This window comes from Plecotus auritus (assembly GCF_963455305.1).
Source record: "Plecotus auritus genome assembly, chromosome: 10".
Taxonomy (NCBI): domain Eukaryota; kingdom Metazoa; phylum Chordata; class Mammalia; order Chiroptera; family Vespertilionidae; genus Plecotus; species Plecotus auritus.
In genome coordinates this window covers 54,332,647-54,394,777 of record NC_137785.1, presented here as the reverse complement: position 1 = coordinate 54,394,777, position 62,131 = coordinate 54,332,647, and the positions used below count along the sequence as shown (strand labels likewise).

General features: G+C 57.2%; 3 protein-coding genes across 4 annotated transcripts; 2 read left to right on the top strand and 1 right to left on the bottom strand.

Annotated features, from left to right (window-relative positions):
• Window positions 1-2,783: 2,783 nt before the first annotated feature.
• On the bottom strand, window positions 2,784-9,553 carry ZNF319 (zinc finger protein 319). Its single transcript, XM_080645859.1, has 2 exons — window positions 8,736-9,553; window positions 2,784-6,547 (listed from the first exon to the last, which is right to left on the bottom strand). Exon 2 carries the CDS (start codon window positions 6,291-6,293, stop codon window positions 4,536-4,538), a length of 1,758 nt encoding a protein of 585 aa, XP_080501985.1. The 5' UTR covers window positions 6,294-6,547; window positions 8,736-9,553; the 3' UTR covers window positions 2,784-4,535.
• Window positions 9,554-9,675: 122 nt separating this feature from the next.
• On the top strand, window positions 9,676-18,095 carry USB1 (U6 snRNA biogenesis phosphodiesterase 1). Of its 2 annotated transcripts, none has more exons than XM_080644408.1 (7): window positions 9,676-9,863; window positions 10,723-10,889; window positions 11,363-11,546; window positions 12,865-12,918; window positions 13,938-14,043; window positions 15,984-16,067; window positions 17,053-18,095. In XM_080644408.1, the coding sequence occupies exons 1-7, from the start codon at window positions 9,754-9,756 to the stop codon at window positions 17,155-17,157; spliced, it is 810 nt and encodes a 269-aa protein (XP_080500534.1). In that variant the 5' UTR covers window positions 9,676-9,753; the 3' UTR covers window positions 17,158-18,095. The 2 variants fall into 2 exon arrangements, with proteins under 2 accessions (XP_080500534.1, XP_080500535.1); XM_080644409.1 differs by having other exon boundaries at window positions 9,678-9,904.
• Window positions 18,096-27,873: 9,778 nt separating this feature from the next.
• Window positions 27,874-47,998, top strand: MMP15 (matrix metallopeptidase 15). The gene is made up of 10 exons (XM_080645022.1): window positions 27,874-28,182; window positions 38,562-38,710; window positions 39,358-39,483; window positions 40,888-41,195; window positions 41,522-41,683; window positions 43,021-43,274; window positions 43,654-43,792; window positions 44,443-44,593; window positions 44,716-44,831; window positions 46,131-47,998. The coding sequence occupies exons 1-10, from the start codon at window positions 28,024-28,026 to the stop codon at window positions 46,577-46,579; spliced, it is 2,013 nt and encodes a 670-aa protein (XP_080501148.1). The 5' UTR covers window positions 27,874-28,023; the 3' UTR covers window positions 46,580-47,998.
• Window positions 47,999-62,131: the final 14,133 nt, after the last annotated feature.

The window sequence follows — 62,131 nt, the reverse complement described above, 5'->3', positions numbered from 1 at the left end:
TGGTCAACTGCAGTGGGGGGGAGCCAGAGCCCCAGGCTCCAGTGGCTGGAGCTGGAGACCTGTGCGGTCCCAGCCCCACTGCCTGTCCCCCACCTGGCCCGTCTGGCCAGCCCCCGCAGTGCCAGGCTACTTTCATCACTAACTGCATGGCCTTGGGCAGCCCCTGCACATCTCAAGGGTCTGCCCTGCCTGTCTCACGGAGATGGCATGAGGCTCGGGCCAGCTGGGGGATGGGACAGGCCTTGGGAACAGGGTGTGGAGGGGAGTGGGACACCCCTGGCACTCAGATGGGAGAGCTAGGCCGGCCCCCTCTCTCCTCTGCCCTGCCAGTGCTCTGCTTTCCTGAGTGCCCACTATGTGCCAAACGCTGCACACAGGTCACCTCACCGTGCCCTCACTCTAAGCCCAGGGGAGAGCATTACTGGCTCCATTTCACAGATGAGGAAAATGAGGCTCAGAAAGTCCAACAACCCATCACTGATGAGTGACAGCGGCGGGACACTAGCCAGCTGTGACTGTGTGCTCCTCATCACGCCACCACAATTCATGAGCACAGGGTCCCCTCCCACTGCCCTGCAGGGATGAGCACAGAGCCAGCCACACAGTGGGAGTTCGACAGAGCTGCCGGGATGATGGCTCCCAGGGGAAGTTGTCTTTGGTGGCCCTGCCTGCCCCGGCGATGACCTGTGGACCCTGGGAGAATGCCCCCACCCCCACCAGGGCAGTGCCTCTCCCCCCAGCCAGCGGGAATTACTAACTCCAAAAGGTAGAGTTTATGTCAGCCTCCCCCTCTCGCTCCTCCCAGCTCTGGCTCGCATCCGGATGTCACCCCCCACAAGGTACCACCCTCTTGCCATACCGTCGGTGGCTGGGGTGAAGGGGATGATCACCCAGAGACTAGAAGACAGCGCTAGTTTGCCACCCTGGTCACAATGTCTGGAGTTCCCCCTGAGAAAATGCTACGCTCTAAGACAGGGGTGGGGAACCTTGCTTCTGCCGAGGGCCATTTGGATATTTATATCACCATTTGCTTAGTGTAATTCACTTAATATAAATTTAAGTTGCTATGAAAGAAACCTTCTAGATTTATTGAATTTTGAGTCCCGCATGTAATTGCCGAGGCAGGGCCTGACCAAACGGTCTCCCTGGCCTTATAAGGCCCACAGGCCGGACATTCCCCACCCCTGCTCTAAGAGAAGGACAGTCGCATCAGATACGGGACAGGTGAGAGCGGTACCTGTGTGTGTGGCCAGGTGTGCTGCGCAGCTGCGTAAGCCAGTTTGTGCCGTTCCTGTCACTTACAATCAGGAGAACGCAGACTGAGACAGGAGGGCGGCAGGCTGGAGGCCCGGAGAGACGGAGGGAAACGGAGATATGGATCGATCCTGTCACCTTCCCAGAATCAGAGCCTCAGGTCTCGAAGGGCCTTTGGAGATCAGGGGTCAAGACCTCTGCTTCAGATGGAGAATTCAGGCCCTGAGAGGGGCAGAGGAAGGCCTGTGCTCCCTTGTTATCAAAGGGCTAGGACTTGAAACTGAGCCTCCAGGCTTCATTCCCGGCCCTGGTTGGGCCCAGGCTGGAGCGCACAGGCTGAGGGCCAGGTGGGAGCTGTAGGGGCTTTGGTGGTTTGTGAAGGGAAGCAGGGCTAGTGACAAAGGAAGAAAAAGTCATTGCAGGCTCCACGTGGGCTCAGCCATTCCCAGCCACGGCTGCTCCTACCTCAGGTGTGCGCAGACCATCCTGCGTTCAGGAAGGGCAACCTGAAGCTATAAATCACCAGGCCCATGCCAGTCTTTCCAGGCATCTCTGTGGGGTGGGTGGGGTTTGCCTGAGGTCATGCAGCTGGAAGGGAAGCCGGGATCCGAGCCTGGCACAGGCACAAAGGACCGGGTGTCCTCTTGCTGAGTGGTGGCCGCCTGCAGAGAGGTTTCTCAGCCTCAGGGGGCTACACACAGAGGAAATAAAAGTGTGAGGTCCGGGTCATATCTGGGGTCCCCCCAGCCTTTCCACTAAGCCTTCTGTACCCATTTTTGAGCCCCTGCATTGTGGGCCGCTCCCTGTCTCCTTGATTTTCTAGCCTCAACTCCCACCCCCACCCCCACCCCCAGGACAGCATGTCTTTGCTGACCACCCTCCGCTGGCTCTCAGATGCCCCAACCTGGGAAGGTTGTTTCTCCCTCTCTTTCCCCACCTCCGCCCTTGCCTTTGAGAAATGGAAGAAGCTTGAGCTGGAGTTGGGCCGCTGGGAGACAGGGATGGGGTAACAGGAGAAAAGGGGTGTAGGAGGGCTGAGATGGGAGGTGGCCGGGTTGGGCATGCAGACGGACCACAGGGCGAGTGGAAGTGGGTGAGAGCAGGCACTCCTCTGGGTCCATCGCTGCTCTGGGCAGGCGCTGGTTTTCCACTGGCGCTGAGCAAGCGGCTTCTGACCATCCATGGCCTGCTAGTCCTCACGATCCAGGGCTGCAGGGCCATTTCTGAGGGTCCCAGGTATCCTGCAATTGGTATTGTCAGCATCTTCACAGCTCCCCCACCAGGGCCTCCATACACGACTCCATTGAATGCTCACAACAGCCAAGCAAGGGAAGGGTTAACCTCCCCATTCTACAGATGAGTCCCAGCGAGGGAGTTTCCACAGTCACACAACCAGAAGGTTCAAAACTCAGGATCCGAACCCAGCCTATGTCCCAGTCTCAAGCCTGCCACCCTGGCCCGCGCACCTCTCTCCCCCTCCACGTCCCATCATGCCCCCGTGGAAGAAAGACCAGAACACGCAGCGCTTTGGTCTGTGATGGTCAATGTCTTTACTTCTAAAGCATACATTGGACTCACTATATATTAACATCAAAAGGGGCTATCTAAAATGGAGACATTCTTTTTAAAAATCCAAATTCTCACATTTTTATATAAGATTCAAAATGACATGAAATTAAAATATACGATGTTATGAAGAGTATAACAATAGCTTTTAGAAAGCAAAATGAAAAGAAAAAAAGGAGCAGTTAGGACTGTTGTCCGCCTGGGTTCAATGTCTTGAGGCATGGAGACTGTCTTTTGGGGCTGGCCCTTCCTGGGGGTCGGCCCAGCCCCACGGGAAGGGAACCCGGTCAGATGGAGGAGGGATGTGCTTTTCAGTGTTAAGGGGAGAGTGGGACGAGGTGGGGCTCCCTGCTCCTCTGGGTCCTTGGTGCATTGATTCAAGTCTTCTTTTAAGACCCATGACCAGGGAAGGGGGCCAGAAGAGGCAGGGGCAGAGCTGGGGCCTAAATAATCATTTCCATGATAAAGGTCCTCTGGGCTTCCCAAGGGCCCCGGGCGTTCAGTGACATCCCAGGACTCCATCCACCTACTGATCTCCTTAACCCCTTCCCCGCCTGCTCCCTCTGCCGACACCTCGGCTCCATGCACAATGTGGGCAGCCAGAGACAGGGAGAACCCAAGGGAGAACTCGCTGGCCTTGGAAGTAGCTGGATGTCGTCCAGGGCATCTGGGCAATGCGAGATCGCTGCAGTCCCTGATGGGGGAGGGTTCCCATGGGCTGGCCATTCGCAGTCCCTTTACCTGCCCTGCCCTGGGTACACAGGCCTGGTCTGGGCCCTGAGGCAGGGCTGGGAGCTGACTGAGGCCACACCCTTGACACTTTGGTTCACACAATTCAAGGGGGAGGACACTTGTCCACAACCACTGGGAAGATCATGGGCGTGGCCGGGCACCAGGTGGCCTAACAATCCCCCTCCGTGGCATTGGCAGCTCTGTCTGGCTGAGAGCACGTTCCCCGGCAGAGCTCGGAACCAGGCTGCAAAGGGGGAGGGGCGCTTCTAAAGTATCGGGATTAGACCTCCTGCCTCTCCTCCTTTCCCTGTGGACGGCACTGTCCTGGGCACTGTCCCTGGCTGAGTGTCCTCCCTGGAGGAGAACTTCTCAGCCTCCTCCCTCTGGCCAGGCCGATTGCTCTCCAGGCAGACCCAGCCCACAGGTGTGCAGCCCGCTTATCCATCTCACCTGTCAGAAACCGCTGGCTGGGGCAGACAGAGAGGCCTACGGTTCATGGTGTGCCCTCCTGGTCCCCAAGACTAATCACGAGGCCGGCCTTCTCCCTCAAACAGCAACTTGAAGGAGAGTGCCCTACACCCAGCCCACCTCTGGAGTCCAGCCCTTCGCCCAGGCCCTACCATGGCTGTCCTCTTTCCTAACCATCTGGTTTCTAATTAGGCTACAAGGTTTGGGAAGGTTGGGCTGGCACTAACCCCTCCTTGGGGTGGAGAGAGGCCACCTGACTTCCAGGCCCCCAAAGACAAGGGAAGCCGATGGCTCCCAAGAAAACGAATCCTCTCGTGGGAAAGCGGTTTGCGGAATGGGGACCAACCAGGGCAATCTGGCTCCCCCGCCTCCAGGCAGGTTCCAGAAGTGCCAGGCCTCTCCACCTGCCCAGTGCTCTCCTGTCCTCACGCCCAGTGCCTCTAACCATGGAGGTGGGCGGAGGGGCCTCTGAACCAGGAGGCTGGGCCTGGCCTGGAGGGGGCCACGGCAGGGACTCAGGGCAGGCAGGCGGCCACCTGGTAGGCGCCCTCGGCAGCGGCGGCAGCCGCGCTGTGCTGCGCGCTGTGCTCCTGCAGCAGAGCCACATCCAGGAAGCGCTCCCCGCACCACACGCACTTGAACTGCTGCTCGCGGGCGTGCACGCCCTGGTGCTTGTTGAGGTGCTCGCGCTGCTTGAAGGCCTTGTCGCAGCTGGGGCACTTGTAGGGCTTCTCGCCGGTGTGCACGCGCCGGTGCCGCTGCAGGTCGGACGCGTACTTGAAGCGCTTTTCGCAGTCCGGACACTTGAGCGGCTTGTCGCGGGCTGGGTCGCAGCGGTGCTGCACGAACTCCGAGGACGAGAAGAAGCGGCGCTCGCACAGGGTGCAGCGCAGGGGTTTCTCGGCCGGGGAGCAGTGGGCCAGCTGGTGCTTCTGCAGGGCCGACGCCCGCTTGTAGGCCTTGTTGCACACGGAGCACTTGAAGGGCCGCTCGGGGGCGCTCGGCAGGCACTTGTGCCGCAGCAGCTCGGCCGACTGGTCGAAGCCCTTCTGGCACACGGGGCACTTGAAGAGGGTCTCGAGGGTGTGCACGTGCTGGTGGTAGAGCAGGTGGCTGGGCTGCCCGAAGCCCTTCTCGCACAGGCCGCACTTGAAGGGCTCCTCGGTCTTGTGCGTGCGCCGGTGCCGCATCAGCGCGTACTGCTGCTTGAAGCCCATGGGACACAGGTCGCACTTGAAGGGCCGCTCGGCGCTGTGCGTGCGCTCGTGCTGCCGCAGGTCCGAGGGCCGCTTGAAGGCCTTCTGGCACTCGCCGCAGCGGAAGGGCCGCTCGCCGCTGGGCGTGCACGGGTGCTGCAGCAGCTCCGACGACTCCTTGAAGTGCAGCTCGCACACGTTGCAGCGGAACAGGTGGTGCTCGCCCGAGTGCGCGTACATGTGGCGCACCAGGTGCGAGCGGTGCTTGAAGGTCTTCTCGCACACGGCGCACTTGTAGGGCCGCTCGGAGCTGTGCGTGCGCTTGTGGTGCACGAGGTGGGACGACTGGCTGAAGCTCTTGTCACACAGCGTGCACTTGTACGGCTTCTCGCCCGTGTGGATCCGCTCGTGCCGCGACAGCTCCGACAGGTGCTTGAAGGGCTTCTGGCAGACGGGGCAGCTGTAGGGCTTGTCGACCTGTTCGGCAGGGACGACAGCGGGCGGCGGGGGCGGCGGGGGCAGCGAGGGGGCCGCAGTGGCCGCCGGCTCCGCCGCCTCGGCCGGCTTGTAGGTCTTCTCGCAGATGGAACATTTCACGAGGCCTCCGGCGCCGCTGTGCGCGCTGTGGTGCTGAGCCAGCGAGGTGAGCAGCGAGAAGCCCATCTTGCAGACGCCACACACAAAGGGCTTCTGCTCGACCTGCACGCACTGGTGCTCCAGCAGGTCGGTGGCCTGGTGGAAGATCTTGAGACACTGTGTGCACTGGAACGAGCGGTCATGGCCCACCAGGCACTGGTGCTCGTGCGGGCTGGACAGGTGTGCCAGGTCGTGCCCGCACACCCCACACTTGGGGCCTGGCTCCCCTGCCGCCTGCAGGGGCTCGTGCTGTGGGGGCTGCAGGCCCGGGTCGGGCTGCAGGAGGATGCCATAGACGGCACAGCCCAGAGGGTTCTCGGCCGTGCCTGGGGGCAGCGAGTGCTCCGCTAGGGCTGGTGGCGGCTCTGCGTGGTGCTGAGGCTGCGGGGGCTGCGGCTGCTGCGGCTGCGTCTGCGGCGGCTGCTGCCAGCTCTCCGACATGCTTGGGAAGATGAAGCAGGGCTTGGACAGTAATGGCTTCAGTTTCCCCGATTAAGATGACCCAACCCAGAGAGAGAAGGTGCCTGGGATCAGGGGCGGACAAGGACCTCAGACAAGGCACAGAGGAGGGACTTGTGTCAGATGGCCCAAGTCATTAACCAAGACAGACTACAAGGCTGTGCCTGCAGCACAGGGGGCTCTTCCAGGCAGGTGCCGACAATGTCAGGAGGCTCTGCCTTCCCGGATGACGGGTTCTGTAGAAAAGAGAGAAATCGTGAGATTGAGGCAGGGTCCCGCCACTGGGCCCTCTCCCCGTTTTTCCTGCACTTGCCACATTGACATAAACCACACCAGGGAAGGGGGAGGCTCGGGGCTGGGAGATCTGCTCCCTTCACATTCCACCAAAGAAGTCTGTTGGCAGCTCAGCTCCTCCAGCAGAAGGGACAATAGCTGTCTCCGCCCCACCTGGGCCAGGGAGTCCCAGCCTCCGAAGTGCTGCCAACCTTCTTTCACCAGCTGCCTCACAGGTGAGAGTCCGGGGTCCACCACACAAAGAAGTCACAAATTCTGCTCAGGCTTCAAGAAAAGCTGACCAGCCCTAACCGGTTTGGCTCAGTGGATAGAGCATCAGCCTGCGGACTCAAGGGTCCCAGGTTCGATTCCGGTCAAGGGCATGTACCTTGGTTGCAGGCACATCCCCAGTAGGGGGTGTGCAGGAGGCAGCTGATCGATGTTTCTCTCTCATCGATGTTTCCAACTCTCTATCCCTTTCCCTTCCTCTCTGTAAAAAATCAATAAAATATATTAAAAAAAAAAAAAAGAAAGAAAGAAAAGCTGACCAGTTTGGGCCACAGTATCCAAAACAATGATTTTAGCAGCATAACTTTTTTTTTTTTTTTTGCAAATAAATTCTTACTTGGAGCCCAGTATATAAGATGAATAAAAGCAGAGAGGCTCTGTTTGGGGCCTCCCTAAGGCCTGCCAGCTCCTCTCCCGTTGCTGCCCTGAATTTCAACTCAGGACACCACTGCTCAGAACAGCCTGCTGGCTCAAAGAGGCCAGGCCTCCCAGGTGTGAGGGCCCCACAGCAAACAGCCTCAATCAGTCAGTATTTCAAACAACTACATGGCACAAAGGACCGTCTCAAAACCTTCTCTTGTGAGGGGCTGGCCCACATCCCTTTCAACTCTCCCCCAGGCCCTCCACCCTGACCACGCGACTGCTCTCTCTCCACACACAGGTCTTGCGGGGACCTGAGCCAATGCATGATGGGATTAAATGATAGGTCCGCAGACCCACCAAGCTTCAGTATCTACAGGAGAATTCCTACTAATCCCACAGAGTATCGGAAAAAGTGCTAAATCCTCTGATGTGACTGTGCCGAGGCCTGCAGGAAGATATGAGCAATTACGGGTTTGCCTCTGCACTGTGGGGAGTAACATGCTAACCACAGAGCGTTTCTCCTCATCACCTTTCCAGAGACAATCCTGCTCCCTGGCTCCAAGTCTATATAACTTCCCGGGTAATCAATGGAAGGTAAAGACCACCCAGTCCAGGCAAATCTCTAACTCACCACTTTGTGGCAGCATAAGGTAATGACAGCGAGAGGGAGGAACTTTTAGAATCAAATGTAGCCCATTTACAGGATCCCAGCTCTTCTGCCTCTAAAACTGAAAAGTTTCAAAGTTTTCTCCTGAGGGAAAGAGAAGTGGATCCCTTCACAGGCCAGCCTGGCCTCTAACTGTTCCGCCAAAGAAACATGAGAATCAGGCTAAACGCTGTCATCCTCCATCTTCTGGGAAGAGGAGGAAAGGAGCCGTTGCTCTGGGTGAAGGCAGCAGGTTGCACGAGCTAGCAGGTGCCAAAGCCTCCCCAGAAGAGAGGGAACGGGGCTACTCCAAGGCCGGTGTAGGTTAGGCGGTGCCAACACAACTGTTTTTTCCTGCATGAATGGCTGCCAACCATAAGGTCCCTGGCCCAGGGCCCCCAGCGCCACTGCCCACCCCCTCCAAGAACGTGCAGCCATGAGGCCTCCCTGATCGCCCTGCAGGGAGAGTGGGCTAGGGAAGCAAGGGGAGGCCCACCCCTGCGCCCCACCCCAGCCCTTCCTCCTCCCGGGGAGGGCGAATGAAAGCCCATCACCTCCCCGCCAGCACTGCCTGCCCGCTCAGCTCCGCAGCGCCTGTCAGCCTTCGCCGGGCACGGCCAGGCCGCTGCAGCCCGGGCGCTGCCCCGCGGGCGAATGGGCCCCAGGAAGGCCTGGGGGCGCAGGCCCGGCCCAGGAAGCAGCTGCGCCGCAAGGCCGGCCTGGCCGCCAGCTTGGAAGCCGCCGGGTCGGGCTGGATGGTTGGGGGGGGGGGGGCGGGCCGGGACGGCTGGGGAAGGGGTGCGGCGGGCGCGGGAGTGGCCCCCAGACTCGGCCGCGGGCGCCCCGCCGCTCACCTGCTCCAGGCCACCCGCGGAGTCGGGCGCGGGGCGAGAGGAGACCCGCTGTTCTCTGCCGCCCCTTTATTCCGGCTCGATCGGCCGAGGCGCGGCCTACGCGCGCTGCCAATCCCCGGCCTCGCGTAGCGGCGGCACCGGCCCGGGAGCGGGGGACGCGCTATCGGCGATCGGAACCGAGGAAGCGATGAATGAGGCCGGGATAGCGGTTCGGAGCGGAGGAGCGCCGGGAGGACAAGCGGACGGACCGATGGCCTTGCAGAGACCGGAGGACGGGCGGGCGCGCGGGGCCAGGGAGGCGGGGCCGGAGGAGGAGCGGCGGCCCGGGCGGTGGCGGCTGCGGGAGGAGCGGGCCGCGCGGAGCGAGGCCGCCCCCTGCCGGGGACCCCGAAGCCCGGCCGCACAGAGTCGGACCGCCGGGCGCGCGGGGCGGCTTTGCAGGCGCCGGGCCGTCACGCCTCAGCTGACTCGGGAGGGTCCTCCGCTGCCGAGCACCCCGCTCAGCCGTAGGGGAGGGGGCTCTGGCCCCGGCCCGACCCCTGCACCTGAGAGGAGGGCCCCTAGACCCCGGGTCCTCTGGAAGTGACCCGTCTGACTGCTCAGCCGGTTCTTAAGGGAGGGGCCGGCCTGAGCTGGGGGCTCGGGGACCTCGGATCCGGCCGGGGCGACGAGGGCAGGATCTCCGCTGTGTCTAGAGCGCGGCCCGCTGACTTAGGGACTGTCGGGAGCTAGGACGTCTGGTCCCGGTGGCTGCAGACAGAGCTCCCGCACGACCTGTGAAATGGGCACCCGGAGGAGTCGGGCTGCCCCGCACAAGCAACGAGAGGCAGGCAGTGCGGTCTGGGTGGGGAGGGAGGGTGCTGGGCGGTGTTGGCCCCGCCTCCGGGCCCCGGCCAGAGGCGGTGCTAACACAGACCCCGCCCTTCAGGTCCCGCCCCCAGGAGGCACTTCCGGCATCGCGGAATTCCGGGTGCTAAGTGCAGTGAGCCGGCCACCCTGTTGTCGCCCAGGAGGCCCCATGAGCGCGGCTCCCCTGGTGGGCTACAGCAGCAGCGGCTCTGAGGATGAGGATGAGGCCGAGGCCGAGGCTGGGGGTCAGGCCAGTCCGGGGGCTGGATGCCGCCCTCGGTGAGAAGCGAAGAAGTCTTTCTGGGGGGTTGCGGGTTCACGTGAGTGAGTCCCCGAAGGGAGGGTGGGAGATCCCAGTGAGAAGCGACTGGGCAGGGAAGGAGAAGGGGCACGGAGCGGCGGGGAGAGGGGGGGAGGAATGGAGATTCCAGGAGACACCCCTGGACAAAGCCCCAGAATGCCCCCTCCCCCCCACTCCCGGCTAGACCCAGGTTAAGAGGCAAGAAACCTGGGTTCGGGTCAGCCTCTGCCACTGGCTGACCATCTCCTGGCGCCCATCACTGCACCGCCCTAGGTCTGTTTCCTCATTTAACACAGTTGCATAATAATAACAGCTAAAGCGTGGAGAGTTCTTTTCATTCATTCAATAAAGATTCATTGAGCACGCACTCTGCGCCAGGCTGGGGACTGGGGACTCAGCAGTGAGCAGAACCAGCGAAGCCTTTTACTTGGCGGACTCTCGGCTCTGAGGTGGCAGGCCTGGTGCAGCTGAGTGCTTTTCCAGCAGTAGCTCCAATGGCGCCATCAGGCCGAAGTATACTTTACAGATGAGGAAACTGAGGCCCACAGAGGGCACACGGCTGGCCAGGGCCACAGAGCTAGGAAGTGCTGCCCCAGCTCATTCTGCCCCTTTAAGGAAGGTGACAGCTGAGCCACACATTGCTGCCTGCTCGGTTGTTTCCCAGGAGAACCATGCTCCCTGCTGAGGTCTGCCTCTGAGTGGTGGGGAGACCCCAAAGAGACAGTTGTCTAGACGCGGCTTAGAGCACCTGGTGGAAATAGGCACACAGTCCCCCTGTTCGGAGGTAGAGAATGCTCGGAGGACACAAGTGCTCATTTCCTGTTTTTCCTCTTGCAGTGTCCAGAGCCCCCTTCCCAGCCAGAGGTTGCCAGTACCGGACAGTGTGCTGCACATGTTCCCAGGCACCGAAGAGGGCCCTGACGATGACAGTGCAAAGCACGGGGGCCGGGTGCGCACCTTTCCCCACGAACGGGGCAACTGGGCCACCCATGTCTACGTTCCATGTGAGTAATGTGTGAAAGGCAAGTGGTTGAGACCCATAGGTGCCTCTTGTATTCTTTCTTTAGATTTTTTAAAAAATATATATATTTTTTAATTGATTTCGGAGAGGAAGGGAGAGGGAGAGAGAGAAACATCAATGATGAGAGAGAATCATTAATCTGCTGCCTTCTGCATGCCACCTACTGGGGATCGAGCCCACAACCCATACATGTGCCCTGACCTGGGAATCGAACCATGACAAACACGTCCCTCCCCTATGCCACCCGGGTTCATAGGTCGACGCTCAACCACTAAGCCACACCGGCCAGGCTAAAATATTATTAAAATAGACACGGGCTGCTGTCAAGGTAATTTTCTCCTTAAACCCAGAGTGAAAAGGCCTTTGCCTTCTGGGCTTCTTCACTCAGTGGTGCCCCCCCTCCCCCCCCACCCCCCGGCTAAGAGAATGGCCCACCCTCTGCACTGTGCCCTCCAGATGAAGCCGGGGAGGAGTTCCCGGACCTGCTTGACGCGTTGCTGCCCCACGCCCAGACCTACGTGCCCCGGCTGGTGAGGATGGAGGCCTTCCACCTCAGCCTGTCCCAGAGTGTGGTCCTGCGGCACCACTGGATCCTCCCCTTCGTGCAGGCTCTGAAAGAGCGTGTGGCCTCCCGCCAGAGGTGAGCACCCAGCGCCCCCTGCCTCTCCCCTCCTCCCCTCCAAGGCTCCTCTTCCTGTCCTGAGCTACCAGGGCCATGTAGATGTGGGGTGTATCACCCCAGCAAGCAGGCCAAACGTCTGCACCTCATCCTGTGTGAGCTCGGCCCGCCATGTAAGCTCTGGAGCCTTCGAGTCCTCGTCTGTGTGCAGGTCATGGGCGTGGTGGTAGCTGCTCAGGGGGGACTTGGGAGAATGACATGAGATCCGGGGTGCCCTTATCATGGCACTTGGCAAAGGATCGGACCTGGACCCCACTTCTCGTTGTAGCTGCCATTCTAGGACTTTTTAAAAATCTTAACTGTTCCATACATCGGCCTGCCAGAAATGCCTTTTCTCCTAGGCTTGGCCAGATCCAAGGCCTGCTCCTTCACTGCCCTCCCAGTTGGCATTTCCCCCAGCATCGCTCAGGGGGAAATTCCAAGCATCATCCATCCCATGGCTGTTTACACCCTAGAGCTCATTTCACTCCTCCTCATACCCAGTCCTTCCCATGTCCCTTCGGAGCCCAAGTTCCTATAAGCCCAGGAACGCGGCTTCTCCGGAATTCTCCCCTTGTTTCCAGGTGCTCTGCTCACTGTAGGCATCCACTGGACAGACAGTGAGTGAGTGGGCAGGCCAGAGAGAGCCCCGAGAACATCCTGGGTCCTCCGGTGTTGGATCTAGAAGAGCGGACGGTCCCTGTGTAACTGATCTGAGTGGTGGGAGGGAGTTTCTGCCCGTTTTATACCCAAACCACTAGGCATCCTCGAGGAGAGCAAGGACTCTGGAATCAGGCACACTGAGGTTCCAAGTGTGGCTCACCAAATCCAACCGCCCCGGTTTTCTTGTCTGTGAAATGGGCATCATTATAGTGCCTGGCACACAGGGCCTGTTCTTATCGTTGCTTAGGCGAGATCAGAATTGTCTCTTTTTAAATATACAAGGAACAAATTATCCCTTCCGTGATCCGTTACCACCTACTTGACGAATAAATAAGACTCTTGGTTCCCGCGGTAAGTTGAGATAGTCTCAACCCGTTTAATGGAAGGACTGGCTATTCCTAAAGTCGAAATCTTGCTGGCATCTGGATGAAACTGTTATGTTCCTTGAACTGGGTGATTATTTAAGGTCTTGTCCAGCTCTAATATGTTAGGGTTCAATTTACCGCCTGTATGATAGGGGGGCAATACTAAGTGTGCCGTGAGTTCACTGTATTTTCAAAGTGCTATTTTTTTTCACTGTAAACTATTTTTTTCTCCTTATTATTCCTGAAATGTGGTCTTTTCTTCAAAATTTCAGATTCTGCTTTACAGCCGACCGGGTAAAGATTTATACCAATGAAGAGAAAACCAGGTGGGTCTTCCCCCAGGCCCCGTCATTTCCAGAAGATTCTTTAGAATAAAGATCGGGGCGGGGTGCTTTGTTTCTGGCCTGGTCTGTCGCAGTTTTTCATTTGCTTGTGTTTTAACCGACTCTATGACTACAAAGGCGATTGTTCCCAAATCGGAGCCTTTCTTTCATTAAGAGAAATAATAGAGGGGTGTGGGGGGAGGGGCAGAGGTAGAGAAAACAGCTTGGTGTACTGCGGCTAGAAGAAAACCTGAGTTCCTGCCAGCTCTGCCCCCAGTTGAACACTTAGCTCGTATCTCCAGCTCTGTGACCTGTTTCCACGGCACACACCTGTCCTTGATACGTTCATCACTGGACACTTGTGAGGCTCAGATGAGCCGAACGAGTTTTTGATGGCCCTGGCCGGTGTCACTCAGTGGTTAGAGCATCAGCCTGTGCACCGGAGGGTCTTGGATTTGATTCCTGGTCAAGGGCACATACCTTGTTAGCAGGTCTGATCCCGCCCCCGGGCCAGTTGGGACGCATGTGGGAGGCAACCAATTGATGTGTCTCTCTCACATCGATGTTTCTCTCTGTCTCTCCCCCTCCCTTCCACTCTCTCTAAGATTCAGTGGGGGAAATATCCTCGGGTGAGGATTAAAAAATGAAAGAGGGCGTGTCTGGGTGCTGATGGGAGGGTAGCCGGTGCCACGGAGCCAAGTCCTCGAGAAAGGGGCGACTCCAAAGTGGTGCTGGAGAGACGAGTCCAGGGCCTTCGGGGTCTGCAGACTTGGCAGTGGCAGATGAAAGCACTCCTGTCAGCGTTATCGGACCCTGGGGAGGAAGGGAGGCGTGTGGTTAGACCGAGGGAAGGAAGGTTTCCAGACGGAGGAGGGAGGATGAACAGGAGACGGGGAGCGAGCACTCATGGTCCAGCCTGCTCAGCCATTCGTCTGTCACGTCCTCCACCACCTCACAGATGCTCCTGTTCTCAGTGGCTGCGTCTCACGCCCCTGTGGTCTCCACTTCTGTCTCCCACCCAGGACCTTTGTTGGGCTGGAGGTCACCTCCGGCCACGCCCAGTTCCTGGACCTGGTTTCAGAGGTAGACAGAGTCATGAAGGAATTTGACCTCACCACGTTCTACAAGGTAACCCACGGGGCCTTTTCTTCTCCTGCGGCCCCTTCTTCTTCTACTCGAGTAAAACCAGCCTCAGTTAGAGGCAAACTGAAGAGCCCTCCAGAACTTTCCCACACTAGGTGGCCTCAGCGCCAGCCTTCAGAGGACACGCACCCCTGGAAGCTGATGGGTCTGAGATGTGGTGAGACACAGCCCATCCAAAGGCCAACATTTCTTAGAATTCTTTTTTATGCATCTTAAATATGCACAAGAGTTATGCCTTCTACTCCGTATTGTTTTTATGTTTATTTTTATACTAGTGGCCCAGTGCATGAAATTCATGCACATTAAAAGGGAATTAATTAGAGGAAATAATTTAATATTGCTCTTTGCCCTTTCTCTATAATAGAAGTGTCAGAGATGAAAGAAAATTAGTAAAATGTATATGAAACTCTCCCTCCTATCAGAGTCTGGGGCGCGCCGCAGGACCTAGAGCAGCCGTGGGCAAACTATGGCCCGCGGGCCGGATCCGGCCCGTTTGGCTGTTCTATCCGGCCCGCGGAGCCGAAAGAGCAGAGGGTTCTCTTGCTCTCCCCTCCACTCCTTTACTTTGAATTTATATTAGTTCACACAAACACTCCATCCATGCTTTTGTTCTGGCCCTCCGGTCCAGTTTAAGAACCCATTGTGGCCCTCGAGTCAAAAAGTTTGCCCACCCCTGACCTAGAGTCAAGTCCACACCCACGAACCGCACGCACTTCAAAAACGCAGGAGACCCAGGCCCGCCTGGCCCCATCCCCATTGGGTGAGACCCAGACCTGGCCGGCCCCACCCCTGTCAATCCCCGCCGGATGCGGGGCACGGCATGAGTTCCCCCACCAAGCTCTGCTGGGTGGGGGGCACAGCCTGAAGTTCCCCGTCAAGCCCCGCAGGGCGGGGGGCGCAGCCTGAGGTCTCTAGTCCCGGCCAGGCACTATGCAGCCTCAGGTCCCTGCTGTTGTCGTGACATTACAGCATCCGGCTAATTTGCATATTCCTCTATTACTGTATAGGATTTTTGTAAGAGGGAGTTGTCCCCAGTATTGACACCCCAAAGGGTATAGCTTCATATACCTTCCTGCACCTCCCCCCACCCATGGTCTCCAGGGGTTCTCGAACTCCAAGCTGAGTATCAGGGCTTTAAAGGGCCACTGGTTTTGCTTAATATCTTCTTTTCAAATCATCCCGAGATAGATTAAGTGTGAACTTGAATGGAGATGATTGTTTCTTCATAGTTTTAGACACTTTGATTTTTGTTCATTTCATCTTAGAAAGTGTGTCATCTGTCGAAGCGTTTTAGATCAGGAAACAGGCTCAGAGCCTGGGTTCTCTCCCGCGTCCCAGATTCAATGACTCACCCCACAGGTAAAGGAAAGTCTATGGGAACAGGACTGTCTCAGCTCGGGCTGCCAGGACAAAATACCATGCATTGGGCAACTTAAACACTGAAATTTATTTTCCCCCAATTGTGGAGCCTAGACGTCCAAGAGCAAGGTGTCTGCATGGTCAGTGTTGGGTGAGGCCTCTTTTCCTTGTTTGTAGACAGTCGTCTTCTCGCTGTGTCCTCACATGGTGGAGAGAGAGGGGAAGCAAGCTCTCAGCTGTCTCTTCTTATAGAGCACTTATCCCATCATGAGGGCCCCACCCTCATGGCCTAATTATCTCCCAAAGACCCCACCTCCAAGTACCATCCTATTGGAGGGTAGGGCTTCAGCATAGGAACTCAGGGGAACACAGTTCGGTCCAGGGCTATTTTGTTTACCTGTAGAGAGTGCTTGGGACCAACTCGGATCAGCACTGAGGGTCTCTCCCGTGGAGCAGTCCAGGGATCCAGCAGGGATGCCATGACAGCTCTGTCCACGGATCTGCTGTGATGCCCGGGCCGGCCTTGGCACCTGGTAACCACCCGCCTCTCTGCCCTTTCCCTGCAGGACCCTTCCTTCCACATCAGCGTGGCCTGGTGCGTGGGTGATGCTCGTCTCCAGCTGGAAGGCCAGTGCCTGAGGGAGCTGCAGGTGAGTTCCCAGAGCAGGAGCCCGGAAGGTGCTGAACTCCAGAGGGGTGCCGCCTTACCTTGCTCCCGAAGCTGCAGCCCTGGACCAGCAGCAGCAGCAGCAGCAGCAGCAGCGTCACCCGGTAGCTTGTTAGCACTGCAGACTCTGAGGCCCCAGCCCAGACCTGAGCATCAGAACCGCGTTTTAACAAGCTCCCTGGGGATCTGTGCGTGATAAAATCTGAGCATTGCTGCCCCGGAACACGAATCCGAGAGGACGCTGCGGGCCTTCCCTGAAGTCCTAGCCCCTTGCCAGGAGGTCAAAGGCTGGGATGCCCCCAGGGGCCTGGCAGGGGTTGGAAATGAGTAAAACGTGCCGGGTGTAGGGAACATCCACCTTCATGGCCTTTCTCATATTGTGATGAGGTGAAATATTTCACTCTCCCGTCAGTCCGCAGAGCTGCCGACACGCCTCCTCGGGTCAGGGAGACGGTGGGAGTGTTACCGAGCAGGAATGTGGCCTCGTGCTGCTACCACTCCTGTTTTTCCAGAGAAGCCAGAAATCCAGATTTTTATGTATCACCTCCCTAGTTCCTAACGTTGGCAACCAATTTGTATGTTTTTCAAAAACATTTTGCAAGCCAAACAAAACCTGCATGCTAGATAGAGCCAGGGGCCTGCATCCAGCAGCCGCCCCTGCTCTTGGCCCCATTGTGCCGGAGGTGGCAAAGAGCTTGCTGGGGGCTCCAGCAGACCCGGGAGCCCATCCTGGTTTTGTTGGATTCTGCACTGCAGGGCTCTGAGCGGCCACTCCCTCCTCTGCCACGTTGGGATGGTAGGGCCGACCTCACAAGGTTGTGGAGCTGCTATGGGGCCTGGGGTCTGTGTGGCCCGGGGTCTCCCTGCATCACCACCTCTGAAGGATCTCAGTAAGCTGTTTGTCTGCAGCGCCCTCCGGTCCCCCGAGTCCCCTAAAGTGACCGTCCTCTCCTGGCTCCCGGCTGTAGGAAATCGTGGACGCGTTTGAAGACTCCGAGATGCTGCTGCGCGTGCACGCCGAGCAGGTCCGCTGCAAGTCTGGGAACAAGTTCTTCTCGATGCCTCTGAAGTGAGCGCCAGAGGCCCGCCTCGCCCCAGGTCCCACCGCAGGCCAGGCAGAGGTGGAGGAGCCTGCGCCCACCGGCCTGGGAGGCCTGGTGGTCCCGGGGCTGGTCCTCCTGGCCCTTTTGGGTGGCAGGTCCAGTGCTGTGTGCTGTGGTCGTTCCCAAAAACCACCAGTAGAGGGCAGACCGGGCTCCCTAGTTCTAAATCTGTGGTTCTTATGCAAAAATATAAATAAAAATGGGGTCACCCGGTGAGCCCACCCATACTCAGCCAGAATCCCCACTGTAGACCCACCAACAAATGGCCCTTTCCCCCCCCCCACCCCCACACACACCCACGGCTCCCTCAGCTGTTTGCATTGCGAGGCCCTTGGCTTCAGACCAGCCTTTTCAAAACCATGTGTCCTGGCTCATCCCTGCTCAAACCAGGACATAGGGTCCTTCAGCGGGTCTGTCACTCACCCTCATTGAAGCTTGTCCCTTTATTGCTAGCCTCAGGCCCTCCTACGCCAGCAAAGGCCATGTCAGGGCCAAGGCACAGGGTGCTAATTTGAGGTTCAGCATCAGTTTTCTCCATTCCTTCCTCCCACTCGCCCCAGCCAGGTGCCTGGGGAGACTCCAGCAGATGTTTCATTTTGGCCTCGCTGGTGGCTTTCAGCCAGGCCTCCAACACTCTGCTGTGACCTCTGGTTTCCCATCAGCTTTCCCAAAGAGGCAGAGGCGCCTTCCCCATCCAGGGCTCGCTCTCTGGCCTCCAGCGACCTGCAGGCCCGCTGCGGGGACACGGACAGAGGGCCAGGGGCTGCACAGGGGTTTTATTCTCCCAGCCCTCACAGAGCAAAGGACTGGTCCTCGGGTGGCCACCGGGATTTCCAGTGATGGATAAAGAGGTATTTTTATGTTACAGTGTTAAATTATGTTCCACAAATAAAAATTACAGTTTTTTATTTTGGGTTGCTTCTATCTATGTGAAAAGATGATTCTTCTCCACCCACCCCACCCCCTTCTTCAGGTGCTTCACAGTGTGGGGGGACCCTGGAAGTCTGCTACGACTTCTAATGTGGCCACAGGAGACGTTAATGTTGGCGTGGGGTCACCCAGCCTGCCAGGCCGGCACACCAGTGAGGTCACACATGCCACACCGAGCCCAGGGCTTGGCATGAGGCTGGAGGTCGCCACTCCCATTTGTCATCGGTGTAAGAATAGACATTTAGATACTAAAACAATTTCAAAGCCCTTTCTGGGACCTTCTCGTCCGTTCCTCCCAATAAGCCCCCTGAAGGATGAACTGGGAGGAATGATTATTTCATTATATAGAAGAGCAGGTTCCATGACCAGCCTGAGGTCACATGAGAAGTCAGAGGTAGGCCCCGCCTCCGCCCTCACCTCCATCCTGCCCTGGTCAGAACTGAGGGAACGGTGGGGAAGGGGGCCAGGCCTCCTGCACCTGTGCTTCCCAGGAAGATCCCCGAAGTCACGTTCTGTGCCTTGTTCCCCAGCCCCACCACATTGATATGCTGAGTCAACTCTGACTGGTCAGTCCGTTCTGGCTTTTGAGGTCACGCTGGAGATGGAGAAGCAGCAGCCAAGCGCCTTTCCTGGCACGGAAGGAACACGGCAATCCGGCTGTGCAGTCAGCAGTTACTGATGCCTGCTCTGTGCCAGGCCCTGACCTGGGCAGCTGGGTGAATCAGGCTCATCCGGGCCTCTGGATGCTCACCATGGGGGGCAGGGGATGCACAGGCAGGGTGCATGAGGAGAAGCCCCCTCCCCAACTCTGTACGGCTCAGCCACCCAATTTCCTGCAGGTTGCCGGTTCAGGATGAAAGCCAGCCTCCCACAGGCAGGCACAGACCACCTGACTTTCCTCATCAGGGACACCAGCCTCCATCTGGGGTGCCTGCTCTTCCTGGGAGGGGCTGGGCGTGATGTAGCACCTCCATCCACAAACTGGGAGGACTGGACCGTGGTGCGGGGGAAGGAGGAGAGGGGAGGGGGGAGGAAGGGGTATGGATGGAATGAGCGTGGGGCAACTCTGAGAAACGGACCAAGATCAATAACCGGCTCATCAATGGAGAGTGGAAGGTGGTGACAGAGGAAGGAAGTAGGAGATTCACTGGGGGAGGGGCGGAGGCCGGGCTGGGCGGCAGGGGCTTGGCAGGCGCCCAGACCTGGAGTGCGCGCTGACAGTGCAGAAGCCGCTGGGGCGCTTCCTTAAGAGGCGATGTGTCTGATGCTCTGATGCTCCAGAGACTCGGGCAGGACCAGAGGGGCCGGTCCGCCCCAGGCACCCAGGCAGGCTGCCCGCCCCAGGCAGGCTGGTATGGAGTAAAGACAAGCTGGAGATGGGGATGTTATCACACCAGGGAGGGTGCAAAATCAACACATCTGGCCTCGGTGTCCTCAGATGTTCCCCGCAGGGCAGGGGAAGGATCATCCCCTCGCCTGGCTGGCCCGCTTCCACCTGGCACTCTGGGCTCTTCACACGGCGCAGACCACCGGAGCTCTGCTTCCCAGGGAGAGGGAAATTACCTCGTCTTGTTTGTTTATTCTTTGTCTTGTGGCACCAGGAGCCTGAAAGGCCCGTGGGGGTGCAGGGTGGGGCAGCCAGGGGTGGGGGTGGGGCCCTGGTTCCCATCCACAGTGCCTTTGCTTTACCAAACAAGGGGCCTTGGCCACTCCCTGAGCCAGAACCTTCCCTTTACAAATGGGGAGACAACCCCACAGAGGGGAAAAGACTTGCTCACAAATGAACCCCATGGAGCCGTAAATCAGTGCGGGGCAGGAACCCCCAGAACCCGGTGTCTAATCCAGAGCTGTTCGGATAACCCTGCTTACCACCAGGGTCTCAGAAGGAGAGTGTGCTGTGAAAGGCTGTGTCTGGGCTTAAATTCAGAAGACTCCACGGAAAAGGGATGGGGGAGGCTAGGGTCTAGAAGATGAAACGATACGGTAAAATGTGGATAATGCTTACAGCTGGCTGACTGAAGGGCTGGGGTTCACACCTCTCAGTCCCTCCGGTCCCCTCAGGCCTTGGGTGCTGGCCAGACCCCAGAGAGCCACAGACCCCTGTGATGGATGGAATGGACAAACTCACCATGGGCCCCGAGCTACCTGTAGGAGCCGGAACCCATCACTGGGAACTTCAAGGTCTGGTTCGAGGGATGCCATCTCCCTCAGATAGGACTTACACGAGAGGAAGCTCCACGAAGCGAAAAACAATGACCAACCTAGCTTACCAGTGGTCTCTAAGCTCATGGCTCCCAGGCACCTCTCTTTACTAGGTAGCACCCTAAATTCAAACTTTTTTTTAAAAAAAGTTGGCTGCTTGGGAATAAATAGTGTGAAAGATAGCAAGGCGTGCAGTTAAACTGGGACAACTGTGTTGTTCATTTCTGCCGTTACTGTACATTTACCACAAGGAAATTTCAGAGCAAAAAATTTAGAAATCCATTTCCCAAAGGAGGCACCCGACAGAGACGTTTGCCCATGGAAAGGGGTGAAATTGCCCCACCTTTTCTCCAAACCCGGACTTCCTTTCCCCAGGGAACCTCTGTCACACACCAGGTAATGTCCACCCATTGTTGGTGCTGATGATTCTTCGTTTGACCAAACTTCAGCCTGGCCCCCTGAACCCTCCACCCAACAAGACCCAGGCATGTACTTCCTTCTAGAATCCAGTTTTATCTAGAACCCTGCTGAATCAGATTAGCAAGAAACCCCCACCCTTGGTTACCTGATCCAACCCCCGATCCCCACTGCCCTCTCCGCCCTCCTCCCCGCAAGTGATCTGATCATCCTGATGGCCTGCCTTCAGCCAGAATCCCTCTGGACCTGACCTCTCCTCGTCTCCTCTGGGTGAGTTCCCATTCATCAATGCCCCCACACACACACCCAATTTGCTCCTGGTTGATAAATCCCCACTTGTTCTGGTTGTATTTGGAATTGAACCCCATTCTATACTGGAGTCTCTCCCTTTTGCAATGGTTTCTTTTCTCTCTCTCTCTCTCTCTATTTTTTTCTGCAATAGCTTTTTTTAAAAATATATTTATTGATTTCTTACAGAGAGGAAGGGAGAGGTATAGAGAGTTAGAAACATCGATGAGAGAGAAACATCGATCAGCCGCCTCCTGCACACCCCCTACTGGGGATGTGCACGCAACCAAGGTACATGCCCTTGACCGGAATCGAACCTGGGAACCTTCAGTCCGCAGGCCGACGCTCTATCCACTGAACCAAACCAGTTAGGGCTGCAATAGTTTGAGTAAAATCCATCTTTACCACTTTAACTTCTGTCAACTCTGGTTCTCTTTAACAGTTCTTAGTGCCGTTACTCGGATCTGGGTCATAACCACCATCAGACAGTGCGACCTAGACCTTTGCCTCCAGTCTGCTTGCCCCTCCCCATGATTTCCCAACGTCATTCAAAGCCAGAAGGACTTGAGGGACTCTGCCCAATAACCCAAGGTTTGTTAGGCAAAACACGGCTGGTCCCCACTTCTAGTCTATGCAATACACCCCCTTTGGCTGTTAAAAACACAAATGGCAAGGGTATGGCTTAGTCCAAGATCTGCGGTCTATCAAAATCGTCAAACCCAGGTTTGCCTTGGCGCCCAATCGCAACGCTATCCTGTCGGGTTCTCCTTCCAACATCCAGCGTTTCCCAGTCCTTGATTTGTGTTCCGTCCGGTTTAGGACCCCCTTTGTAAGGCATCCCAATACTTGTTTGCCTTCACCTGGGATAACCAACAATATACTTGGACTGTTATGCCCCAAGGACTGACTGAGGCTCCTCCTACTTCCTTCTTGCACACCCTAATTGCCAATTGGAGGGACCTGAAATTCCCAGGAGACTCCACTTTAAGCCAATATGTAGATGGCCTCCTTCTCCGTTCTGACGGTTGTGACAGTTCCTCTGGACACTGAACACCTTCATAAGCCAGCAGTGAGAAAGGGCCACAAGGTGGCTAGAGACAATATCCAGCTGTTCTCTCTGTATCTGGGTCATGATATTTCAGCTGCAGGTAGCCTGTCTCCACAGACAGAGCCTCTACAATTCAGCATTTTCTTCTCCCAGAAAATGACAACTGAAAAGTGTTTTACGTCTTGTGGGGTACAATATGGATGCCTAATTTCCCCATGATTGCCTCACTCCTCTATGCCATGACTAGGGAAGCATCCCCAGACCCAGGAGTCTGGGACCCCCTATCCAACGATGCTTCCAAGAACCTTAAGGGCTTTCTTCTTTCTTTTTTTTAAACATATTTTTTTATTCGTTTCAGAGATGAAGGGAGAGGGACAGAGAGATAGAAACATCAATGATGAGAAAGAATCATCCATCAGCTGCCTCCTGCACACCCCACACTGGGGATCGAGCCCGCAACCTGGGCATGTGCTCCAACCGGGAATCGAACTGTGACCTCCAGGTTCATAGGTCAATGCTCAACCTCTGAGCCACGCTGGCTGGCCGGACAAGGGCTCTCTTCTTTCACCTCCCATCCTTGGACTCCTCAATTACTCCCTGCCTTTTGCTTGTGCATGAAGCAAGAGGGTCACGCCCTTGGAATGTTATCCCTGAAACATAATGGACACCAAAGACCTCTGGGATATTATAGTTTGTCCTTTGACCCAGAGGTCAAGGCATATCCCCCAGTGAGCCATGGCTGCAACCACCACACTTGTCTAAGCTACCTCTGATGTAGTATTAGGTCACCCGCTTGACATACACATTCCTTAGGCTATGCAGACCCCATCGCTTAATAAAATATACAGCACTTTTCTGCGTCTCAACTTACCTCCTATGAAATCTTACTCCTTTCTCCCTCTCCCATCACCATACATCACTGTCATTGTCTTAACCCTGCCTCCTTTGCCCACAGTTGGGATGCCCCACAATTGTATTAGTCACACCAGATCATTATTCTTTCCTAGGCCAGCTTTACCAGAAAACCCCCTCTCCCAAGTTGACCTTCCTCTTCACGTCCATGGCTCCCACCTCCGGAAGGAGGCTGGGGCCCTCCAGGCTGGATATGCCATCACAGCCCAACAGAAACTTCTAGAATACCAAGCCCCACCAAATGCCAAACCAGCCCATGTTACTGAATTCATGACTCTTACTCAGGCTGGCACAGGAGCAGAGGGAAGGTTAACATTCACGCTGATATCCACTGTGCCTTTTGGGCTGGAACCTGACCATAGAAACACGGAGGCTTCGTGACAGCAGCTGGTACCCCAGTAAAAAATGGACTCCAAACAGCAGAATTTCTAGAGGCATTGTTATTACCCCAGAAGATGGCTGCAGTTAAAACTGAGGGACAGCCCTGGCCAGTGTGGCTCAGTTGGTTGGGCATTGTCCCATGCACCAAAAGTTTGCCAGTTGATTCCCAGTCAGGGCACGTGCCAGGTTTTGGGCTCAATCTTGTGCAGAAGGCAGCCAATAGATGTTTTGCTCTCATGTCTATGTTGTGTGTGTGTGTTTTTTTTTCTCTCTATCCCTCTCCTTTCCTCTCTCTCTAAAAATCAATTTAAAATCTTTAAAATAAAAAGAAACTTGAGGGACATAGCACAAAAAATTCAGATGAGGCCTGAGGAAATAGATGGGCTGATAAATATGCTAAGTTAGCAGCCTCTTCCCCCACCACCCAAGAAATCTAAGTGGTTCCCAAGCCTTGGGACCATGCCCCATGCATGATTCACGTCCCAAGCAAGACAGAGCAGGACGGCACGAGATTTTATCACGCTACTCAGAATGATGGCAATTTAAAATATATGCATTGGTTTTTTTTAATCCTCACCCAAGGATATTTTTTCCATAGATTTTGTGGACGAAAGGGGCCACATGCTGACCTGGCAAGCTCAGGGGAGGCCTGCATAGCAGTCTTGCAAACTCAGAGACCTAAAGGAACCACAAAGGATGGTCTGAAATCAAACTTTAATTAAATGCAGTTATGGTGGGCAGTTACATCCTAGGCCGGTATCTTCACTGACAAGGTCAACCTTTACTTTAACTGAGCCTATCTGTCTTTTTGCATCTATGATAACATACCCTTGAAATGTCTGGGTAACTGGTAACTTCCCTTTTTCTGGAGCCCCTGGGGAACAACCAAATGTGGTGGGCTCCAGGACAGATACCACAAATTCCTTTATTATCATGTTAATTGTTCCTGCACTCACCTAAATACGAGTCCATCCTTTTACTTTTTATCCAATCCCAGGGGTTTCCCACTACCTTTGCTTTATCCCACCTCCTTAATCTATCACCAATGAATTTCATGTAACTCACCTATGTCCCTCCTTTGATGGCAATGTATAAATACAAATGTAACCCACCATTCTCCGGAGCATGATCTCAATTCGTTGAGGTTCTGCTTCCTGGCATATGTCGACAGTTTGGCTCAAATAAACTCACAAAATTCTTTACAGGTTTCAATGGTTTTTTTACGTTAACAATTTCTAGTGAGAGTGGAAGGAGGGAAAAGGGGGAGAGAGGGGGGAAAACATCAACATGAGAAAGACACATGGATTGGCTGCCTCCCCCACATGCCCCTACTGGGGCTGGGGAACCTGCAACGGAGCCCTTGACCCTCAGTCCACAGGCCAACATTCTAACCACTGAGCAAAACTGGCCAGGGCACGTATGCATTGTTTATTCCTGGAATTTTCCACTTAATATTTTCAGACCACGACTGACCACAGATAACTGAAACCACGGAAAGTGAAATAACAGATAAGGGGGGACAACCACATTCACTGCTTAAGCAACTGACCTTGCAATCCACCTTGTCCCTGGTTAACCACTGGCCGTGAACTGGTGACTCCCCAACTATGAGAAACCGAGCTCCATAGTCTCCATAATGGCATCGCCCTTCATGGGACCCTGGCTGCAGAAGGGGGCGCTTGCACAGTGATCGGAAGCAAGTGCTGCACCTCTGTCCCCTGCAACCTACCTGGCATCTCTGCCGTAACCAGGATTGTTCCAGAGGTGACAGGAGAAATGCGTGCATCACCGCTGAGGAAGGGCAACAGATCATGGACATCTTCCAGTCTCTCCATGAAGGTCTACAAGGTTGGGGCACACAAGCCGATTCAGCCTTTAATCTTCGTCTTTCCGTTTATCTTCCAAGTAGTCCTCCCGTTAAATGTCTTGTGGGTCGTGTAGTACAGCAATCATCCACTGTCACCAAGTCTCAACAGATGGTCTAGCTGGTTATAAAGGAATAAAGGCAACCAAGTGAGAAATGGACTTACGTTGTTCAGAGCAAAAAAAAAAAAAAGGTTCTTCCCTTGAACAAGGCGGGGACTGCAAGGATTCTTTGCTTGATCAGCCTTTAGTATGGCGCCCCTGAGCCCTCTCCCAGCAGCGTCCATGCCTGTACTTTCTGTAGGGTGCACTTTTAGCAAGAAACCTGCTAAGTCAGTTTAATGAGAATTCCTCACCCTTAATATCTGGGCAACCTCTAGAACCCCACTGCCCCCCAGGTGATATCTGATCTTGGCCTGCCTTCAGCCAGAATCCGCCCCCCCCCCCCAGGCTTGATGTCTCCTCTTAGTCATTTGCCATCCACCAATGCCCTACCCAGTGGTCGGCAAACTCATTAGTCAACAGAGCCAAATATCAACAGTACAACGATTGAAATTTCTTTGGAGAGCCAAATTTCTTAAACTTAAACTTCTTCTAACGCCACTTCTAAATAGACTCGCCCAGGCCGTGGTATTTTGTGGAAGAGCCACACTCAAGGGGCCAAAGAGCCGCATGTGGCTCGCGAGCCGCAGTTTGCCGACCACGGCCCTACCCCTTTGCTCCTCAGCTATAAATCCCCACTTGTTACTGGTTGTGTTGGGAACCAGGCCCAGTTCCATACTGAGTCTCTCTTCCTCTACTGCAATAGTGTTTTGTTTTGTTTTCTTTTAATTTTTTTTTTTATTGATTTCAGAGAGAAGGGAGAGGGAGGGGAAAAGAGAGAGAGAGGAGAGAAACATCAATGAGGAGAGAGAATCACTGATTGGCTGCCTCCTGCACACCCCGCAACCGGGGCATGTGCCCTGACTGGGAATCCAACCGTGACCTCCTGGTTCATAGGTTGATGCTCAACCACTGAGCCACACCGGCTGGGCTTGTTTTGCTTTTTAAAACCTATCTTTGCCGCTTTAACTTCAGTCTGTTCTCTTTAAACTGCTCTTTTTTCCCACCTGGCAGGTCGGTGAACAAGTCAATTTCTCAAACTCTGCCAGATCTCTGCCCATTTCCTGGAGGTGAGGCTGGGGCGTGTGGGGAGGTTTCAAGAGAAAGCTCCTGTGGTGAGGAAAGCTCCCATTTCCGGGCCGGGAGGTGGCAGAGGGGAGGAAGGTAAGCCCTCCTGCCCTGCTGGGCGCCTTCACATCCAACCCCTGACACCGATGTGTTGGGCCAGGGCTGTCCTTGCTGTGGGCACACAGCCTCTTCAGACTCTAGACTAGGGGACCTCCCCCCCGCAAGGCTTTTGAGGTCCACCTGGGATAGGGTTAAATCTCGCACTGCAAGCTCCACTCGGCGGGGGGAAGATTTGCCTCCCAGCCCAGCACCTTGTCAGGCCCAACTGTCACATTGCACTTGCACAAAATAGTGTCCTCCACTTGGAAACCTGAGGTGTGCCAGGCCAGGGACCGGAAGGATACCTAACCCTCAGCCCACGTTCCAGGTAAGGACATGGAGGCTCAGGAAAGTGAAGTAACGTGCCCACGTGCCCCAGGTAAGAGGAAACGCAGGTCGCTACCTGTCCCTCCTAAACCCGCGCGTGATCTCACTGCAGGCACACGCAACATACCCAACCCCTCACTTTGCAATTAAGAAAAGTCACTTGAAGGGCTTTTGAGAAAACAACAAATCCCTAGGTATTGTTTATCTTTTGTTGTTGTTGTTGCTGCTGCTGCTGCTTAAGCCTAAAACAGGATACTGGGTCCTTCCTCCCAGCCCTCCTTCCTGCCCACCGTAGCCTCAGTAGCCCCACCCACCCACCGGGTGGGAGCAGTGGGAGTCTTCATTTCTCCTTACCCGCTCGGTGAGGGGTCACTTTAGGGATCAACCCCACTCTCCAAAAGCAGGGATCGGAGTGAAGGAGGTGGGCTGGGGAGGATTCCGGCCGCCTGGAAAGAGTGAAAGGCCGCCTGTCCAGCCCCACAGCCGGCACCTGCTACCAAGAAGCTTCCGCCGAAGACACCGCCCCCTGGCCCCCGCCCCCCGCCCCCCGCCCGCGGCCGCGCGCAGAGAGAGCACTGGCCCTTTAAGAGCCGCGGCGACCGCGCGCCGGGAGGAGGGCTGGGAGCGCCCCAGCTGCGCCGAACTCGCCGGGGACGTCGGTCTCCGGCTCCCTGGCTGGCTCATCGCTCTGACCGGCTAACTGCGCCTCCTCCCGGGACTGCGCGGGGACCCGGGCCCGATCGGGCGCGGGACGAGCAGGGTCCCCGGGCGGGAGGCGCGCGCTCTGGGCAGCGCCCGGCCCCGGGCATGGACAGAGAGAGCTGGGCGCGCAGGGGGCGCCGCGGGACCGGGCGGCCGGAGCGCTGAGCCAGACAAAGGCTCGGGAGTTGCAATTGCTCTCGGGAGCCGGGCCCCGGGCACCCAGGCTGCGGGACCCGGCGGCTGGCGGCTCTGGCCGGCCCTCTCCCCCGTGGGCCGGCTCCGCGTGCCCGGATCTGCCCTGCCCGCTTCTCCGCGGGCGTGGGAATTTGCCGAGGGGACCTCTGCGGCTTCGGCGGAGACCGGGACCGGGAGTCCGTCTGCCGCGCGCCCGCCGGGCGGGGAGCCAGGGAGCGTCGCAAGTTTCCGAGCCGCGTGAAGGGACACGGAGCGAGCGATCCCCGCGTGCGGCGCTCCCGGCCGGGCTGGCCGCGCAGAGCATGGGCAGCGAACGGAGCGCGCCCGGACGGCCGTCCTGGGCAGGCAGCCTCTCTGGCGGCCGGGAGGCGGCGGCGCGGCCGCGACTGCTGCCGCTGCTCCTGGTGGCACTGGGCTGCCTGGGCCACGGCGCAGCGGAGGACGCAGAAGTCAATGCCGAGGTAAGGACCCCCGCCCGTACTTCGCCGTGGGCTGGGAGACTTGGGGGGCAGGGAAGGAGCCACGCCCGCAGCCTGCGGCCGGGGTGTAGAAGGCGAGGAGACGAGCCCCCCACTCCCTGGGGATTGGGGGGGGGGGCAGAAAGGGGCCGGGCAAGCTGGCCCTCCCCCAGCTCTCCGTCTGCTGTGCACCTCTTCCCAAACCCTGGGGGCGTAGGGCTTGCCTCCCTTCCCTACCACTACAACCCTGCCCTGGGCGCTGATCCGCCCCAGCCCCCGTCCGGGAGCCGCTTCTGACGCCCCCAGCCCTTGCTCCCCTCCTTCCCTCCCTCCCGGCGGCCGATTCCTCGAGAGCCCTGCGGGCGCCGTGACGTTTTTTGCGAGTGGGGTGGGGGCTGCCCCGGGGGTAGCACGAGCTGATCAGGCGGCGCCCCCGCGTCCCCGCCTAGAAAGCAACCAGTCTGGGGTACCCTGAGGCACTCGCGGGGGCCGGGATGGGGGAAGGGATGCAAATCTCCGAGACCACAGACTCGGGTGGAAGGGGCGCTTTGGCGACTTTCTTGGGCTCTTGGACCGAAGCCGCGCCACGGCCAGGTTGAGTCCAAGAGAGAAACCCAGTCTCCCCGGCCTTCCCAGCCACTCAGTTTCTGCGCCCCGGCCCCTTTGCGCAGAGGACGGACTCCGCTCATCTTTTCACCCGGAGCCCGCCCGCCGTCCAGCCGGGGCCCCTGCTCTGGGTCGGTCAGGTGCGGCCTCCCGGGGAAGAGCTGGGTCTATAGCCCGTGCCAGCGGCTCCATGGAGTCACCCAGCGCCATCCTTCGGGGCAGGATAGTGAGGGCACCAGCTCCATTGCCCCAAATTAAAAGTGGGGTCCACTCTTTCCCCACTTCTATATATATATATATATACACACACATATATATTATTGATTTCAGAGAGAAAGGAAGAGGGAGAGAGAGATAGAAACATTCATGGATCGGCTGCCTCCTGCAAGTCCCGCACTGGGGATCGAGCCCACAACCCGGGCATCTGCCCTTGACCAGAATCGAACCTGGGACCTTTCAGTTCGCAGGCCCACGCTCTACCCACTGAGCCAAACCGGCTAGGGCCCCCCTTCTAAGATCCGGTTCCCTTCTGGGACTAGGAAGGGAGAGTGGATGGCAGGGGAAGACCGCCTCTGCGATCGCCGGGGTAGGCTCGGGCCTCGGTGCCCTTGAGCCGGCCTGAAGCCTCCCGCTGCCCCGCTGAGCGCCGGTTCTCCCAGCCCCCAGCGGCTTCCCCACATCTCCCTGCTGCCTGGGAGATTTTCCGATGGAAGTCTGCCTTTCCCCGCCCTACTTTAATAAAAGCTTGGAGGAAGGGCAGGGAATTCCTCCCGGCTCAAGTTACACCTCTCCGCCAGTTCCCCACCTGCTCTTCCCTTGCTCCTCGGCTGGCCAGGGAAAGCTGCAGGGAGCCGGGTCCTGGCAGGAGGTGGAGTGGGAGCCCAGCCCATGCCCGGTCCAGCTGCCTCCCCCTCATTCATAGGGGCAGGCACTCAGGGGGCTTCTGCGGGTGGGGCTTGCCCCTCAGCCTGTGAGCCAGGTACCCAGTGAAGAGTGTCTGGACCCACCTGCCGCTCTCTGGCGTGGAGTGCTAAAGGATTGCAGGCCATAGACCCACCCGGAGCCGTTTTTCATCCACTAAAGAATGGCATCGGGGCACAGGAAGCAATTACGGACCATGCCGGAATTTGGTGGCGGTGCATTATGAAGTGTCATCTTAGATGGCCAGGAGATGAGGTCCTGGGACCTGCGGTCTCTGAGAGTGACCTGCAGCCTCTCTCTTGCGGAGAATTTGGCTTTGGCTGTTGCTGGAAGAGACTGGAAGGTTTAGGGGGCCCAACATGGAAACCAAGGTAGATGGAGGGCTAAAGAGACGGGGGGCTGTCCCTGCTCCTGGAATTGGCTTTGGGGTACAGACTATTCCTTGGAGTTTTGCCAAGTTTGGCTAGATCTAGGCCCAAAGAGTTGAATGGCTTCAGCAGCCAGTGCATTTGCCAGGAGGCTTGAGGACAATTGTCCACGCTCTCTAAGACCAGCCTCAGAGACTCCTGGGCCTGGCCTGCACCCTGTGTCCAGACCCTCCCTCCCCTGAGGAAGGGCTCTGGTCCTCGTCCCAGAACCCCCACAGCTCCAGGCTTCGGGTCGGGTCATGGCTGGCACCTTCTCTGAGCATCCTGGTAACTGAGCCAAGGCCAGCCCCTCTCCCTCCCAGGCAGAAACCACAGGAGTTTCACTAGACTAAGGAACCAGGAGTCTGGCATGTGCCAGGAGCTGGCAGATACCTCCAACCTGCCAAGCCCCTTCCTGGAGAGAGCTGTCTTTCTTTCTTTCTTTTTAATATATTTGTATTGATTTCAGAGAGGAAGGGAGAGGGAGAGAGAGATAGAAACACCAATGATGAGAGAGAATCATTGACTGCTGCTTCCTGCACACTGCACCCTGGGAATCGAGCCCACAACCTGGGCCTGTGTCCTGACCGGGAATCAAACTGTGACCTCCTGGTTCATAGGTCGATGCTTAACCACTGAGCAGCCGGGCAAGGCTGTCTGTCTTGAAGAAGCCACCGCGGAGTTACTCTGCCCTGTCCTACTCTCTCCCTTGGATGGCAGGTGCCAGTCTCCAGCTGTTCTGGGCTGGAGCCCGACGCCTCTGCCTACATGCAGGCCTCACCTGACTGAGGTAGCAGCTGTAGCTCCTGGCCGCCCCCTGCCCCCGCGCCCCTGAGTCCAGGCCCCCCTTCAGATCCGTCCCACTCTTGTTGGCTATGGCACCTGGCCTGCTGAAATGCCATTGGTTTCACCAGAGAAGCTATGGTCTCTTCCCCCTGGCCCCCTGCTCCCCAGGTATAATCTCAGGCCCTCAGCCAGCCCCATCCAGATGACTCAGGCTGCCAGAGGTCACAGGTATGATGCAGCTGCCACTAAAGCATGGGCACACTCATCTTCCCTGGACAGACTCCTTCCTGTGTACCTTTCTTGCCCCTACCTGGCTGCCGAGCAGAATGAGCAAAAGGAAGGGGGTGGGCGGTCAGCTTGAATTCTGATTTTGACCTTCAGATCTGACTGGGGAGCCATAGCCCCAGGTTTCCTGTGCTCCGATCTCCGCGGGCACTTCCATGCTGGCCACCCGCTCCTACACTCTTATTAATACCCTTTCTCAAATACGGAGCAGAAACTGCAGAGGCCTGGGCCGGCCCTTGAGGAAAGTGTGAGCCTTATCATTGACAACCCTTCTCTTTTCCCATCCACCCCTTCTTTTTAGTCTGCTCTCTTTCTGCTAACACACCATCCCTCCATAGTGTGTCTGCAAACGCCCAGAGAACTGGGCTGATGGGTGCCGCCAGGGACCCAGGATCCGATTGGGCCGTGCCCCTCATGCCCAGCCCTTTGCCAGGTCCCTGCTTTGGGGCTGCTCTGGGGTCCCCTCAGTCAGCTGCCTCCTGGAAGGTTGCCCTCCTTGTTTGAACAATGCATCGGTCCAACCTGCACATTCCAACCTTTGGACTAACACCTCACCTTGCTCCACCCAAGAAGGGTGGAGAGGAAATGACATAGAAGCACACCCAGAAATGACATAGAAACACACCCCCCCCCCCAAGAAGCCTTCCTCTGAACCCCAGCACCCACTGCCCAAGTTCTCTGATGCCAACTCAGAAGGGCAATGCTGGCCAGAATGGAAAAGCCCCTCCCTGCTAAGTGCTGGGTTCTGGCTGCCCCCTCCATCCACCTTTTGTTGCTGCTCCAGATGTGCCCTGCCATTGTCACCTCTGCCCAGCTGGGAGCTGGACTTCTGTGACGCCAGCTATGGTCAGTGCACATTAAAGTTGGTGCTATAGATTGAATGTTTCACCAATGCCTCCCCCCCCCCCCAATTCATATGCTAAAACCTAACTCCCTAGGTGATGATATTAGGGCCTTTGGGAGGTGATGAGGTGAGGAATAGAGAGCCAGCATGAATGAGATTAGTGCTCTTAGAAAAGCTGGTCGAGAAAGCTCCTTGCCCCGCCCACCATGTGAGAACAGTGAGCATCCAGGAAGTTTGCAACCAGGAACAGGGCCTGCACAGATCCTGACCACGAAGGCACCCTGAGCGTGGACTTTAGCCTCCAGAACTGTGAGAAATAAATGTCTGTTGTGATAAGCCACACAGCTTATGATATTTTTGTTATAGCAGCCCAAATGGACTAAGATAGTTGGCATCTTCAGATTCGTCCCAAGATTTATATGGCCCACTTTGGAGCCTTCTCCATCACAAAAGGCCCTGGGAAGACTCCATAATGAATGTGAGGACCTGGGACCCTGAAGGTGGCTGAACACTCGAGGCCTGAGGCACACAGTAGGTGCCATCTGGCAAGATGGGCCCCAGAAAGACCTGGTTCCATCCGGGATGCCTGGCCCCTTTGGGGGAGGGAGCACAGAATTGCAGCCTGGGGCAAGAACAGCAGAGGTGTTAGAGCAGGACATGGAGAGACAAGGAGGGTTGACTCAGGCCCGATCCCATTCCCCATGGAGGGACAGCAGGAAACAAGCAAGACTATTCAACCTCCAGCATCTGGGCTGACAGGTGAGGGCCTGGGTCCCAGCCATGAGCCAGCCTTGGTGGATGCCCCCTTCCTGTTGCCATCTGATGGTTGAGCTACCGGAGCCGTGGCGCCTGGAGGCCAGAGTCCAGATCAGCTCTCCAAGCTGGTCCTTGGCTCTGGACACCACCCTGTTCTCCCAGGAGCGACTGCACCCTTGAGGGTGAGAGCCCAGCTTCATGTCCTACACTTGTGGGCATGGCCCCTGGTACATAGGAAATGGTGGCAAAGCAGTGACAGTGAGGAGCAAACGGCATTGGCTACTGAGCAAGTCATTGAACCCATCCGAGCCTCAGTTTCCCTATCTCCAGAATGAGAATAGTAAGAGCATCTACTGGGTGGAGTTACTGGGGAGAGCCCGTGCGTTAACGTAAAATGCTGACTAACCACTGTGCGCAGTGGCCTCACCTGGGCCCAGCAGGATCCCTTGCTTTTTTGAGCACCTTCAACACATGTGGTTCTGTCCTGGGCATGGCCCAGAGCTGTTTTGTAAGCATTTTCACATTTAGTTCTGGTATTGACTCTATAAGCATAGGTGCTGTCATTACCCCATTGTACAGAAGAGGAAACTGAGACAGGGTGAGAGAGAGTCCCCAGCCAGAGGTGGCAGAGCTGGGATCTGCACCCAGTCGGTCTGGCTTGGAGCCTGAGCGCCCAGCCCCCGTGCTGGGTTCAAGGCTGCAGGTCAGAGCCAGGGAGTCATCCTGTGGAAAGGCCCAGGCAGGGGCCTGCTGGGCCCCAGCCAGGTGGGGATGGCCGAACCTGGAGCCTCCCCTCCCCCCCACCCCTCACCTGTCCGGCCATCTAGGCTCTGCCCTGTGGACATCCCCATCTGGGAGATTAACACCTATGAGGGTTTCCAGGTGAGGCCCGGGCCTGGCCCCCAGCCAACCGAAACCACTAGCAAACAGGCCTCTTTCACCCCACCCTGCCCACCCACGGGCCAAAGGACCCTGCTGTTCCTTGCTCCAGGTTAAGGAAAGGCTGGGAGGCCACAAGGTGAAGAGGCCACGAGCCTCCTTCCTGCTTTGGCTGCACAGCCCCACGCCCCCCAGAGCCCCTTCCCCCACCCGCAGCTTTCCCTTCTCAAAGGGCAGTTCTAGAATTGCTTGGATATGGACCATGCTGCTTCTAAAGGTAGTAAATCATCCTCCTAGGACGGGGTGGCCTGGCCGGTGCCCCCTTTCTTCAGCGGCCTTGGGGCTGGTTAGGTCACCTGTGCTGTCACCCCTGAGCAGCCGATGGGGAGTGAACATTTTGCAGAGGAGGGCCAGGGGCTGGGAGAAGTGGTCTTGGTCCTCTTCCGTTACTCCGAGGCCTGCTCTGTGGACAAGCAGGCCGGACCACGGGGCAGATGTTACAGGGGCAGGTTTCTGCTCTGCCTGAGGAAGGGCGAACCGTCAAGGCTGCCTGAAGATGGAACAGGCCACCTTGGTGGCAGTGAGCCTCCCATCTTTTCAGGGGAGGAAGCCTGATGGGACCCTGGCCCAGTGGTGGCCCATGGAGGTTTCAGTGAAGTAGCTGGACTTGATGGCTTTGAGGTCCCTTCCAGCCTGGGACTGGGGGAGCCTAGGCCTGCTCAGGGTCACCTAGCTGGTAGCATGGGCACCTGGCTCAGACCCCATGGACAGGGTTGGGCCGAGCGGGCCTGGGGTGCATGCCCTGCCTCTGCAGAGTCTGCGACTCCCCCAGGCTCATCATCCCGCTCTGTGCCCGGCATGGCCTTGGCTTGCTCCCAAGAGCCCTCAGACTGCGACACAGGTTGGGGAGCGAGCACAGCAAGGCCCTGGCGCCCTGGAGGGTCTGTGCATCCCCGGCTGGCCCAACGAGATGCCTTTGTGCCTGTCCGGGCAGCCCCGCCAGGGTCTGCTTGGAGAGCCTTGGGTGACCGAAGCAAAGCAGAGGCCTGCGGACTGTCCTTATCGTGCAGGTTCTGATAAGGCCGGTGGGAGGAGCTGGCTGGAGGAGCTGGCTGTGATGACAGCCGCAGCCCTCGCCCCCTGCCCCCACGGCTGTGCTTAATGCACAGTATTGATCGATTTGGAAGCTCGTTCCCAGACACACCCTCCCTGCGGGCCTGCCTTGGCATTGTCTCGGCAGTCCTGGGGGGCAGCCCAGCTGACGTGGCCCAGTGCCCAGACCCAGCCAGAGCTGGGGAGCGTGGGGAGGATCAGACGCCCTCCCCCAGGGCTATGCTGGGCGCTGTTCCTGGGAAGGGCCAGAGCCCAGTGTCCCCAGCCTCAGGCCAAGCGGAGCCGGTGCTGCTTCGCAAGCAGCCTGGTCCAGTCGCACTGCTTGTGGGCTCCAGCTTAGCCAGATGAGCTGTGCGACCCTGGGTGGGCCACTCACCCGCTCTGAACCCCACCGTTTGTATAACGGGAATGGGGTTCTTGTGAACATTGACCGGATGGCCAGCCCACAGCAGTCTCAGCCCTGGCCTGCTGCGTGTACGGCCTCTCCTAGGGGCAAGGGGCCAGGGATCCCCTCTCAGACTCCTGATGGCCCCACATCTCCTTGCCTGGGCCCAGCCACTCACCTGAAGCATCTGTGCACACTTGTGGAGCTCAAGGAAGAAATGGCTGAAGGAGCCAGGGTGGGCGGGGTCTTCAGGATGGGCTGCAGGTAGGAGGGGCCTTGTGGCTCCAGAGTTCACTTTAGAACCTTCCCTGCCTCCTACCGAGTGACCCCTGTGGAGGAGGTCCTGCTGCTTACTGACCTCCACAAGCCTCCGTTTCCCCAGCTGAGAAACCAGGTTCCACCTGCTTGGCCCTCCACCTGTGAGACTCTGTGAGGGGAGGGAAAGGAGGCCGCTTGGATAAGGGACAGTCAGTCCCCCTGGGGGAGTAGCAGGAGCTGGGACATAGCCCCTCCCCTACTTGGAAATGGCTCCCCACTTTTGTCCCATGGCGGCAGAGCCCCTCAGGAAGCTGGGGCTTAGGGTGCAAGCAGCCCAGCTGTGCACCCCTTTCCCACACTGTTCCCTCCTGGGCTGTCACGCTTCGCACAGCAGTAAGGGGGAGAGACTCCCTCCTGGACACGGGAAAGGAAAGGCCCACAGTCCCGTGTGGGTGGCGTAGATGGATTGGCAGCTCCCATCCATCAGAGCTGTTGGTCAGTCAGGCACACTCCGTCTGTTTCTTCGCCTTGTCATTCAGAGGTTTGACCTCTGGGCCCAAACTGTGTTTCTGCTTCCCGCCACCCCCTCCCATGCCACCCGGCCTCCGCTTCTGCTTCTCACCCTGGCGTTGGCCTGGAGGCATTGGTCACCAGGAGGCTGAGGGTTCGAGGCTTGGCTGATACCGAAATGGAAGCTCTCGGCTTCCCTGAAACTCAAACAGGTGCTCATCTGTGTGAAGGATGGTCCGTAGGCACCCTTGGGACCTTCCCATCAGCCCCTGAACTACAGCCAGAATTAAAGGCCCCGTGCCCGACCGGTGTGGCTCAGCGGTTGAACGTCGACCTATAACCCAGGAGGTCACGGTTTGATTCCCAGTCAGGGCACATGCTTGGGTTGCAGGCTCGATCCCCAGTGGGGGGCGTGCTGTGGTTCTCTCTCATCATTGATATTTCTGTCTCTCTCTTCCTCTCCCTTTCTATCTGAACTCAACAAAAATATATATTTTTTAAAAGGGCCTCCCTCACCCCCTGCCCTCTGCTGGGCTCTGAGCTCCTCGCTGCAGACAAGCCCAACTGGCTCCCCTCCCCCCACCCCAGGGCCCCAGCCTGAGCCTCCCCCTCCTTACCCTCCTGTCACTCAGCAGACACTGCTAATCAGCCCGGTGCCTGTGATTGAGCTCCCGGAGATATTTTTACCTTATGCAAATAAGTGATGTCAGGTGCCCTCTCGAGTCAGCAGCAGCCCTGCCTCCGGCTGATCCCTTTCCCTGCGGAACTGAGCTGGCCGAGCATCCTGGACCTCAGCTTCTAGACCTCCCAAAGCTTCTTCGGGAAAGTCATCCATTAAGGGTGGCGGGTGTCCCCCTTTAGACACACACCCAGGAACTTTGGGAACAGTTTCCCGTGCTCGGAAAGAGCAGGAGCTGAGGGGAGGTGCCCAGACTGTGCCGGTGTCGGGTGGAGCGGAGGGAAGTGCTCTGGGCCACACAGTTGGGCTGGGCTGGGCTGGGCTGGCAGGGGAGGCCACCGCCTCCCCCAGCTGCCGCGCCCTCACCTGAGATGCGCAGCCCTCAGGCCCTGTTGGAGCCTGGAACCTTCAGCCCCATTGGTAGAAGCAAAAGCCTGCCGCTCCCGGGACAGCCAGACAGCCCCGGCTCTGTCATTAATGGCACATTTGTTGAGCACGTTCCCCTGCCCAGCACAGTGCAAGCGCTAGTGTCCCCACTTAGTCCTCACAGAAACCCAAGGTGTGAGGCAGGTCCTCGGAGAGCAGAGCCACACCTCGACGAGGCTTGGCTGGAGATGTCCCCAGCCCTGTCTGTCCCCAGAGCCCTGGTTGTTTCTCATCCCCCGGCTCTGCCTCCTGGTTCTGTGGCTGTTTCCCGGGCCTGAGAAGCCAGGTGGCTCTGACCGTGTCTCTGCGCTGCCCTCCTGGGCCCAGCAGCGCTCCCTCCAGCGGCAGTCTGGGTGCTGCTGAGCCAGGGGTGTGGCCGGATACCAGGGCCGGGCTGAGGGTGGCACTGAGGGAGCAAGTCCCCGAGGAGCTGGCTGTGACATTGGTGGCAGACAGATGGGGGTGTGGCCCTGGCCAGCTGACACCTGGCTGTCAGCCCAGAGCAGCCACCATGTTCGGTCATCATCCTGCCTTGTGGGCCTGCAGTAGGCCTTCAGGTCCCGTCACTCGGGGGGCACCCGGAGACCCAGGGCGGGCCAGGAAAGCTGCAAAGGACACCTTTCCGTGTGGCCAAGGCCCACAGAAGTCCCTGGCCTCTGTGCCCCAGCCTCCCACTGTGGTCGTGTGCTCATGGCCATGGGGCCATGAGGTGGGCCGCCCAGAGTCCCCTTTCTCACTACAGCTGGGCCAGGCTCATCAGGGATCCCGTCCTCCTGTCATCCTAGTGGGGGAGACAAGTGAGAAACACCTAAGTGACATATGCGGTGTGTCAGATGGTGACAAGTGCAAGAAAGGAGGAGAGGGGGTGCAGGGTACAGCAGGTGGGGGTCTTTTTTAGTGTTGTCAGAGAACACCCTCCAGTAGGTGAGGCTGAAGCAGAGACCTGAAGAACACGGGGTGGGAGCTGTGCAGACATCTGGGAGGCCGCAGCACGTGCAAAGGTCCTGGGGCAGGAGGGAGCCTGGCTGGGTAGATGGTAGGAGCGAGAGCTGATTGCTGAGGTGGGGTCAGGTAGGGAGGGCCTGGTAGCTTCTGTAAAAATTGGCTTTTCCTCTAAGGTAAGAAGTCTTTGGAGACCAGACCTGACTTGTAAAGGGCTTTTGACTGGGCTGTCGTGTGAAAATAGACCCGAGGGCCCCGGCCGGTGTGGCTCAGTCGGTTGAGTGTCGTCCCATGCACCAAAAGGTTGCCAGTTTGATTCCCAGACAGAGCACATGTCCAGGTTTCAGGTTCGGTCCTGCCCCAGTCAGTTTCTCTCTCTGTCTCTCTCCCTCTCCCTTCTTGTCTCTCCGAAATTCAATAAAAACTTTTTTTTTTTTTTTTAAGAGAGAGAGGGGGAAAACCACCGCAGGAGGTGAAAGCAGGGAGGCCGTGGCGGCTCTGGGCGATGGTGGTGGGCGGTGGTCTGCTGCAGGCCGTATGTATCCAGAGCCAGCCATGCTGACCCTGGTGGTCTCTCCTTTGCAGAACTGGCTGCGACTCTACGGCTACCTGCCTCAGCCCAGCCGCCACATGTCCACCATGCGCTCGGCCCAGATCCTGGCCTCAGCCCTCTCCGAAATGCAGCGCTTCTACGGGATCCCTGTCACCGGCGTGCTCGACGAAGAGACCAAGACGTGAGTCCCTCTGTCGGGCCCTCCCCAGCCCCTCCTGGCCCCTGCCCTCCTCCTGGCCTGCTCTCATGAGGTCTTGGCACACAGAGTTACCAGAAAAGCGTGGTCTAGATAAGAGATGACAAACGGTTTGATCCTCTCTGCTAGCTCTGATTGGTTGGGAGTGGTTGCCTGAAGCCTTGTGTTGAGAAAGCTCCTGAGGCCGAATCCCGGCGTGGCCACAAGGAGCATAGGGTAGATGAGTGATGTCTGCCATCACTGATGGGAATGGAGGGACTCGGCAGCATACAGACCTGGGATGGGGCAGCACAGTTCGGCCTTGCTCGGAATGGGACAGGGGAAGTGACGCAAAGCCCCATCCTTGATGAACATGCACAGAACATAACGGATCGAGGACAGGAGGCCTCAGGAGTAACTGTCCCATCCCTGGGTGATTCCGCTGAGAAGGGGCTCACCTTTGCGGAGGCCTCGCTGGGCATCCAGTCTTCTAGGAGAAGATCATTGTACCTATTTTCCTGGTGAGGAAACTGAAGCTTAGCTCGTCTCCCACCACACCCTAAGAGGCAGCTGAAGGCCCGAGGTGGGAGGGTGGAAGGAGGTGGACTGCCTGGAGGAGGCTGTGTGCTCACCCCTCCCCGCCCATGAGCCAGGTGGATGAAGCGGCCCCGCTGTGGCGTGCCGGATCAGTTCGGGGTGCATGTGAAAGCCAATCTGCGGCGGCGGAAGCGCTATGCCCTCACCGGCAGGAAGTGGAACAACCCCCATCTGACCTTCAGGTAGGGACCCCGGCTTCCCGGGGTGGCATCCCTGCCGGGCGTTTCCCCATCACCCTGGTCTGAGGCTTCAGGCTTCCCAGTGGACTTGTCTGGAAGGTTTCCTTTCTCAGCAGCCCCCCAGGGTGCCCAGTATAGACAGTCCAAACCCACTCTGGCTCCCACGCTGACCGCGGCTGCACACCCCAGGCTGTCTTCCTCCTGAGAAGGTCGGGGCCCTTGGAGTGGCTTCCGCTCTCTCCTCCTTCCCTCCCCCGCCCTTCCCCCCCACCACAACACCACCAGCTGCCTGGCTTGGCCTCACTTCACCCGCACACACTGAGGGCCTCCACAGTGTGGGGATGGGGTATCAGGCACCTGAGGGTGGGGGAGGAGAGGGGGCCGGAATCCAGGCATCTGCCGGGTGGACAGGCAGCAAGTCACCTGCAAAAACCCTCAGGCACCATCCTCCTTCGTGCTGAGTCCTCGGGCAAGAAAATTCTCCAGCCTCGAGCTTGTGGCGGTCCCCAAGGGCTCCTCTTCCTGTGTCTGTCCAGCCACGGCCCCACCAGAGCTCCATCGCCCCAGGAGGAGTGGCTCCCACGGCCTCTTAGACCCCAGGCCCCCAGTGAATTCATGGTCCAGCCAGCTTTACTGGAGATCCGTCCAGCACACAGACGCTTCCTCTGGTTTAACGAGTTCATTCATTTCATCCTCACGGGGACACCATGGTGAAAGCGCTAACCTTTACCCATTTTACAGATGAGAAAACTCAAGTTCAGAGAGAGAACTCGCTTGCCCAAAGTCACACAGATAATGGCCTTGAACTCAGATCAGCCTGACCTGGAACCCAACATTCAGAACTGATAGCCCCGTGTTCCCCAAACCTCAGCCATTCACATTGCTCTTTTGGGGTCTTTCAGCTACATATCTGCTGACATTCATTTACTTAACATTTTCTTCCAGAAAATAGGCATATTTGGCACGATGCAGCCTTATTTGGTAATATCCTAATGAATCCCTGGTTTTGACATTCCTTTTTTTCAAATTCTCCTCCAAGTAGACTAATGGCTGATATTTCAGGCATTGTTGTTAAATCAGTTCAGACATTTTCTTTTTGGAGAGAGAGAGAGAGAGAGAGAGAGAGAGAGAGAGAGAGAGAAACATCAATCGGTTACCTCCCACACATACACTGACCAAGCGTCAAACCCACAACTCGGGCCTGTACCCTGACCAAGAGTCAAACCAGCAACCTTTCAGTGCATGGGGCGATGCTCAACCAGCTGAGCCACACCGGCCGGGGCCCAGCTCAGCTCTTATGCACGCGCCTTGAGGCCATGTGTCCTGGCCTCCAACCCAGTGGGTGCCAGCAGTGGGCAGTAGCCCCAGGCCCTGGGTTCACGGGTCTGTCTCCCCGCCCACCTGCAGCATCCAGAACTACACGGAGAAGCTGGGCTGGTACCACTCGCTGGAGGCGGTGCGCAGGGCCTTCCGTGTGTGGGAGCAGGCCACGCCCCTGGTCTTCCAGGAGGTGCCCTACCAGGACATCAGGCTGCGGAGGCAGAAGGAGGCCGACATCATGGTCCTCTTTGCCTCCGGCTTCCATGGCGACAGCTCACCCTTTGATGGCACAGGCGGCTTTCTGGCCCACGCCTATTTCCCGGGCCCTGGTCTGGGCGGGGACACCCATTTTGACGCAGATGAGCCCTGGACCTTCTCCAGCACCGACATGCATGGTGAGAACAGCTGGCCAGGCGAGGGCAAAGGAGGCAGAGCTGGGAACGCAGGGCTGGGAGGGGAGAGCTTCCGCGGTGCGGTCCTCTGGGGCACTGACATTGGGTCCCAAGCTGTTGTCCTACCATCTTCAAGGGGTGGGAGGGAAGAGAAGGGATCATTGTACCCATTGCTCGGATGGGGTAGTTGGAGGCCCAGAAGTCAGAGCAGCTCAGCCTCTTCTAAGAGCAAAACAAGGGCAGGCTCCCTGGCAGCCTCAGCCCACCGTCCAGGGGGCCAGGTCCTGGGCCAGGCCAGAGCTGACCGTGCTGCTGCTGTGCCATCTCAGGGAACAGTCTCTTCCTGGTGGCAGTGCACGAGCTGGGCCACGCGCTGGGGCTGGAGCACTCCAGCAACCCCAGCGCCATCATGGCGCCGTTCTACCAGTGGATGGACATCGACAACTTCCAGCTGCCCGAGGACGACCTCCGGGGCATCCAGCAGCTCTACGGTGAGCGAGCGGGCGGCACGGACACGCGGGTGGACTCTGCACGCCTACCCTCAACCCAGCCCCACGCGGCGCAGGTGCTGCTGCTGTCCCGTTTTGTAGATGAGAAACTGAGGCCCAGAGAGGATTGGTGACTTGTCCATATCACTTAGATGCTGAAAATCAAACCCAGAACCTACACCCAGAGCCCTCACGGTGGCTCCTGCTGGAGCCTGCGAGGAGGGGGCGGGAGGGGGCTCCATCTCTGACCCCCTCTCCTCCTAGCCTCAGTGATATTCTTATTAGACCAGAGGTTCCAGGGCCCCATTCCTCCTCCTGTCGCTCCCAGCCCAAACCTGTCCCGGACTCTCCGCTAATATTGTCGGTTTATCACTTCCCAGTGTCCTCAGGCAGGAGGCACCCCCTAACCCAGGCCCCAGTTGGTGAGGTCTCCTGAGGGCCAGTTTGCTGGGCCAGGGCCTGCGCCCAGTGCCCACGCCAGGCACCTCACTGGTACCGGCAATGCCCACCTTGCTGGGCACATGGCAGACATGCCTCACTGTATCCCTAGCAGCCTGGGAATCAGATGGAATGTTCCTGCCGCTGTGTGTGTCCCGCGAGCCTCCAGTGGAACTGGGGAAACCGGGGCACAGGGACCTAAGCCCAGCGTGGGAAGGTCAACGAGGGGGCTCTATGGAGAAGGATGGAGATCCTCCTGAGGACGGGGGTGCGGGGAGGGGGTCTGCTGTGGACAGACAGGGCCTTTCACCGGGGTGGGCCCTTCGCCTGGGGCACAGGTTTTTCAGGCTGGGCCTGGGGTCCCAGGGTTCTGAGGAGGACAAGGCTGGGTTCTGGGGCCTCCTTCTCACTTCCTTTTTTTTTTTTTAAATATATATTTTATTGATTTTTTTACAGAGAGGAAGGAAGAGGGATAGAGAGTCAGAAACATCGATGAGAGAGAAACATCGATCAGCTGCCTCCCGCACACCTCCCACTGGGGATGTGCCCGCAACCAAGTTACGTGCCCTTGACCGGAATCGAACCCGGGACCCCTCAGTCCGCAGGCTGACGCTCTATCCACTGAGCCAAACCGGTTTTGGCTCCTTTTTTTTTTTTTTAATATATTTTTATTGATTTCAGAGAGGAAGGGAGCGGGAGAGAGAAACATCAATGATAAGAGAGAATCACTGATTGGCTGCCTCCTGCACGCCCCCTACTAGGGATCAAGCCCGCAACCCAGGCATGTGCCCTGCCTGGGAATCGAACCATGACCTCCTGGTTCATAGGTCGATGTTCAACCACTGAGCCACACCGGCCGGGCAGCTTCCTCATTTCTTGTTCCCCCTCCCTGGACTCTACAGGCACCCCAGACGGTCGGCCGCAGCCCACTCGGCCCCTCCCCACTGTGACACCCCGGCGGCCAGGCCGGCCAGACCATCGGCCCCCCAGGCCCCCCCAGCCTCCACCCCCAGACGGGAAGCCGGAACGGCCCCCAAGGCCAGGCCCCCCAGTCCAGCCCCGAGCCACAGAGCGGCCTGACCAGTATGGCCCCAACATCTGCGATGGGGACTTTGACACAGTGGCCATGCTGCGTGGGGAGATGTTCGTGTTCAAGGTCTGGCCCCTGACCGTGCCTCCCTCAACCCCTTGGCCCAGATTCAGAGCCCGAGAGCACCCCTCCCCGCCCCCAGAGCCATGCCCCACCTGGCTGCTCAGCACCCCCACTTCCTCACTGAGCAGCCCTGGGAAGCCAGGAGATCAGACTGAGGAGCCCCAGCCGAGGGATGGGGGATCTCCTGGAGTCCTACAGCAGGCCCAGGGGTCGTGCCCCCCCCCCCGCCCCTTCCGCCGAGGGCTCCCCCCAGTGCTGCCCTCAGGATCTCAGTGCCTCCGTCCGACCCTCCCTGGTCCAGGCAGGGGTGGTCCCAGGTGGTCCCTCTCCCAGGCCGAGGCAGCGCGCACGGTCTGCCCACTCACACCCCCGCCCTCCCCAGGGCCGCTGGTTCTGGCGGGTCCGGCACAACCGTGTCCTGGACAACTATCCGATGCCCATTGGGCACTTCTGGCGAGGTCTACCCAGTGACATCAGTGCTGCCTACGAGCGCCAGGACGGCCGCTTCGTCTTCTTCAAAGGTGAGCTGGGGGGGGGAGGGGGGCGGGGCTGGGTCCCCAGGAGGAGGAGAGCGAAGGGTCTGGCACCCATGGGGCAGCACCTTGATCACCTGTGTCCCAGGGCCCCCCCCGAGCTTCAGTGAGGCAGCAGCTCCCTCAGGACAGGGCTGGGCCCAAACCAAAAGTGGGGAGCCCTGGGCCGTGTGCTGGGGTGCTCCAGGGAACAGCCCTCAGACCCAGAGGCCAGGCGGGGAGCTCTTCTCTACAAGAACTGCTGGGGGTGAATGTTCACATGGGAACGCAGGCCCTTAGATGTAGTGTGACTGGGGTGTGGTGTGTGTTCAGGTGTGAGCGGTGACATGCGTGTACTAATATGTAAACGAGTGTGTCACGGTTGTCCATGAGTGCAGAGTGGGTGTGACACAAGGGTGAGTTGCATTGTGTGTTGTCGTGGGTGTCAGTGCCTGTCCTGTGTATAAGGGTGTGAGTGTTACCGTGTGTGTGTGTGTGTGTGTGTGTGTGTGTGTGTGTGTGCGCACGCGCGCGCAGGCGCACGTGTGTGATGAGTGGATGTGAATGGATTTGTGGGCCCAGAATAACCTTCCTCTGCCCCCACCCTGCGCACCCTTCAGCCCCCACCCTGCTCTCACCACCTCCCGCTCCTCTCTCAGGTGACCGCTACTGGCTCTTCCGAGAAGCGAACCTGGAGCCCGGCTACCCGCAGCCGCTGACCAGCTACGGCCTGGGCATCCCCTACGACCGCATCGACACCGCCATCTGGTGGGAGCCCACAGGGCACACCTTCTTCTTCCAGGAGGACAGGTGAGTGCCCTCCCCACCGGGAAACGTGCCCCTGCTCCCAGGCCCACCCAGAGAGAACCCCCGACCACTGGGGACCAGACGCCAGGCCCAAGCGGGCCCACAGTCTGTGCTTTCGGCCACAGGTACTGGCGCTTCAATGAGGAGACACAGCGTGGAGACCCCGGCTACCCTAAGCCCATCAGTGTCTGGCAGGGGATCCCCGTCTCCCCCAGAGGGGCCTTCCTGAGCAACGATGCAGGTACCCAGGCCAGCACCCTGCCGTCTGCCCAGCACTCTCCGTCCCCTCCCCCACACACAGGGGCGGGGCTTGCCCCAGGCTATCAGACATTGTGAGGACATGTGTGGGGGACACAGTTGTGGCAGGCCCCGGGCTGCTGGGAGCTGCTAGCGCATGACCCTCCTGGTCCTCCCCATAGCCTCACCATCCCGGTTTGCAGACGGACACACTCAACCACGGAGCTTGAATAAAGGGCCCCAAACCCCACAGCGAGGAAGTGGCGGGGTCAGGAGTCCCACCCAGGCCCGCCTGTGTCCAGAACGGGCGCTCAGAACTGCCCTGCTCGCCAGGCGGCCTCGCGCTTGGCTCAGAGCGATGGGCTGGGAGTCCTCCCGGTGCCTCCTCACCCACCCGGAAGGGAAGCCAGATCTCTGTCATTATAACGGAGCGACAGTGAGCTGTGCCTTTTACTTCTCCAGGGGGGTCTCTGGCGAGCTTAAAAGAGCCATAGCCCTGGTTCTGAGGTTCCCTTTGGGCTTTGCGATGGCTCAGGTGATCACCCTGCTTCTGAACGTGATGCCATCCCTCTGCCGCCGCTCTCATCTCCCTGCTCAGTGGAGTGTAGACTCACCCCATGATTCTGGCCCTTCCTGGGGCTGATGGGACGTGGCAAGATGCCCAAGGCCAGAGAGCCGGGCCAAGGCAGTGCTGGGCTCTGCTCCAGGTCCGTTGCAGGCGTGCTGCGTGGCCTTGAGCGAGACACTGGCAGGTCTCATGTGGGGTGAAGCCAGACCTGGGACAGAGGATAGGGTCCCCTGACTGCAGCCTCCTGCCCCCGCACTGCCCTAGTCGGTGTCAGCCCTGCCAGGAAGCACAGGTGACCTTGACCCAAACCCTTCTCTGCAGGGTTTGGGTCAAGGGCACCTGTAATTGGGTAGAGGCAGATTTGAAAATGCTCAGGGAAGCAAGTAAAAAGAGGATATTTTGTGTGTGTTTTGTCATATCCTCACCTGAGGATATTTTCCCATTGATTTTTAGAGAGAGTGGAAGGAAGGGAGAGAGAGACACATCGTTTGGTTGCTTCCCACACGCACCCAACCTGGGGCCGGGGATTGAGCCTGCAACTGAGGTACGTGGCCCTGACCGGAATCGAACCTGGGACCCTTTGGTCCACAGACCAATGTTCTATCCACTGAGCCACACCGGCCATGACAAAAGGAGGGTGTTTAAAGCCAGGGCTCCTTCAGCGTGTCCTGGTCTTCTGCGGGGTTCTCGGCGGATGACGGGCCGCACTCTGACCCCTGCCTGCTTGCCCCGCAGCCTACACCTACTTCTACAAAGGCACCCGATACTGGAAGTTCGACAACGATCGCCTGCGGATGGAGCCCGGCTACCCCAAGTCCATCCTGCGGGACTTCATGGGCTGCGAAGAGCCGGGACCCCGATGGCCCGACGTGGCCCGTCCGCCCTTCAACCCCGACCCCGATGCGGGTGCAGAGCCCGGGGCAGGCGGGGACAGCCAGGAGGGTGACGAGGGCCGCGAGGCCGGCCCAGGTGCCGGGGCAGGGACGGATGAGGACGGGGGCAGCCGCGTGGTGGTGCAGATGGAGGAGGTGACGCGGACAGTGAACATGGTGATGGTGCTGGTGCCCCCGCTGCTGCTGCTGCTCTGCATCCTGGGCCTCACCTACGCCCTGGTGCAGATGCAGCGCAAGGGCGCGCCCCGCATGCTCCTGTACTGCAAGCGCTCCCTGCAGGAGTGGGTGTGAGCCGCCTCCTGCTCCTCACGGTGCTAGGGCCAGGCTGGCCGCGCCTGTGGTTCTGAGACTGCTCCTGGGGCCCCCGGCAAGAGCCTCCCGTGGCTCCCTCAGCCCCTGCGTGGGGCCCCCCAGGCCCTCCAACATCCCTGCCAGCCCTGCCCCGTTGTTTATTTATGCCCGGGTTTTGTTGTTTTGTTTTTGCACACTAACTGAGCATTGGTTTCTACTTTCCTGGCCAGGGCCAGACCCTCAGGGCAGGGGTAGAGCTTTCTAAATGGAGTTTAGCTCCAGACCGGGAATTGGGCCCCCACCCACCTTTGGCGAGGCCACAGCGCCAGCTGAGGGGCGGGTCAGAAGGCGCAGGTGGGAGCCTGGCTGAGCCGGGGAGGATCTTCCCGCAGCCTGAGCCCCAGGGCCTGACCAGGAGCTCCCTTGGTCTCCGCCCACCTACGTCTTCCTCTGCCTTAGGAACAGCTAAGTAGGTGTAGGCTGCCAGGGCCACCCCAGGTCAGGGGGTCAGAAGGGGGAGGTGACCCTGGCTGTGAGTCCATGTTGAGTTTGGTTCCTTCCCAACCAACCTCAAACAACCCCAGCAGCCCGAGCTCCTTGTGCCTAAGAACTCTACCCGCCCCTGGCCAGAGAGGGGCCAGCAGACCCCGCTCCCACGTACCCCTGAGCCCACACCTCCTTATCTGTCTAGAGAAGGGGTTCTGGGCCCGCCTTACCAAGGACCAAAGGGCGTCTGCCAAGGCCCCTCCAGCCGGGAGCCTCGCCTCCCCGGCTGGGCCTCCAGCCCCCAGTCTACCTTCTCTCTGAGCTACAGGACCCACCTGGGCCCCTTCCCGGGGCCTAATCCCATCCTCGCTCACCCGCACCTCCATCCTCAGGGGTCTCGGAACCCCACCAGCCTCAGGCTCCAGCTACCACTACGCCAGCTCTCCTGGGAGAGAGAGGGCTGATGGGTGCCCAGGCTGGGGTGCTGGGTGTCACAGAGCATGCCCACCTGTGTGGGTGCCCACAGCCCAGCATGCACCAGGCTTGGAGGGGGTTCCCTGTCTCCCTGGGCTCTGGTGGGAGAGGCCAGCAGGAGCCACTGGGGCCTGGAGGCTCCCGGGCTCAGCCCTGAGGGCGAGCTGCTCCCTTCTTTTCCTCCCCAACCCGAGCAGAGGTTGGCTGCTGTGGGAAATGGTACTGTATAGCCGGCTCTTTCCCCTCTGCTTCCCGCAGCCCTGACAGTGGTCTGCCCCCCAGAATCCCGAGGCCCCGAGGGAAGAACTTCTCATGGGCTGGCCCCCAAATACGGTCCAGCAGCTTCCGCCCCCTCCAACCTGAGAACGGAGAGCCAGCCAAGGGGGGACGGGGGTCCGTGTCCACCCCCATGTGTGTCTTTCTGTAAATAACCTGCACTGATTAAACCGTATGGCCGGCAAGCGTGGCCTCCTTTGTGAGAGGCCTCGGGCCGGAGCTTACAGCTGGAGGGGCTACAGGGGACGCAGAGTCCCTGGCAGGAGTGGGGGTGTGGGGGGGACTTGTTCCCACACCTAACAGGCCTTGCTCCCAGCTCTGCGGGTCTCCTTCCCAGGGGCCCTGGGAGGGAGGAGCTGGGGTAAGAGTGAGAGGCAGCTGACCTCAATAGCTGGGAGGAGGTTGGGGCAGGGGGCTGGGGTGGGACAGGAAGGAGTGGGGAAGATGTGTCATTCATTCCTGGCGAGAAAGGGCAGGCCAGCTTCCCACACCCTGCACACCCAGGAGGTGTGGGAGGCCCTGCGCCCATCCAGGCTGGGCTCTGAGCAGCCTGAGGACCAGTCTGGTCAAGGAGGAATGGGAAAAGATGCCCCTGTGGACTCCAAACGTCCCCTCAACTCGTGCTCTGCTCGGAGGGTGAGGGGCACCCCAGATCTGCCCTCACATCTTTAAAGCAGCAAGAAGGCTCGCCCGGGCTGGGTGCGGACCAGGCCAGGAGAGCAGGGGACAAGCAGTGCCGGCCCTCAGGTCTCTGTCAGCCTTGGATCCCCCCACGCCCAGCCCCGGCTGTCTTCTGGGCCATCCTCTCGGGCACCAGCCTGCACCCCCAGGAATGCAGTGATCAGCTGTGGTGGGTCCCACAACTCCTCGGACAGGGTCCTTCAACCTGTTCCGGGCTCCACTCTCCCCCACAGCTGCACACCCCTCCCCAGCCCCCCTGACCCCACCCTTTCCTCTCTTTGTATTGAAAACTGGCTGAGAGTCGGAAATGCTGGCCCTAGGAAGCCCCAAGGCCCATCAGGCTAAGTTTGGAAACGCCTGTGCGCGCCCACACAAGGACCTTGGGGTGGGGGGGGGGGCCTGGGGGTCCAGGAGGGACTCCATCTTCTAAGCTTTTCTGTGGCAGAAGCCACAGAACCCCGACCCAGGTCTGCCTTCAGCTGAAAACTTAGGGTCACCCAGAAGCCCGAGGTCACCGGACAGGTGGAAGGCAGTGTGGGGCGCAGGGACCAGAGGAGGAAGGGCTTCTCACTGAGACTTGGCAGAGGGATCAGCCCGGCAGGAAACTGCCTGAGGGGCCCCCCTCCCCCAAGCTCTTTGGTAAAATCTTAAGAAACCCAGTGGCCGAAGGGTCAGCCAACGCATCTCTGGAGCCCCTTCCTCATCCCTCTGGGGCCCCGGCTGGGTGAAGGAGGTCTCTGGGGAGGGATGGGTGGAGCACCCCAGCCAGTCCCCCCCGACCCCCAGACACTAGCAGCCCCAGCTTGATGCCCCGCTGCCTCAGCATTAAACAGGAGCCTGCATCTTTAAACTGGTTTTTTGATGAACTTGGCTGTAACGTAAACTCACCCTGGGCCCCTCACAGCCCCCATCCCTTCCACATCTTTTGTTCCTTTAGATTTTGCTAATTCCCAAGTAAGACAATGAAGACACTACAGATAAAGAGAAAGGGGAAGAAGATGAGTCCCATAAACTCCCCCAGCCAGTACTGACAGCCTGGCGGGTTTTCTTCCAGACCTTCTTCCTCTGCGTTTGCATGGTGTGGAGTTGTGGCTTCAGCCAGGATACCGCAAACTTAAACTCAGTGGGAGGGATAACACGACCTGCCCCGGACCGCTGCTGGGAAGATGAACAGAGGATGGTGGCTGCGGTGCTGGTGACAGTGCCCGGCATTTGGCGGCCTCAGTCGACTCGCATGCGCCCCCACTTACATTTCACTCGTGAGAACAACGGGGCTCAGAGAGGTGAAGTGACTTGCCCAAGGTCACACAGCTAGGAAATGGCTGTGCCGGGATTAGAACCTACAGGGACCGACTTCGCAGCAGCCCAATGCCTCCCCACCCTGAGACAGATGCTCAACCACGGAGCCACCCTGGCCTTCCCTCCCCACACATTCAAGGCATGGGAGACCCCGGGGCCACCAACAGAGCCTCCTTTCAGGCTGGGGCAGGGGCCAAGCCGGCCGCTTCCTCCCCTTCCGTCTTGGCAGAAAAGCCTTTTTGTTGTGGCTCACACAGAGGCCATTCTCCTCCAGCTCTCGCGAAGGAATGGCCGGCTTCCTGCCCATCCACAGCCGCCCAGGCTGGATGGACTCCTCCATGTAGGCTCCTGCCCCTCCCCATCCTCCAGTCCCGCCTCTGGGGCCCCAGGTTGCCAGGCTTTGCTTCCCAACCCATGAAATCACTCAAAGGTTACAGGTCAGCCACCCCTCGGCGATTCCAGCAAATGCTGGGGATTCCAGGCCTCAAGATACTTTCAGGGCAAAGCAGTACCGGCCCCAGCCCATTGCTCAAGTGACCTCAGGACCCACAGAGCACTGGCAGAGGCCCTTGCCAGGCTGCTGGCCCGTCCCACGTGTCCCCTGAACTTGCTTGCCTCTGTGACTTTGCATATGCTGTTCCCTCCTGCTTGAATACCCTTCCCTGCACGTTTCATCCCATCCAGGTTGCGCAGATCCTTCGAAGGCCCGGATTAAGGCTTCCCTTTCCACATTCCCACCCTCCCTCCTCGAGGTGAGTGCGTTTCTTCCCACCTCTGGCTCACCCAGCCCTTGTGTCCAGGCCATTCCTTGCCTTGGAGCCCAGCCTGCCCGGCCTTCCGAGCGCCCAGATGCTGCCTGTGGCTGCCTTGCTCACAGGCTGTGTGTCTTTGGGCAAGTCACTTCACCTGTCTGAGATTCTCTTCCCTAGGAGGCTAGTAGCCACACCTGACTCATACCGTTGGGAGGCTTGATTGAGCGGATCCTTGTAAACACTTAGATCGGCACTCGCCCCGGGTATAGTGATTTGTTACTATGTCTCTGTTTTAGGTGCAGGGACCTGGTGGGCCCTGAGGAGGAGGCATCCCTCCTCGCCTTTCTCCCCAGGGCTGTGTGTGGTGTGGGGTCAAAGGTCACCAGCCTGGGGACAGGTGCGGGGAGGAAGGACATTCAAGTCCCACCAGCTCCTCTCCCAGCTGCCTAGGCCTCTTCCTGCCCACCCTGGGGAGCAGGGCTGTCCCGGCCCGGCCCCCTCCCACCCGCAGCACCAGCCCTCCTTCCCAGACCCTGGGCAGGAGGCCCGGCTCAGGTTTCCCGCACCCAAGTGTGCCTGACACCCTCCACCCCCACATGTTCACCCACCTCGGTCTTGGCCAGAAATAGCCTCCCAGCTCCACTGACAGCCAAGCCAACAGGCCCCTCCCGGAAAAACGATATCCCTGCGCTGCCAGCACGCATCGCAGCAGTCCACCGGCTCCCATTAAGAGATCATTCCGTGGGTAGGGAGGGGCCGCTGGAGCCCGGAAATCTCCTCCAAAAATACACAGCGCCATCCCAAAGCCTGTGGGCTTCACCACATCAACCCCCTTTCCAGATGGGGATCCTGAGGCCTGGGCGCTGACCCTGAACTATGTCTCCTGGTCCCCAGGCAAGGCTTTCCTTCACACCCGCCTTGACATTCCCGCCCCCCAACCTCCCCTCCCCACATGGGGCCTTCCTCTTCTGCTCTTCAGCAGAGCTGAGCACAGGGTGTTCCGATGGACCCAGCGTTCCCCATAAAGGGCGTTTTTGCGCTTCCGCACACGGCGGAGAGGAGCCCACCCTCCGCGAACAGCCCCTCTGCTGTCCTGTGAGACCATCTCCTGGTTCCCTCTCAGGCCAGGGCTCTGGTAGAGCGGACCCCATCCGATTGGTGGCCAGAAGATCTTGTGAACCAGGGCCAGCCAATCAGCACCCAGGGCATGGTTCAGGAAACCCAAGTCTAGCCAATCAGGGTCTCCTGGCGGCTTTTCTGGCGCTTTGGGGAGAGAGAAGCCCTATGTCTGGGGGGGATTGCTGAGCTACAGGAGCATGAGCCTAGAGCTGCTGATGGGTCATCTTGCCATCATATGGAGAGAGCCTGCCTCAGAGCAGAGCCAGGACAGGAGAAAACGGAGCCTTGAAGGTTCTAGAAGGCACCATTTGAGCGCCTGGATCCAGCCATTCCTGAAACCCTCTGGCTTGGATTTTTCAGTTACACGTACCAATAAACTCATCCTTTTTTTTTCTTAAGCCAACGTGAGTTGGTTTTGGTTATTTTAAAACGTTTATCCCAACTGATGCCCAGCGTACCCAGATGCATGTTTAGCTTAATGCATTCTTCTTGCCAACCTAGGACTCTCCTCCGGACACAGCCCAATCCCAGGTCCACAAGGCACCAATCTCTTCAATCCTTGGATGTTCACTGAGAGCCGGGGCTCACTCTGGGGTCCTGACTCAAACCCCCAGCTGCCTAAGACAGCGCAGGACACTTGATCTTCTCAAGAGGCCCGGGAAGCAAGGAGCCAGATGGCGGCTGGAGGGGCACGGGGGCTCCATTAACTGTCACGTGGGCTTTTTCAGATTGCAAATGGTAACACGTGTTGGCCAGTGAGGAAAGCCAAAGATGATTCTGAAAATGCCAGCAATTTCTACCCTCTTTTCTACTCTACCTTAATGTTTTATTGTAAATCCCACAGGCTTTCCCTTATGAGTATATATTAATATATTTTATTTGTTAAACGTGAGTTCATTGCAGTCATGCCTTTTTCATTTAATATAGTATGAGATCTGGATGAGAAATGTGAAGTATCGGAGGCTTTTTCTTTATTTGCTGCCTGAATTATTACGAGCATGCACTCCATTCCCAGGATGGTGAAAGGAGTGACTACACAGAGTATCTTTTTTTTTTAATATACTTTTATTGATTTCACAGAGGAAGGGAGAAGAAGAGAGAGATAGAAACATCAATGATGAAAGAGAATCATGGATTGGCTGCTTTCTGCACATCCCCTCCTGAGGATTGAGCCTGCAACCCCGGGCATGTGCCCTTGACCAGAATCGAACCTGGGACCTTTTGGTCCGCAGGCCAACGTTCTATCCACTGAGCCAAACCAGCTAGGGCTTATCTTTTCTTTTTAAATATATTTTTTATTGATTTCAGAGAGGAACGGAGAGGGAGAGAGATAGAAACATCGATGATGAGAGAGAATCATTGATTGGCTGCCTCTTGCATGCCCCATACTGGGTATCGAGCCCACAACCCGGGCATATGCCCTGACCGAGAATTGAACCATGACCTCCTGGTTCATAGGTCGGCGCTCAACCACTGAGCCATGCCAGCTGGGCTAAACAGTTGTCTTTAACCCCCTTTCATGTCCACAGGTTGTTTTCTACAACATCCTATTGGTGGATCCATCCTACGGTGCTACGGAGGGGCTTCCTCAACCCACAGCAGGACAATCAAGGATGATACCTTGGAAACATCCGTAATTATCACCAGATCTGATATGGGTTACAGTAGTAAATCCTGATAAGAACCCCCCGGGGCAGGTCTTCTGTTTGCACTTCCCACCGGAGGAGCCCAGGGCTCAGGGAGGTGGAGGAACTTGCTCAAGGTCACACAGCGAATCAGTGGTGGAGCCTGAACTCAAGCCCACACCTTCTTCTGACCCCAAAGCTCACGCTCTTAGCTGTTCATTTATTCGGTGAACATCTATGGATGTCAGGGGTCAGGCGAGGATCCAGCAGTGAATCATACAGGGACCCTCTCCCTCACGGGGCTTATCTGTAAGGGAGATGAGCATCCGGACAGAGGGAGCAGCCAGTGCAAAGGTCCTGAGGCTGGGCCAGGCCTGGCATGTTTGAGGAACAGAAAGGAGACAGCAGGGTGCCAAAGGGGGTGAGAGGGAGAGAGAAAGAACGGGTGCAGGACCAGGCTATCGGGTCAGGAGCTGGATGTATTCTAAGCCTGACAAGAAACCACCGTCGGAGCATTTTAAGGGGCAGGGAAGAAGGTGGCATGAGCTATGATTTTAAGAATATTTCTCCGGCCACTGCACGTTTTGCTAAGCTACCTTTGCAAATCTCCGTGATTCTTGCCTTCAGAGAGAGCCCAAGAGGGGAAACCGAAGTGGGATCACCCGCCCACAATGTGCTAAGGCTTTTTTATTACACGAGGAATTCCCCTCCAGAAAGAAAGCAGCACCTGTTTCTACTCCTCCCCCAAGTGGTGGAGTGCCCGCCCCGCCCCCCACAACCAGGCATGAGGTCATCGTTATCAGTGAAAGTCATGTTGCTTTGTTGGTTTTACTTGCAGTCCGTTGGTTGCTGCTGAGTTTAAACTTTCTCCCTTGTCAATTGTTAACTATTTGGGGATTTTTATTTATTTATTTATTTTTAATGGGAGGGAGGATTGCCTGCTCATTGCCTAGTTTCCTCTTGGGGTATCTCATCGTATTGATTGGTAGGAGCTCTTTATAGAGTGAGGAACTCTTAAACAACTTTGTTATTTCACGAGATCCAGAGCTAGAAAGTTCTCAGCCCAAGCCCCTGTGTACGGATGGGTAAACTGAGGCCCAAACGATTGGCTCCAATCGGTGTTCCCAGGTCTCTGGAGCCACGCTGGTCCCAGGAGGAGGATTCTGCCGGCTGTGTGCCAAGCCTAGAGATCCCCTGCCCTCCCTCCAGCCCCTGCTGCTGTCTATTGGCTTCTTCCCCTGCCCACCCCCCCAAACCCGCCCCCTGCCACACACACACACACCCAGTTCCTCACCAGAGCCTCCGATTTGGTTCTTGATGGAGACATTCTGCAGACAACTGGGTGCAGATGATGTCACCCACGGAGGATGGGTTCTGGGGAGCAGAGCTTCATTCCTTGGGTGCGGTGGAGAGTGGGAGGGGGTGAAGGGATGGGGCCCCTGTCCTCTCCTTGTCCCCAGATACCAGGAGGGGTCACCTGCTGAGATGGGAAGGCTGGCAGAGGCAGGCCTTCGAACAGGAACGGGGCATCAGAGAAGGAGCAGTGGAGTGAGTCAGAGCAAGTTCTGATGGGGCTCAGAAATCCCGGGCCGGGGCCCACCTCCGCCTGGGAACTCACTGAGCCTCCGCCTTTGCTCTCAGATGGGCGTTCAGTTCCCAGAGCTGGTGCTGAGAAGCAGCGAAATAACGGATTTAAATGTGCAACCCTCGTGGCATCAGTGTCCCTGCCTACCCAGCACCCATCCTCCCATCTCTTGGCTACGCACCGTGATTTTCCTTGAGGGAGCCACTCCTGTCTCACCCAGTTCATCAGTTCCCCTCAGCTGTGGATAAAGTGGTACCCGGGTGGAGTTAGCCCCTCTCCCCTGCTCATCCCTACCAGGAAAAGGCAACGATCCAAGTCACCTCTGGCATCAGCCCCCACCTGGGAACAGCCTACGTGAAAGTGAGCAGCACACAAGGGAACAGAGACAAAGAAAAAGGTGACATGGTTTGAGCCCCTGGATACAGCCAGACCTGGTGCCGTTGCCCTGACTCTTTAAATACTCTCTTTGGTCCATCCAGTTTGACTTGGCATTTCTGTGTTTGTAGAACAACAACCAATACAACTGGCGCTCAATCCAGTCCTTTATCGCCAGAGTCTGGGGCTGAAGGGGCAGAGGAGACTGGTCCCAGGTCACACACAACTTAGCAGTGGAGTGAGGGCTCCGGAAGCGCAGACACGCCGTCCCCGGCCGCGGTGCCCTGCTCACCGGGTCAGCTGCTTGACATGATGCGCAGCCCCAGCCACCCTCCCTCACATCCATGAGAGCTTGCCATTAACAAGAGGCTCTGCACACACGTGCTCTCGCTCGGGTTCATACACGAATCGAGCCGTTTGGGAATCAATACGGAGGAAGTATATTTTCAAAGCATGGGAAACGCTTTGTGCACAGAAATGTTTATTGTTCTTTATTTGAATGGGAATAACTGGAAGCAAACGAAAGGCCCAATAACAGGACGTGGGTTAAGTAAGTCGCGGCGTGGCCTTTGATGGAATACCACGACACAAGTCTGATGTGGCGACTCTGGAATAGGTCACCAGGGCTGTCCATTCAGCAACACAGAATAGGTCACCAGGGCTGAGGGGCTCCGCTGGGACTCACAGAGGAGGGAGGGGCAAGGAGAAGGGAAATTAGCACCGTGGGGGGCGGGAGGGGAACTAAGGGGCCTTTAAGAGCATCTGGTTCATTTTCTATTTGGGGAAACTGAGGCCCAAAAAGACACCCATGGCTTGCCCAGGGTCCCAGAGAAAGTCCGTGGCAGAGTTAGACTCAGACGTGGTCCTCTGGCCCCTGAAAGAAGGTGCAGGTCACGACCTGAAACTCTTTTTTTTTTTTTTTTTTAAATATGTTTCTATTGACTTTTAGAGAGAGAAGAAAGGAGAGGGATAGAGAGACAGAAACATCGATGAGAGAGAAACATCATTGATCGGCTGCCTCCTGCATGTCCCCATCTGGGGACTGAACCTGCAACCTGGGCATGTGCCCTGAGCGGGAATCGAACCATGACCTCCTGGTGCATAGGTCGGCACTCAGCCACTGAGCCATACTAGCCAGGCCTGGCCCTCACTCTTACTTACTCAAGCGCAGTGTATGCAGACGTTCTGTGTATGCAGAGTGAAGATATTGCCAAGGAGGCTCGAACCCAGGCCCCCTTTCTCTCCCCAGAGGTGACCTCTCCCTTGGTGACTTACATCGTCCCAGATCACTGCTGTGCGGTTATATACTATACATCTGTATATTCACAATAGAGACAGTATTTGTTTGCCACTGGTCTGTTTGTTTAATATAAATGTTGTCACACTGTGTGCAGTGCTCTGCCACTTGCCTTTTCACCCAATAGTATGTCCTGGACCTCTTCCCATGTCACCGTCTAAAGATCAACCTCATTCTTCTTCTTAAAAAAAAAAAAAAAAACCCCAAACATTACTTTTTTATTGATTTCAGAGAAGGGAGAGGGAGGGAGAGATAGAAACATCAATGATGAGAGAGAATAATTGATCGGCTGCCTCCTGCACACCCCCTGCTGGGGATCGAGCCCACAACCTGGACATGAGCCCTTGACTAGAATCAAACCTGGGCCCCTTCAGTCTGCAGGCCGACGCTCTATGCTCTGAGCCCAACTAGCGAGGGCCAACCCCATTTTTCTTAACCGCTAGCCTTCTGGGTAGTAACGATACTAGGACTAAGATAGCAAGTGTTCTGTCCGCCCTGAGTGTCCAGGAAGGCAGCTCCACCCCCGGGGTCCTTGTGGGGTGGGAGGCAACGGACTGTGAGTAGAAAGGATGAGTGTCACTTCTAGTGAGAGGCGGTTCAAAGAAGACCTCACCCCTCTTCCTCTCCCCGGAGGGTTGAATCCTGAAGCCTCTCGTTGAGAAGGGGGGCCTATACGATAGAGGACACTGTCTCAGCCTGAGTCCCTGAGTGACTGCATGGAGCCGAGGATGCGCCTTCCTCCCCCCCCCCCCCCCCCCCGCCTCCACGCCCCCCACCCCACGCCCCAACCTGCACTGGACTGGGGCTGAGCAGAAAGAAAAACCGTGTTAAATCCTAGATTTCAGAGTTCAGTTGTTCCCGCAGCTTGATGTTGTCTGACCTGACGGACATAGTCTGCGTGCAATCGCTTTGAAAACAATTCCCTCCAGTGACAGGTTGCTCCCAACGTGTTTCCATTACAGACCAAGGTGCAATTGCTATTTCCGTATGCTCTTCCACGTGCATTCTCGAGAGCATTTCTCTGGCCTGGTCTGGTACCTCGCCTGCCCTCGCTGAAGTCACTAAAACTCTCTCTGCTGTGTGTGGCCTGTCTGGAGTGAATTCTGGATTCTGCCAGAGCTCGGACTGACTCAGCTGTAGAGAAGGTGAATTCCTCAGATCCCTGGAAATGTGTGTCTACTTTATTTATTTTTAAAGTATATTTTTATTGGTTTCAGAGAAGAAGGGAGAGGGAGAGAGAGATAGAAACATCAATGATGAAATAGAATCCTTGATTGGCTGCCTCTTGCATACCCCACACTGGGGATTGAGCCCGCAATCCAGGCATGTGCCCTAACCAGGAATCAAACTGTGACCTCCTGGTTCATAGGTTGATGCTCAACCTCTGAGCCACGCCGGCCAGGCTATATTGTCTACTTTCATACGTGCTCCCAGATTGCCCTTCTGGGTCCCATGAGAGCGTGCCTGACCAGACCCCTGGGCAGCCCTGCAGAGCGTTGGGGACAGGGCGGGGGGGGGGGGGGTCCCTGCATGGGGCTGGGGGGCTGGCTCCTGCGGTGCAACCTCGGGCTCTGGAGCCCGTGTCCTGGCTGATCAACAGTGGCACTCTGGGGCACCTGGGGCCGCCTCTGGCTGGATGCACGCCCAGGAGCACGTGAGGGGCCAGGCCCTGCCAGCCACTGACAGCTCCTGCCAACTGACACCAGCCTGGGGCACCTTCCCCTGCCCCGTTCGGAGGCAGGACAAAAACCTGCCAAGCGTGTTTTCACCCAACCGGGAGTTTCGGCCCCTCTTCGGGACTGTTTGTGTTTCGGGTCACGCTCCTGGCTGCCCCCACCCCTTCTTTCCTCTGCCAAAGTGACGATGCCTGGGCGGCCCGGCCTCCAGGACGCTGGCCGTGCCTGCCCTGAGCTGCCCGGCGAGAACCTCCTTGTCCTCTTCCAGACCCTTCCGTACCCTCTGTTTCATTTCATTCTCTCAGCGGAGACCTGCAAAGGGTGGTAGCTGCCCCCCTCCTACAGCCGGGGGCTGGCAGCTGGCCCAAGGTCACACAGCAAGTCAGAGGCTGGGGTAATGGGAAAACTGACCCCCAGTCCCGTGTCCACCCCCCCCCACTCAAACCGAACCACCAGACAGGGAGGTGGCCTGGCAGCAACCCCCTCGGTCCATTCATTCATTCAACAAAGACTGAAACTTACCAGCATCAACTGCAGAGGGCTGGCCCCCGACCAAGCTCTGCCACCGGCTGTTTTTGTAAACAAAGTGGAACACGGCCACGCCCACCCCCCCATCTGGCCCGGCTGTGATGCCGTGTGCAGTTCCCAGGGCAGAGTTCACTCCCGGCAGAGGCCACTGGCCCCACGCCTGACACATTTACCAGTGGCCCTTCGCAGGAAACGTTTGTCCAGGGCCGTGTTATGACTTCCTAGGCACTTTTGCCCTTCCATGAAGCCCTTGCTTGTAAGAAAAAATATTAGATGTACATTATATAGCATATATTTTACTTAATATAATATATGCAAGGTAATTATAATCATATAGCCTAAATATGTAATATAAAATGTAAGTATCTATCATATTTAATATAATACAGATTATATACGACTAGAGCAGGGGTCCTCAAACTACGGCCCGCCGAGGACACTTATCCAGCCCACAGCCTGTCCTGCTTAGCAGTCGACTCGTCCCGGGCCCGCAGTGCGCATAGGAATTTGTTCATAGTTTTTTTTTTTTAACTATAGCCCAGCCCTCCAACGGTCTGAGGGACAGTGAACTGGCCCCCTGTTTAAAAAGTTTGAGGACCCCTGGACTAGAGGCCCTGTGCACGAAATCCATGCACAGGAGAGGGAGTGTTCCCTCAGCCCAGCCTGCACCCTCTCCAATCTGGGACCTCTCGGGGGATGTCTGACTGCCGGTTTAAGCCTGATCCCGCCCGCAGGGATAGGGCCTAAACCGGCAGTCGGACATCCCTCTCAAAATCCGGGACCACTGGCTCCTAACCACTCACCTGCCTGCCTGCCTGATTGCCCCTAACCCCTCTCCCCTGCTGGCCTGATTGCCCCTAACTGCTCTCCCCTGCTGGCCTGATCGCCCCTAACTGCTCTTCCCTACTACCCTGATCGTTCCTAACTGCTCTCACCTGCCGGCCTGATCACCCTTAACCACCTTTGCCTCACCCCACCGCCGTAGCTTTGTCCGGAAGGATGTCCAGAAGATGTCCAGTCTATCTGGTCTAATTAGCATATTACCCTTTTATTAGTATAGATTATATTTTATGACTGTTGGTATAAAGACAAGTACACCAGGTAATCCAGGCTAGGTTGTATTCTGTTTTTTTCCTACTGTTTTTAAATGAATTCAAATATTTCCACGAGCCCCTAGAACTACTGTGGACCCAAGCACTGCCCCCCCCCCCCCGCAAGGCTCGTGGAGAGGTGAGCAATGAGTGTGCACACGTGGGGCCCACATGACCAAGAGGAGCACCCCGAAAGGAGATGCCTTGTGCTCAGCCCTCACTCACCTTGGTCCTTACCCCGACAGTCATGGGGCAGGGAGAGGTTTTGATGGCTTTGAACGGAACCACTCAGGGCTCAGACGAAGTAATGGCATACATTTCTTAGGATGAAGAATTTTGTTCCCTTTCAAATTCCTTTATTTTGTATTTTTCAGACTTTTCATTAGCTTTTGTTTTTGGAATAAATAATAGATGCACAGCCCCGCCCGGCATGGCTCGGTGGTTGAGTGTTGGCCTATGAACCAGGAGGTCACAGTTTGATTCCCGGTCGGGGCACATGCCTGGGTTGCAGGCTCGATCCCCAGTGTGGGGCATGCAGGAGGCAGCTGATCAATGATTCTCTCTCATCATTGATGTTTCTATCTCTCTCTCCCTCTCCCTTCCTCTCTGAAATCAATTTAAAAAAATTTTAAGAGAAAAAAATAATAGATGCACATGGCTTAAGAACACTTTGAGCCCTAACCGGTTTGGCTCGGTGGATAGAGCATCGGCCTGCGGACTGGCAAGTCCTGGATTCGATTCCGGTCAAGGGCATGTACCTAGGCTGCGGACATATCCCCAGTGGGAGTGTGCAGGAGGCAGCTGATCAATGTTTCTCTCTCATTGATGTTTCTAACTCTCTATCCCTCTCCCTTCCTCTCTGTAAAAAATCAATAAAATACATTTTTTTTAAAAAAGAACATTTTGAATGCCCCAAATGATTTGTAAAAGAATATAACTCTCCCTCCCACCTCTGCACCCTGCCACCTTGCTGTGCTGGCCTGAGTCCCTGCAAGCAGAGATGTGCAAATGTGGTTTACCACATTCCTACAAGGAATATGAGTATATTCTTGTGCATAAATGCATCTTCTCTGTTGAATGGCTCTTTAGGATTCCGTTGAATGAATAGAACACAATTATGGCGCCTGAGTATTTCCAGTGTCTTTCTCTGACAACAGTGGAGTAGAGAATGCTCTCCCATTACCTGGTGCTTTCCGATTCCTTTATTTTAAACAAGGATGTGCTATTCACGGAAGACACGATAGCCTGAAACGACCTCAGCGAATTCTAATTTTGGATGTTTATGGCCGACACCCAACAGAATTGGCTGGAGTGGGGCGGGAAGGAGGCAGACATTTAACACTGATTTAGTAATTTTTCCCGGGGATATGACTTCACAATTGCAAGTGTTACATAAACTGTAAACAAACCTTTCAAAGGTTACTTTAAAAAGCAGGGCTTTCCAATTAAGAACATCTATTCACCGGGCACCATTAAGAGAATGAAAAGGAAGCTGCAGAGCGGGAGAAGACGCGTGCCATCCGCATGTCCAACAGGAGACTTGTATCCATCATATAGAAAGAACTCCTACGGAGCAATAAGAAAAGAAGCAGATTGTCCCAAAGAAAAATACATCCAAGTCTTGGTCAGCTCTTCGTTAAAACAAAGAATAGCCCACCGACCAGCAAACATACGAAAACATGCTCAACTTCATCAGCCATCAGGAAGACAGGCGTCATGCCCCGCTAGCAAAGTGATCAAACCCAAGGAGGGCGTCCTTCGAACCCTCCATTTATAGCTGCGTGGTCAGCAGCACAGGTAACAACCTGGAGTTTTGATTGGCATCTGAAGGGGAAGGGACCGACGTATAGGACTGAGCCCTTAACCTGTGGGAATCTAATGCTCGTCCTAGGTCAGGAGTGTCCTGCCAAGGGCCACTGGGATTTTTAATAATGTCACTCGCAGACCCACACACAATTATCAACTTAAAACTTACCTGCTCCATTTGGTCACTTACTTAACTCGCCCCTAATGCCTTGGCAGGGACAAACCAAATGATTTCTCGGGCCTTATGTGGCCCACGGGCAGGGCGTTTCCCACCCCTGCTGTAGGTAGACAGTATCAGAATTGAGTTCGTTGCTTAGTGGTGCTGAAAAAACACATCCGAATTGGTGTCAGGATCGGTCAGTACTATTTGCAATAGCCAAGGATTGTAAACATACACTGAGTGGCCAGATTATTATGACCACCCCATCAGTACTTCGTGGGGCCACCTTTTGCCTTCAATACTGCGGCGATTCTTCTTGGCA

Excerpts from the sequence above, each read along its gene's own strand:
- ZNF319 (XM_080645859.1), bottom strand. The coding sequence starts at position 6,293 with ATGTCGGAGAGCTGGCAGCAGCCGCCGCAGACGCAGCCGCAGCAGCCG.
- USB1 (XM_080644408.1), top strand. The coding sequence starts at position 9,754 with ATGAGCGCGGCTCCCCTGGTGGGCTACAGCAGCAGCGGCTCTGAGGAT. Across the intron at positions 11,547-12,864 it reads CGTGTGGCCTCCCGCCAGAG|ATTCTGCTTTACAGCCGACC; the intron begins GTGAGCACCCAG and ends TCAAAATTTCAG. Across the intron at positions 12,919-13,937 it reads ACCAATGAAGAGAAAACCAG|GACCTTTGTTGGGCTGGAGG; the intron begins GTGGGTCTTCCC and ends TCTCCCACCCAG.
- MMP15 (XM_080645022.1), top strand. The coding sequence starts at position 28,024 with ATGGGCAGCGAACGGAGCGCGCCCGGACGGCCGTCCTGGGCAGGCAGC. Across the intron at positions 39,484-40,887 it reads AACCCCCATCTGACCTTCAG|CATCCAGAACTACACGGAGA; the intron begins GTAGGGACCCCG and ends GCCCACCTGCAG. Across the intron at positions 41,684-43,020 it reads GGGCATCCAGCAGCTCTACG|GCACCCCAGACGGTCGGCCG; the intron begins GTGAGCGAGCGG and ends TGGACTCTACAG.